The sequence below is a fragment of the Pogonomyrmex barbatus genome, unplaced genomic scaffold, assembly GCF_055798465.1.
Source record: "Pogonomyrmex barbatus isolate J1 unplaced genomic scaffold, ASM5579846v1 scaffold2, whole genome shotgun sequence".
NCBI classification, from domain to species: Eukaryota; Metazoa; Arthropoda; class Insecta; order Hymenoptera; family Formicidae; genus Pogonomyrmex; species Pogonomyrmex barbatus.
Genome location: NW_028297116.1, coordinates 24610240 through 24682328, shown reverse-complemented (window position 1 = coordinate 24682328; position 72089 = coordinate 24610240). Strand labels below are relative to the sequence as shown.

General features: G+C 37.1%; 1 protein-coding gene and 2 pseudogenes across 1 annotated transcript; 2 read left to right on the top strand and 1 right to left on the bottom strand.

Moving 5' to 3' along the window:
- Positions 1–19959: 19959 nt before the first annotated feature.
- On the bottom strand, positions 19960–21942 carry LOC148936818 (uncharacterized). Its single transcript, XM_089076679.1, is given in 2 exon segments — positions 19960–20910; positions 20913–21942. Coding segments are annotated over 2 exon segments (1515 nt in total). The 5' UTR covers positions 21490–21942; the 3' UTR covers positions 19960–19972.
- Positions 21943–40085: 18143 nt separating this feature from the next.
- Positions 40086–52161, top strand: LOC148936817 (uncharacterized; annotated as a pseudogene).
- Positions 51862–53574, top strand: LOC148936816 (uncharacterized; annotated as a pseudogene).
- The last annotated feature ends 18515 nt before the right edge of the window (positions 53575–72089 follow it).

The window sequence follows — 72089 nt, the reverse complement described above, 5'->3', positions numbered from 1 at the left end:
TAAATTAATTTTTTATTAGGTTTTAACAGCTATACGTTTTATTAATTTTTCTAATAATGTGAAATATTAATATGGTTAACACTATAAAATGTCTGATATCACTGTAAAATTACCTTTTTACAAAAAAGTAAAAAAGGGTATCAAATATAGTAAGATCCTATTTAAACTTAAGTGCTACATCACAATCTTATTAAATTCAAATAGTATCTAATATTCAATCCTAATGTGTATATCATTTATATAAAAGATTTGATATAAAAAATGTGGCACCAAGTTATAATCTTATTACTTCGAAAATTAAATGTAGAGTTGCTTTTAAAAAATATAAATTAATCAATAATTTGTATCTTTGTATTCTCATTGAAGTTTTCTTATTCTAAAATCCAAATGATAGTAGCTTTAATTCTTTTTCAAAATGATATCATAAAATTGCGTTTAACTCAAATGATATGTATCTAACATAAGTGGTAGTAGTTTTCATTCTATCGCAATATATGTATAATCTTGCATATCTTTCTGCAAAGAATTTTTAAATACATGTATATTTGAATCGAATGGAAAATTTAATTACAAAGAATTAAAGAGATAATAGTACAAAATGAAAAAAAGTTAATTTAAATAAAAAATTGGTATGTAGCAGTAATTTTATTTGTAGTAATAATTTGTATGAAGCCGTTGATATTCAAGAATTAATAAATCATTTCCAGAAACATCTTCGAATTATAAAATCCATGAAGTCCACAAGTGAAACATGGACGGATTCTTTGATACTATATATGGTGGAGGAGAAGCTGGACAGAGTTACTCGGCGCCGCTGGGAAGAGAGTATGGAAGTTCGACAAACTGTTACAATCGATTTATTATTTGACTTTTTACAGCGATGTATGCAAATGCTTGATCAACTGGGCAGCGCATTCCAAAGAGAGGAATCGAACTATAGAGGAGTGGCAGCGAATTCCAGACGAGACAATGAAACACCAAGGTCGTTAGGGAGAATTGATAATTCGAGAGTCGCTGGAAGAAACGAGGCCTCAAGATCTGTAGGAAGAAGCGAGGCAAAGACATCTAGAAATAATCAAACTGTAAGTTTAGCCGTGTCAACAGTCGTCGGGCGCTGTTTTATATGTGGCGGTCCTCATTTGATATATTCGTGTGAAAGATTTTTAAATCTGTCTGTGCGAGAAAGAATTGACGAAGTTAAGCGATTGAAGCTTTGTTTTAATTGTTTATGGAACGATCATTTTGTTAGCGCTTGTAGAGCGAGTTCCTGTCGACAGTGCGCGAAGAGGCATAATACATTGTGCCATACAGAACAAGAAGAGCCTCAAGTAGACAAGGTTACTTCAAACATTGAAGTGGTTAACGGAGAAGATCACAAAAACAAAAAAGCAAATTTGTTAATTTGTCGTTAATTTGTCGGTACATCACACAATGAATCGCGCGGGATTTGGCGAAATCTTAATGTTAACGGCAATAGTATACGTAAAGGACTCGAACATGTTCGATCAACCTATCGCATTCTTCTTGATAGCGCGAGCGAAGCGAATTTTATAACAAGAGTAGCCTGTGCTAAATTAAATTTAAAATTAGAGGACATTCACGAGGTAGTCTCGGGCATTGGTAGTTCGATTTGTATGATAAATCACGGATGTCAAGTAACGATAAAATCAAGAATAATCACTTGCCTATTATCTATATTTTGTTTAATAGTGTCGAGGATTACTAGAGAACTGCTTTCGGCAACAGTTAATAGTGATGCTTTTTCAATAACCGACACGTTAAATTAGCCGATCCGCAATACCACCGTCCAAGTGGTGGGTGCTACTTTACAGGATCCACTAATTAACATTATTTTACGTTTTCGAGCGCATCCAATGGTAATTACAGCCGATATACAGAAAATGTACCGACAAATCCTCGTCGATAAAAATGATAGGGACTATCAGCGAATTTTATGACGCTTTTCGTCAGATCGACTGTTGGGCAGCGTATTCTTTTTAAAGTTATTAGAACCTGCAAGGGTTGAGCTCGAAAATAATTTGCCGACATTACAGAATACGAAATTCGGTTGGATTATTTCAGGTCGAATCCCAGCACAATATATAAAAAGGGAAGGAATTAGTCGAATCAATTGTTTAGTTACGCAGAGCTCAATTGTTTAGTTACGCAGAGCTCTTTAAATAAATCTTTAGTTAAATTCTGGGAAATCGAAGATTGTTCGAGTCGCGATAATGCAATTTTATCGAGTGAAGAATGGGCATGCGAAAAAATATTTAAAGGCACTTATACACGAGACACAGAGGGCAGAATTGTTATACGATTGCCTTTCCGAGACAATAAGCATAAGCTTGGCGAGTCGCGATCGATTGCGGAAAGGCGATTGCTCTATTTAGAGCGTAAATTTCGAAGTAATAACATGTATCGGCAGTTATATATAGAATTCATGCGAGAATACATAAGTCTAAGGCATATGACCATCGTTCCGAGAATTACTGCTATGACAAGCGACGCTGTTTATTTACCTTATTACGGCGTTTATCGCGAGTCATTGGTTAGCACGAAGCTTCGCGTTGTTTTCGACGTCTCGTCTAAGACTAGCTCAGGTTTATCTTTAAATGACACGTTAATGGTGGGTGCTACTTTACAGGATCCACTAATTAACATTATTTTACGTTTTCGAGCGCATCCAATGGTAATTACAGCCGACATACAGAAAATGTACCGACAAATCCTCGTCGATGAGAATGATAGGAACTATCAGTGAATTTTATGGCGCTTTTCAGATGAACTAGTTCAAGAATATCGATTAAACACGGTAACTTATGGACAATCTTGTGTATCATTTTTAGCAATAAGAAGCGTTCGACAATTGGTGAGGCTGAAAGTCAGTATCCTCAAGCATCACGAGTCTTGCTTCAAGATTTAAACGTTGATGATATTTTAACGGGGGTAGATGATGTTAATGAAGCGGATATTTTAATTAAAGAATTGACAAAATTATTAAAGCTCGGACAATTCAAATTACATAAGTGACGATCAAATTATAACGAATTATTCCTTAAAACGAATAAAATTGACGATGAGACTGACTTTCAGACTATAATTAATGAGCGAGATGTAACGAAAACATTAGGTATTCGATGGCAACCGCGAGCAGCGATGATTTGCGATTCGAGTCTCAATTTATGCATAATGCGAAGTCAAAGCGAAACGTATTGTCTGCTATTTCAAAGTTATTCGATCCGTTGAGATTGACGAGTCCGGTAATCATAAAAACAAAATTGATAATGCAATTTACGTGGCAAATGAGTTTTGGTTGGGATGACGATTTATCGGCAGGTTTGTGCCAGATGTGGCTGGAGTATGTCCAAGATCTAAGAAAAATTCATACAACGCGAATACCGAGACAGTGGGCGTTCGAAATCCGGTGCATATCAGTCTGCATTTTGTGACGCATCAGAATGAGCTTATGGTACGTGTATTTATGTGCGAGCAATTGATGATGCAAATCGAGTTGCGTCGAGATTGTTATGCGCTAAATCACGCATGGCGCCCGTTAAAAAATTAACCATCCCGCGATTGGAGTTATGCGGAGCCGTTTTGTTGGTCGATTTGATGCGAATTGTTCGTGAGTCGTTGACTATTGGGATTCATAAATCTATGCGTGGAGCGATTCGTCAATTGTTCTTACGTGGATCGCGGGTGAACCGAGTCGGCAGAAAACATTTGTCGGTAATAGGCAGCAAAATCCAATCTATCCTGCCTAGCAGTCATTGGGGGCATGTTGCAGGTACAGAAAATCCCGCGGACTTAGGGTGCGTTCGGGGAGCGCGCTATTTGCATAATTATTGTCTAAAACTGTTCGGGGAGATGCTTTTTGGTGCTATAAAATTGATGATGACATCATGGTCAAAGTAATGTGACGTCATTATTGGCGCTATTTCGCGCTATCTTTTTCGAGGTAGGACAGCAAATGCTAACAACGCTGATTGGCGCATATTTTCTGTTCAAATGTTCATCATAGCATCAAAGGTATAAGAAGAGAAGTAGCATCAAAGGTATTAAGAAGAGAAAAAGTTAAAAAGAGAATGAATAAAAAATAAAAAATAAAAAAATTTAAAAAAAAATTAAAAAATAAAAAATTAAAAAGTAAATAAAAAAAAATTATTTATTATTTATTATTTTTTATTTTTTATTTTATAAAAAATTTGAATAAATACTACCAAAAATTAATATAAATATCTTAGATAAAAAATGTATAGATATTATGCATATTAGATAAGAAATAGCTAATGTCTTGTTATAAATAAGCGGTGCAAAAATTTTCTTTGTACTAATGATATACAAAACTTTGAAGAAAAATCAAAATCAGATAATTCATTATAATCTAAAATGTGATTTAAATTCTGCATCTTTTCATCTAGGCAACATCCCTTCCACATTATTTTCCAATCTTGGAATTTTTCTTCGATATACTTCTAAATTATCAAGAATATCCAAATCTTCGTCGCTAGATGATGAAGACGATTTTATTAATTCTTCCATGACAAGCTTTAATATTATTTTTTTTTGGTAATTTATGTTTGTAGCAATATTAGAACGATAATTTACTTGAAATATCGTTTAGGGAGCTCGAAAGCGTAAGCTCCTTATAGTTTCCTCGAACGAGTCTGTCAGCGTTAGTGTCTTTTGCGCGATAGCGCGCTCCCCGAACGCACTCTTAATCTCTCGAGGCATTAATTTTAACAATTTTTATAGCAATTCATTGTAGTGGACACCGTGACTTTCGGAATTCAAAGATCCATATCAAGGCAAAGGCGAATTTTCCGATCAGGAATTTGACATCATACAATCGGAAGAAAAGAGAAATATGCGAGTTTTGTTGCTCGAGCTAATTCTGAGTCGATAATCGAAACAATATTTTCTAAATTCTCATCATTAACTAAAATAGAAAGAGTATTTACTTGGTGTTATCGATTCATTACGAATTCTAGAGACAATTTCGAGAACCGCAATTTTGATAATTTATCCATGAGGGATTTGCATCTGTCGCAATTAAAATTAATTAAGCATGTTCAAGAACAGCTTTTTGCAAGGGAGTTGGATGACTTAGTTAAAGTGTAGGCACGATAGAATGGCGAACAATATACAGAATGCTCAGGGATACTTTCTGGGACGAAGGAACGAAAATCACAATTTGTAATAACTTAACCAGTATACCTGACAACGAAAACCGCGACGAGATAATTAAACAGTGCCACGCCTTTGCAATGGGCGGACACAAAGGCATAACTAAAACGTATAATCGACTAAAAACGCGATATCACTGGCCCGGCATGAAACGTGATATACAGAACGTAATAAATAACTGTCGGGAATGCCATATAAAGAAACTAGTCCGAATAAAACCAGACAACCAATGATTTTAACGGATACACCCGATAAGGCGTTCGATAAGGTTTCTATGGATATCATGGGACCGTTGCCGACAACCTCCGCCGGAAACTCTTATATTTTAACTATTCAAGATTTGTTGACAAAATATTCAATAGCCGTTCCTTTAAGAAATCCCGCGGCAATCGACGTAGCCGAAGCATTTACGAACGAGTTCATATGTATTCACGGCGCCCCGAAAGCTCTACTGACAGACCAGGGGACACATTTCCTTAATAATCTAATGCGAAATATTGCACGGAAATTCCGGATAAAACATTACAAAACCACAGCGTACCGACCGCAATCAAACGGCTCCATCGAGCGATCCCATCAAGTTCTATGGGAATACTTAAAGCAATTTGTGAATAAACACAGCGACTGGGATTGTCATCTTAGGCTAGCAAACTTCTCATATAACACCAGCGTACACGAAGGGACATTATTCACTCCCCATGAGTTAGTTTATGGTAGGTTAGCGAGAACCCCTACTAGCGAACCAGCGCCAGACGACGATGAAAACGAAAGTTATACGCGTTATCTAACGGAACTATATAATAAAATTTCTGAGGCTCAGGCAATGGCCAGACATAATTTAATAAACGCTAAAATAAAATCTAAGAAATATTACGATAAGCGAGCAGTGCAGAGAAACTTTTGTATAGGCGATCAGGTATATTTACTTAACGAACCTAGGAAGAATAAACTGTCCGACCAGTATTCTGGCCCGCATAAAATATTAGAGATTTTCAAAAATAATAATGTAAGAATTGCGTTAAAATCAGGAAAAACGCGCGTTGTACACATAGATAAGTTAAAGCGACCGGGGAATCGGAGCCCCACCACAACTGACTCCCCACCAGACGGCACTTCGAGGAATAAGGAGTGTGCTGCTTCAGTCAGTTACCGACGGACCCCAGACAAATCAACATGTCGATAATCGTTACCATCGCCTGCATCTTCTTACTAGCAACAGTCTACGGCCTCACAGGATATGACTGTGGCGGAACGGAACTCAACATTACTACTCTCTCCCTCCTTGACGTAGGAGACTGCGACGTGGAAGATATCGAACCAGTCAAAACATCTGTTCATATACAACTACTTCAGACAGCCGAATATGAGACAATCTCTGCATACCAGTGCAAGGTTAAGATCGACCGAACAATATATTACTGCGGAATGCACTCACATGTCTCAATAGTAACCGAGGGTCGAAAACAATATGTAAAAGAAATCGAACCATACAACTGCCAAAAGATACACGAAACCGGATCCTTGGCCATTGGCACCGCTTTGTTGACCGGCTAATAAATAACGCCACCAATCATCGCAGCGTAACGCTGGCAGGACAAGCCTTTACTGATGGTCGCTGCGCAGGCACGCAATATACGGACGGCTACGGAACTTGGGAGAACGTTGTGGTGCAAGCAGCCATCGAAATAACTCTACGCACGTTCACGATGCCTTTTAAAAGATCGATAAGTAAAGTGAATCTGCCTTCAGGAACCCAGTGTCCATCAGCGCAAGGAGGCTGCAATGATGGGACGGCACGGAGACATTTTGGAATCTCCCCTACACAGACGGTTGCCATTTCAACAAGTATGATATTTTATACGAGGGTACAGCAACGAAATTATCACCAAAGAAATACGAGCAAGCACCCGAAATCTATACAGTGACCACCAAGGATACCACCTTCGCATTAGCCAAAACCACAGAGACAAATCTTTGCGGATACAAGTTATACCACACGGAACACCCCAAACTACTCATTTTCGAGACGCAGCCTGGAAGATCCTTCCAGTCTAAAACTAAAACCTCTGTAGACAATTTAGATATCTTCTCATATGTTAACTCTAAGTTTGTATACGTAGAGAAGCATATTAAAACACAATTAACACGATTGTACAAGGATATAATGGAGCAAAAATGTGCCCTAGAGAAACAAATCCTGCAAAACGCCCTCTCACTATCCAGCATCGCTCCAGACGAAATGGCATTCAGAATCATGAAAACACCGGGTTATACTGCAGTCATTGCCGGTGAAGTTATTCATATAATAAAATGCATACCGATGGATTGTAAACTACGACGCACCGACAATTGTTACAACGAACTCCCAGTGACTTATCGAAATCACTCACTATACCTACAACCAAGATCACGTATCCTCTTGAAGACGGGCACACCCAAAGACTGCAACGAGTTGCTACCCAATCTCTATAAGATTGATACCACCTGGTACAGATTGACAGGTAGTATAACGGAATCGCTACCCCCACCAACCATACAACCACTCACCAAACCTTCGTGGAAGTTATGTATGTGAGCCCTGATGCATTAGCCACCAGCGGGATCTACACACCTGAAGACCTGGATCGACTCAGGGATCATATTATGTTTCCTGTAGAGAAACCCTCGATGCTTAATACAATTGCGCGTGGCGCAATGGGCCGAGAAATACCCAACGGAACTGTAGCAATGCTTAACCTCTTGGACGAAGCCTCACTAGACCATATCGCAGAGAACGCAGGTAGAAAACTCTGGGATGGTTTTATCACATTTGGATCGGCGAGCGCTGGTGTCTTGGCATTATTCATAATTGGCAGAACTATTAAACTGTTAGTGGACACAATAATCCATGGTTATGCTCTACACTCGATCTATGGCTGGAGTATCCATTTAATCGGAGCTATCTGGTCGTCAGTAACTCACCTCTTGCTATTCCTGGGAAAATCCAGCAAGACTAAGGTAACGAACGAGGAAGAAGGACGGCAAGAAGAAGCATCAGCGCCGACCCCTCAAGAAAAGGATAATGAAGTGAAAACAGTGCCGGAACAATCGTACACAGAATTGCGAAAATATCTTCACGAAAACGAACGAATGTAAGAAATACTAAGTTAAGCGTTGTTATAAAGTAATGTAAAAATTGTATCTGCTAAAATCTTTAGGTAATATCTTAGCTAATATTTGATCATTTATGATTTATATCTTTATATCTTTTGTACTTAGGATTAAGATGAGAAATGTCGGTCGGGGTGCCTCCATTTCTATTATAAGGGGGGGGGGTGTCACGTCTATCGCGTCAGTATAAATGAATTAATTAATAATTTTATTCCTTATTGTAAAGGTATTACTCTTTTCAATTTTATAATGATAAATTTTTATGACATGAAGCAAGGAACAGACGTGGTACGTCCCTAGCCTCCCACGCGAGCGCCGCACTCCCACCACCAGCGACTCCCACATCGAGCGCGCACCCCACCATAGCGTCGCCGCAGTTTCGAGCCGCCGAACCGAAGCACTTCAGTGCACGGCCGACTGTAAGCAGTTCATCTTGCGAATCTGACTGGAGAGGACCTCCAGTCCGTGAACTCCCTCTTCTAATTCAATTCTAGTTCTAGTGTTAAGAAGATTCAGTTCCAATTCTAGTGTTAAGAAGTAACTCGAATACAATTTCAAATCAATTCCAATTCTATTATAGTATTAGTGAATTTAATATCATTCAATTTAAATTCAAGCTCTAATAAATCTAATTTTAAACGTGTTTTACAATTTAATCAATCTTTGTATTAGTTAATCTTGTAATTGAATATCTTACAATATATATATATATATATATATAAGCGAAAAGTGATTAGTGTCAAATAATTAACAAATCCAAATCCTTCCACCCATCCTAGCGAAACGTACAATCGACAGAGTTCGCGAGGTAGAGTGACCACGCGTAATTTAATCAAATAACAAGCGATCCGGGAAGCTGTGCTTGCTCTCTTGGCTAGCAAGTTGTGCGTCCACCCGCACTACTCCCCAAGAGAGGTATCGCTTCTCACGCATTTTAAGTCGTCACATTACAAGATACCTGACAACCTGTCCCGCCTCTTGGCTAGCAAGTTGTGCGTCCACCCGCACTACTCCCCACAGAGGGTTACAGGTTCTCATCGCGATAGAAAGTTCAATCTTATATTCGTAACTTGTAAGGAAAGCAACATTTCCCTTCATGGTCACTTTCGATGCCGAATAATCGTAAAAACCGCGCCGGACGTCAGCGTGCGATTCGCCGAACTTTATACGAAATTAAATCCGCGCTCACCGGTGATTTGAGCGAATTGCTCGGGTGTGAAGAAATCTACCAGCCAGAATACGAAGCGCATTTCAAGAATAGCCTGTGGGCTCCAAGTCCCCCGAATCCAGCAACGTTGTCGCCAGACGCCCCGCATCCTAGTGTGCATCCCGAGACCCGCCAGGTCGACAGTGAGAATTAAAAGCCCGAATCCAGGAACCGGGCCAAAAGGTAAGTGAATTTCCATTTCCTATTTGTGAATCGCGTTATGTGCAGAGGACAATCGGAAGGCTCACGTCAAAAGAAAACACATTCGGCTGCCGTCTTTAATCATCAAATAAGTATCTTTCGGTGTGTAGTCGAATTCGGGTATGGTCTTGTCGGCATAGCTACCGATACAAATTCCGCCAACCTCATATGCCTAGAGTGCAAATCCCGGTATAATTTCAATTGTGATCAACTACAATTCACAGCTATCTTAAGGCATTACATTAATGTTGGGACTACTCGGAAAGAAAGGCTTTGCAATTTTTGCGGTACTGAATTAGCTCTCTGGCGTGAGGTAACCGACTGCGATCTCTGCTCCGGAGCATTTGCGGCTATTCTTAGAATATTTACGCGAAGAAAATACTTCTTTTTATGGCAATGCCAAATCCTATCGTCATTGACGTAGATGCAGAGATAGGACTGCATGATATTATTTTCTCTAGGAGACTATCGATCTTTTTACACGATCTATACACTCGCAATTTATATCAATAATCCAGTCAAATTCAGCTGTAAAAACCAACACGCAGCCCAGTGCGAGCAGACTCGCCCCACGCGTAGCACGTCTCGCCTGCGACGTAACAGTAACGATCGCTTCCCCCAGATAGACCCCCTCCGCGACGCTATGTCGCGGCAGGTAGCCGATGCTAATTTCGGGGTTGGAAACGTTTACATAGAAGGTTGCCCGTGACCGCGCGGGGACAAGGAGGCCCTTTTGGGGCGTGAAAGGCAGTTTGATCTCTCGCCACTCGATAAATCCGAGACCGAAGTCGATAGTGGCGTCATCGCGGAGAAAGTCGGATCCTAAGATCCCTTCCTGTGCGATGGGGAAGCTATCAGGAACGACGTGTAATGTTATCTCGTGACCCCCGAATTCTATTTTCGTTGACCCTAAGGTCTCTATCTTCCCGTCCGTGATACCAGTGAAATAAATCGTATCGTTTTCCGTTACAGGGGTGTAACGGCGCAGGCATCGTTTCTTTATGAGATTAGGCGCGGCCCCAGTGTCGACCATGAAATCGGTTGTTTTTACTAAGCCGCTAACGGAGATAGAGTTATCGATGGGGCGTGAGAATGTCCGGGTAAGTTTAGGATTGCGATTCGGATGCTTCTTCGCGAACCGCTTCTACCGTGTCTATCGGACGCGTATTCCTCAGAGGATCCGCGCGCGCTGCGTCTGTCCCGCGGGGCGGATCCCGACCATTTCTCTGCTCATGGAGTCGGCTATTGTTATATTGCCGTTTCCGACATTCCTCAATTTCATGGCCGCGATTTTTGCAGTACCTGCACCATTTGTTATCTCGCGACGGTCCGAAATCACGCGGTCTTCTGTCACCTTTCACCATCATTAACGATTCGTTTTTTCCGTAGAGCGGAGCGGCTCGCCTAGCTTCGTCGCGGCATTCAGGCCATTCGGGGGGGTAACGCGGCGAATAATTGCGATCGCGATCTCGGTACGTGTCGAGTCGCGGAGGTGAGCGTCGTCGCTCCGGTGCTGCGGGCTGCCTGTAACGCAGGCTAGAACCTGCATCCGTTTCGAGGGGACGACGGTTGGCGCCAAGGGTGTGTCTATTCAGGCTTGGCCCTAGGCGAGATGGCATTCCATAACGCTGCCGTTCTGTCTCGTCGCGTTTGGTTATAAGTTTTGCGGCGGCAAATGCCTCGAATGGCTGGAAATGTACGGGTTTGAGTTGTAGACGAAGGGGGGTAGTTACGGGATCTATAGTGCCGTGTGCCCGGCGCTCTCCTTCTCTTATCGAGGCTCGGAGTTCCTTAACGCGGTCAATGTAGTCTAATATGTGTTCTCCCGATCGGAGGTACATGGCGGTCAGTTCTCCACGGTATTGCGCAACACTTTTTATTGAACCAAAGGCGCTATTTAGTAGATCGGATAGCTGCGTTACCGTGTCGCACGGCTCGTCGGCGACAGCTGAGTAGGCGTGGCCGCGCAATTTCGCTATCAGCAAGCGTGTGAGGGGTCTCTCGAAATGGGGCGGTAAGATGTCGCGTGCTTGTCTGCAGGCCCCGAGGAACTTCGACAAAGGGATGTTATACCCGTCAAAAATCGGAACGAACTCGGAGCCTCGCGATAAGTTATCTTTAGTGCGGGGAGTAATTCTGCTCCTGACTCGTTTAATTCACCAAAAAGCGCCGGTATCTCTGCAAACCGCTGCCCGGCAGGGAGGCTAGGGCTTCGAGGTGGCGGATCGCGCCGTGTTTCAATCTCGTGGCGTATATTATTTAATTCGGCGCGCATGGCGGTGAGCATATTATTCATTTTGCACGGTGGCTCGGCTTTGTTCCGCGTCTGCGCGATCTCTTCGTAGTGCGACACTCTCTGCCCGAATCTCCTCTCTCTCTCGTTACAACGCGTCGGCGTCGGCCTGTAATTGCACGGCGCGCTTGGCCATATTAGCTTGCATAATATCGAACTCGCTATCGGTGTACTTGGGTTTGGGAGCGGCTGCCCTATCTACGGATATCATCTCCGCGTCGTCGTTCGTGAGCTTTCCTTTTTGGGCGCGCGTGATCATGTCTGTTTCTTTCTCGCCTTTTACCGATGTACGAAGCATATGAAATAGTAACTGTGCGAATATGACGCGGGTCGGTAGGCTGTGTCGAAATTTTTCGATTCCTCCGATTAACGTATCCCATCACTGACGCCAGTTTTATTGTTACGTCACGGGCGGCGACGATCCGCGGGAGCGGTACGCCGCGTAGCACCGGACAAGGGGGACACGTCTACCCATCAGCAACGCTACCAGCGATCGAGCGGTAAATTGCCAGCAACGAATCGATTAGATCGAGGTAGAGAGTTGGATATCCTCAACTGGTTTTTATTCTTCGCATTGGGATAATGACAGAGAAAAGTTCAATAGTCGCCGCGAAATAATCACGTCGGGTGCGTGAGCCGCGTGTCAAATCAGTTCGAGGAAGGCACATCAGATTCTGGTAAATGTGAAGTGCGTCCGCACATGATGTTAAATAATTTCGGATATTTCAATGTATTCTCAAGAGGTTAAAAACGAGCACTTGAACGTGCATTCCTCGAGTGAAATCGCTACGCTTAGGTAAACAGTACTCAAAAAAAGGGATCGGTCGTAAAACCCTTCCGGTCGGGTCGTCTTCTCTATCCTTGTGCGACAACGGTCACGTTTGCTTACGCAGCGAATTCCTTTGTTGAGGAGAAGTGTTGCAGTGGAATATGCACATGGCATGCAATTTTAATATGTCGTTTAATGAAATTATCACGAGTATGCGCGGCGGGCCTTCTTACACGTGGGTCAGCGGAACTGAGATTTAGCTTATCAAATTGGTTCACCTACCATGACTTAAGATGATCGACGTAGATATTCCTCGAGTGAGATCCGAGGTCGGAATTGTAGATCGCACATCAATGAGGCGGATGCTAGCGGGGCTGGCCGTCCACTCCAGAGCTTATCATGCACTAGGAGTTCATATTCCGTTAAATTCTGCTTCCCTGCCAATTATCTCGTTGTAATTGAAGATGGTTGCCACGTGGAGGTCGTACTCGAGATGCCGGATGAAGGTCTTGCGACCGCCACGATTCTTCCTGCCTCTCGGCATTCGTATGAGGCTTCGAATTATTCAAATATTGACGGAAGTAAAACAATGGTTATCGTTCGGCAGCGAGCCAATACGCGTCGCGTTTTGACTTCGCGTAGGAACGATGGTATTTATCGCGACCAAGTATTTCGAGTTTCCGTCGTGGTAAGTGCGGATGGACGCACAACACCTGCTCCGGGAGACGCTCGGCGTTCTTGTTTTAATCAACGCTATGTAGTTTAAGAATTTATTTATTTATCTCGCGTGAAACCTCACAAACCTCGCGAACACTTTTAGTTACTAACGAGACGACGGTGCGAAATAAAGAAGTGAGCACGTAATTGTTGTACGAGACTGTATATATTTTATAAAACAGAATACACTCGCGATTCAACATTAGACTAGTAATATTATTAACACTAACTATTACTTAGTTTAAAATTAATACTTAACTAGAACTCGATTAACTTAACTAGAACTTGAATTCGATTTGAGAGTTGAGTTTGAACGCGGAGTATGTCGCGAGGCGCTTGTGCGGAGCGCACAAGAGTTGTGTCTTCACGGGTTGGCGGCGCGGACTTGAGTGTGATTGCGCTTCGGCGAGCGCTGCTATGCTCTGCGGCGGCGGCACTCCGGCGCAAGATGGCGGATGGCGTGGGTACGCCATCGCACATGGCGGCGGTGTGGTGCTGCATTGGACGGGCGTTTCTATGTCGTCCAATCAGGGCCCGGTCGGCAGGGGACTATGCGCATTCGACGGAAATGCAGATGCTCCATATTTAATCTGATCAATAGTATTATTACAGATACCGATGCTTAAGGTATAATTGTTAATGTGTTTTATGTTAATATATATATATATATATATATATATATATATATATATATAGATACAGTTACGTAAAAATGAAATGTTGTGCGATGATATTGCTGTACATTGTTATTAATTTTTATTTATAATTGATAATTGTGACGGTGCTTGTTTGATGGTAAAAATAGTAGGAATTGTTTATATACGTATTTTTATCTAGTGTCACGTCTGTCACGTCAGAATAAATGGATTAATTAATAATTTTATTCCCTATTGTAAAGGTATTACTCTTCTCAATTTTATAATGATAAATTTGTATAACATGAAGCAAGGAACAGACGTGGTACGTCCCTAGCCTCCCACGCGAGCGCCGCACTCCCACCACCAGCGCCTCCCACATCGAGCGCGCACCCCACCATAGCGTCGCCGCAGTTTCGAGCCGCCGAATCGAAGCACTTCAGTGCACGGCCGACTGTGTTCAGTTCATCCCGCGAATCCGACTGGAGAGGACCTCCAGTCCGTGAACTCCCTCTTCTAATTCAATTCTAGTTCTAGTGTTAAGAGAAATCAATTCCAATTCTAGTGTTAAGAGAATTCAATTCCAATTCTAGTGTTAAGAAATAACTCGAATATAATTTCAAATCAATTCCAATTTTATTATAGTACTAGTGAAGTTAACATCATTCAATTTGAATTCAAGCTCTAATAAATCTAATTTTAAATTTAATCAATCTTTGTATTAAACTTGTATTTGAATATCTTACAATATATATATATATATATAACTGAAAAGTGATTAGTGTCAAACAATTAATAAATCCAAATCCTTCCATCCATCCTAGCGAAACGTACAATCGACAGAGTTCGCGAGGTAGAGTGACCACGCGTAATTCAATCAAATAACAAGCGTTCCGGGAAGCCGTGCTTGCTCTTTTGGCTAGCAAGTTGTGCGTCCACCCGCACTACTCCCCAAGAGAGGTATCGCTTCTCACGCATTTAAGTCGTCAAATTACAAGATATCTGACAACCTGTCTCGCCTCTTGGCTAGCAAGTTGTGCGTCCACCCGCACTACTCCCCACAGAGGGTTACAGGTTCTCATCGCGATAGAAAGTTCAATCTTATATTCGTAACTTGTAAGGGAAGCAACATTTCCCTTCATGGTCACTTTCGATGCCGAATAATCGTAAAAACCGCGCCGGACGTCAGCGTGCGATTCGCCGAACTTTATACGAAATTAAATCCGCGCTCACCGGTGATTTGAGCGAATTGCTCGGGTGTGAAGAAATCTACCAGCCAGAATACGAAGCGCACTTCAAGAATAGCCTGTGGGCTCCAAGTCCCCCGAATCCAGCAACGTTGTCTCCAGACACCCCGCATCCTAGTGAGCATCCCGAGACCCGCCAGACCGACAGCGAGAATTAAAAGCCCGAATCCAGGAACCGGGCCAACGAAAGGTAAGTGAATTTCCATTTCCTATTCTGTGAATCGCGTTATGTGCAGAGGACGATCGGAAGGCTCGCGTCAAAAGAGAACACATCCAGCCGCCGTCTTTAATCACCAAATAAGTCTCTCACGGTGTGTAGTCGAATTCGGGTACGGTCTTGTCGGCATAGCTACCGATACAAATTCTGCCAATCTCATATGCCTAGAGTGTAAATCCCGGTATAATCTCAATAGTGATCAACTACAATTCACCGCTATCTTAAGGCATTACATTAATGTTGGGACTACTCGGGAAGAAAGGCTTTGCAATTTTTGCGGTACTAAATTAGCTCTCTGGCGTGAGGTAACCGATTGCGATCCCTGCTCCGAAGCATTTGCGGCATTCTTAGAATATTTACGCGAAGAAAATACTTCTTTTTACGCACTGCCAAATCCTATCGTCATTGACGTAGATGCAGAGATAGGACTGCATGATATCTTTTTCTCTAGGAGACTATCGACCTTTTTATACGGTCTATACACTCGCAATTTGTATCAATAATCCAGTCAATTCATTCTGTAAAAACCAACACGCAGCCCAGTGCGAGCAGACTCGCCCCACGCGTAGCACGTCTCGCCTGCGACGTAACAATGAATTGCCCGAGCGCGTGGTAGGGAGAGGGCCCATGATATCCATGGATATCTTATCGAAGGCTCGATCGGGCGTATCTGTCAGCACCATAGGCTGTCTGACTTTTATCCGCGTTAGCTTATTTAACCGGCAATTTTGGCAATTTGATATATAGCGGTTTATCTGTTCTTTCATGCCGGGCCAGGTGTACCTTTCCTTGATTCGCGTGAGAGTCTTTGTCACGCCCTTGTGACGGCAGACGCGTGGTACTCTTCGATTATCCGGCTTCTTTCATCTACGGGCGGAGTCGCGATCTCATTGGTACAAATATTTATGCCTAGATTATGGTCCCAAAGAGCAGTGCGGAACGCTTTGTCTATCTTAGCAAATGGTACTCCATTCACGTCGCTTTTGCAGACCGAAATAGTTTGTAATTCTAATTCCCGGATTATATCCACCAGGGATTTTAGTGCTTCCCTGATGCTGTCGAGAACGGTAAGCGAAGAAACATTTCTCTCGACGGGCAAAGCTATTACGAGTTTATTGCCTACGCGTCGGATCTTACCGCGGCCCATAACGTCGCAAGCCTCGGGCAAAAGGTTCTGTTTTCTCAAGATACGCGCCCCTAAGTCGCATGGTTCTCCTTGCGCGTCAACAAACACTACCAGGTTATCTTTTCTGTTCGCGAAGTTATCTCTTATTTCTTTTACTCGGAGATGATGCATCTGGTACGGCGCATTGTCGCCGTCGAACAAGTTTTCATCTTCCGATGCATCACTTCCTTGCTCAGGATCGCTATCAAGATTTATTTCGGAGTTACAGTCAATTGAATCGTCATGGCCACTCTCTTTGCTATTGCGGTTAGCGTCCACTTTCGATTCTCTATTTTCCTTAGCAGCGGGGATCCCCGGTTCTCGCGGTATGGGGGGTCGAAAACAAAGACTCGTCGGATTCGCTTTCGTCCTCATTGATTTCGGTCGGTTGTTCGCGAGTCACCGCGAGAGGAAGCATTCGTACGGGTGGGTTTCGCGAGAGCGCGTCTGCGTTAGTATTCATTTTCCCTGCCTTATATACTACTTCATACTCGTGTTCTGCGAGCTTTAGACACCATCGTACCAGACGCGATGTCGGGTCCTTAACAGAGTGGAGCACGTTAAAAGCTTATGGTCAGTAACCAATCGAAATTTGCGACCGTACAAATAAGGCCGGAAATAATTAACGCAATACACGATTCCTAGCAATTCCTTCTCGATGGTCGAGTAATTCTGTTCGGGCGGACTCAACAATCGAGAGGTGTAAGCTATCGGTAGATCTTTGCCCAACGGTCCCTGACTCAGGATACCGCCAATGGCAAATTTCGAGGCGTCGGTTGTTACAATGAAGGGTTTCGTAAAGTCGAGATATTGTAGCAATGGTTCAGAGCAGAGGGCGGCCTTCAGCGTATGGAATGTGAGTTTCTGTGCATCACCCCACTCGAATTGTTTTTCTTTCTTTAATAAATCTGTCAGAGGCCGTCCTGGAAAAATTTGGGATAAACCGGCGGTAATAATCAGCGATTATTTACATTTACACAATTACACAATTATCGGTACATTGTAATATCTTTATTACCAATTAATAAACAAAATCATATAATTATATAAATAACAAAATACCAACCAATTTCTTTATATCATCAAATATAATTTCAGAAATTAAGAAACTCTTGTATTCAAACACTTTCACTTTTGTTCCATTTTAATCATAATAAATATAAAAGTTAATAACAAAATTAATAACAATAGAAAGGATATGAATAAGGAATAAAAGTCATAATGACAATATAACAAAATCCATGACAAAACATTTATTCAACAGTTCACCTGATACATATCCTTATTTCAAGGATAAATTTTGTTGATGTCCTAATATGGATATATTTTCCTTGTATAAATACATTCTCCATCAAAAATCATTTCGAAAACATGATTATAGTTTGTGGTTACGATTCTTAATTCTCAAGATATAAACAAAATTAAGGGTATATGAAAGCACACACACATGTATACATATATACGTACATTATGCATTTCCTTATAAGATATAGTTTTCTTTATGAAATTATATAAACAACCCGGATAGAAACATATTTTATCTCAGAAAAGAAATTCTACGATTTAAATTTCGTTTAATAAAATTTATAAATAAATAAATTATTATATTAACAAATAATTATTATGAAAGATTTGGACAACACACAGGAAATCCTGCAACTTACCTCATTACACATACCTACCTAACTCGCATCGTTTAGAAGATATTTAAACAATTATAAACTTCCTTAAATACACTTACCTCAAAAACTCAAATCAGTTCAGCAGGCAAATCTCCATATATAAACCAGTTCAACTTCTAGAAACCTTCATCCTAGACTTATATTTATAATTGTTACTTCCCTTTTTTCATTAACACTAATCCTATGGCTATGACAAAAATCTTGAATATTAATATGCATGGAAAACTACCCTAACAATTCAACCAATCACAATCAGAGCCATTTTGTACCTGAAAACATTTAATAAATAATGTATTACAAATGTAAAAAGAGTTATACTGATATATTTTAGATATACTAATTATATGATGTAATCATTATTATTATAAAAATTGTAAAGTATATCTAAAACGATTGCGATGATTAATATTTATTATAAAAGCTTAAATTCAAGCAAACTATATGTTTGTTAATTATAAGAAAGGAATTATTATAACGAAGTATAATTCTTTGAAAACAAAATAGATCGACCGAATAGTCATAAGTATGACTCATGATCAGTTTGTAAGCGAAAATAAGCCAACGTTAAATGTCAAGGCCTCCATAATATTTTAGTATCACAAGTCATAGCTGACTCATAGCAAATGTAGGTTAAATCGACCAATAGAAAACTATGTCAAGAACAACTAGAAGGTCTTAAATGCGTGAATCATAGTTGACTCATAATGAAAGTAGACTAACAATAGGCTTTATTCAGACCTGTAGAATCATAACATTGGAATTTAGGTCACCTCTACTTCCATGTTTTGGCAACATATAAAAACCTCAAGTGACGATACCTTTGGACATTCGCGCAGGCATTCACGCAATCACGCATGCATTCCCTCGTACGCACTCGCGCATTTTCCCATTTCGCACTTACGATTCACATCCACAGACACTTACATTTTATTCGCATTCGCACTTGTACGCGCACGTACATTTTTGCACTTGTACTTCCACTCGCATTCGCTAAATATATATATATATATATATACCTATCATTTATAACAGTGAATAAATTCCAATTCAAATACCACAAGTGTGATATTATATTATTCCTTATTCCCAAAATCGAAAACTCTTTCCTGAAAATAAAAGTCATTTCGACATTCCTGTTACCTACTTCCTTCGCAGTATCTAATCCTGAGGTTTTACCCTCTTAACCGCATGGAAAAGAATCTCACAAATAACGTGTGAGTGTAGCTGTCGAGGATCTGTTGATTTCGGCTCCGTCCGATCTACCAGGACCTCCCAGGACGTCACAAACTGGACGGTTATCGACCCTAAGGTCTCGATTCTGCCGGTCGTTATCCCTGTGAGATAGATCGTATCATTTTTTACGATGGGCGTGCTCGGGTGCACGTGTTTTTTCTTTATAAGGTTAGGTGCGGCCCCGATGTCGATCATAAAGTCGGTTGGTTCTGCTAAATCGCTAACGGATAGCAGAATGGAGGGGGCGTGAGACGGTCCAGGTAGATTTAGGATTGCGACTCGGGTGTTTGTGCTTCCTCGCGAACCGTTTCTACCGTGTTCACCGGACGCGCATTTCTCAGAGGATCCGCACGCGGCGCGTCCATCCCGCGAGGCGGATCCTGACCGTTTCCCGGCCCGTTAAATCTACTGTTATTATAATGTCGTTTGCGACACTCTTCGATCTCGTGCTCGCGATTCTTACAGTACCTACACCACTTGTCGTTTCGCGGCGTTTCGAAGTTACGCGTGACACGGTCTCCGTTCCGCGGCCCGGATGGGTTTCTGTTATCGTATCGCGGCGCTGGTCGCATCTCGATGCGGCGCTCGGTCCACTCGGAGAGGCGGTGTGGCTGATAATTTCGTTCGCGGTTCCTATAATCGCTATATCGCGGGGGCGACTGTCGCCTCTCAGGAGGGGGCATTGGTCTGTAACGCATGTTGCGTCCCACGTCCGGCTCGGGTGATCGGCGGCGTGCGTCGGTCGTTTGTCTTGGCGGTTGTCCGAGTCGCGCGGGGAGCCCGTAACGCTGTCGTTCGAGCTCATCGCGCTTCGCGATCATCTTTGCAGCTGTGAAAGCCTCGGAAGGCTCGCGATAATGCTCCGGCCGCAGCTGTAGCCGGTACGGGGTGGGGAGGCCCTCGCAGAAACAGTAAGCAGTAAGCTCGTCAATTTCACTGGTCACCGCAGAATTCAGAGTCCCGCGAGCGCGTCGTTCCCCGTCGCGTATTGCAGATCGAAGCTCTTTAACGCGGTCTATGTAATCTAGGATATGTTCGTTGGGACGGAGGTGTACGGCGGTCAGCTCTCCTCGATATTGCGCTACGCTCTTGACGGAACCGAAGGCACTGTTGAGCAGATCCGAGAGTTGTGTAACTGATTCGCAGGGTTCATCGGCTACCGCGGAATGCGCGTGACCTCGTAGTTTGGTTATAAGTAGAGGGGCCTTTCGTAATGCGGGGGAAGGATATCGCGAGCTTGCCTACAGGCGCCGAGGAACTTGGACAGTGGTATATTATAACCGTTGAAGTGCGGCACATACTCGGTGGCTTCCCGATAGGTAATCTTCGGAACGGCGGGCGGTTCAGCGCCCGACTCGTTGTGATCCCCGAATAGCGGTGGCGTCTCACCGAACGGCTGGCCTGGCGGTAGGCTGGGGCTTCGCAATGGAAGGTCGCGGCGTATGTCCATTTCGCGTCGCATGCTATTTAATTCGGCGCGCAACGACGCCATCATATAACTCATCTCGCGTAACGCGGCTCGGCCTTCCTCGGCATCGGCGCAGTCCCGCTGCAAAGCGGCGTTTTCTGCCCGAACTCGCTCCTTCTCCCGGTTTACCGCGTCGTGCTCTGCGCGGACTCTCTCTCTTTCCTTTTCTAACGCATCGGCGTCGGCCTGCAATTGCGCGGCACGCTCCTCTTGCGCGGCGCGAATCCTATCGAGCTCCTCCTCGGTCAAAGGTTTCTTGGGGTTATTCCGAGTATTCATATCGCTCTCTTTAGATTTTACCGGGGTGCGAAGCATAAGGTACGATAATCACGGTACGAACGCTGGGTGGGTCGGTGAGATTTGCCGATATGTTCGACTCTCCCGATTAACGAGATCCCACCGCTGTCACCAAATATGTTACGTCAAAACCGCGGGGACCCCTCCGATAATCTCAGCGGCAAATTATTGAAAATCGCTCTCGAGGAATTTCGGCAAATTACACGGCTGACCTTGCGTTTAACCAGATGTCGAGTGATTATTTGACTGTGAGCGGATCAGTGAAACGGAGAAATTGGTTAGCCGGCGCGATAGAATGCCGTTGGGAGCGGGATTCGTCTCGTCGAGGTAATATCGTCCGCAGATGTTCTCTATGGCGTTACCTAATTCCCTGAGCACTTCTAGAGATACGATAAAAACCTCGGTGCAGTCAGAGCAAAGCTCAATGTCGCGGACTATTACAAGACTGGTACGGCAGCAATCGCAATGATCCCGGGCGGAAGTATACCCAAACTGGAACGCATGGGCCAGTTCAAGATGATACGTAAGAGTCCCTTCGGATATTTCTTCTTTGCATCGAAAGCAAAGATATTCGGCACTGTTAGGGAACGATTCGGCGATAGCGTCGTCTACGCGTCGATATCCAAACGTGATAAGGCAACGCACCGTACTCTTACGATACCTGTATACGGCGCCTGGGTGAGTGCGCGAGTATCGTGGCTCGAGAAAACAAGGCGGGCATATCACGTCAAATAACGGGAGTTAATATTACGCGGCGAATATTCAACGTTAAAATGTATTATATTAAAATGTATATTTCGAAACTGGAATATTTCCATGCGCAACGATAAAGCGGCTCAAAACCCTACATGCCTTAGGGGAAAGTGGCAAGGGAGGCAAAAAAAAAGGGGTCGATCGTAAAACCCTTCCGGTCGAGTGATGCAACTATGCGGCGGTCGCTCGACGCGAACAAAGCGAATGATGCAACCCGAAAGAATCCTGCGCGCGACGAGTACAATTATATTCGTTTACATTCGTCTAATTTCTTTATACTCTATATTTTACTGGTGTAAATGTATGCCCGGCGGGAAAACGCGAAAGCAACCGGGAATAAAACTCGATGTATGATTCTCACTTACCTTTCGGTGTTTGCTCTGCACAGATATTCTTCGAGGGAGATGCGTGGTAGAAAACTGCTTCCTTGGTAGGCTGCTACGGGCACGGATGGGGCTGGTAAGGCGCTCCAGAGGCGATCATGCACGAGGAGTTCGTACTCGCCGTCGTAAGTCACTTCTTCGCCGATGATCGCATTGTGGTCGTAAATCGCGGCCACGTGGAGGTCGTATTCGAGTCGCTGAAGTGCGTTGTTACGATCCGCGCGATTTTTCCGTGCCTTAGGCATTCGGCAGAGGCTCTAGGCGTATATTATATTTAATTAAAAAGTGGGGGTTAGGATATTACATTCGGCTGCGAGCCAATTACGCATTACGGTTCGGCGTCGCGTTGGAATGCATGAGCTACCGCGTGCTCGAAGTCCGATGTTTCCTTTGTGGTAAGTGCGGATGACGCACAACACCTTGCCCCCAGAAATGATCGGAATTCTTGCTTTAGCTACTAATTATTCGGTACAAGAAGACTTGAGTTATGATGAACGCCCGTTGCCTCTTTAGCCTCGCGAACACATCCGTTATTATCGGAATCTCGGAGACAAGGGATGAGGTAGTAAAGAACACGTGACGTTAAATAGAAATCGTTATATTTAGATATTCACTGAATTTACACTCACGGAATATTAACACTATATATATCAAACTAGAATTTGAACTAATAATAGGATTTGAACTAAAACTAGAGATTGAAACGATTTGAACTAAGTCTAGAGGTTGAAACACGCTTATACTTGAACGAGACGACGCTCGCGCGGTGTTCACTAGTCGACGACGCGCACAAGAATGGATGAGTATGGCCGCGCGTTGTAACGCGTGCCTGCGGCGGCGCTGTTACGCAACATGGCGGTGGCGTGGGTACGCCAACGCACATGGCGCAAGATGGCGGATGGCGTGGGCACGCCAAAGCACGTGGCGCAAGATGGCGGATGGCGTGGGTACGCCAAAGCACGTGGCGCAAGATGGCGGATGGCGTGGGTACGCCAACGCACGTGGCGCAAGATGGCGGATGGCGTGGGCACGCCAAAGCACGTGGCGCTCGCGGCGGTCATAGACTATAGAGCTAGACTAGACGTACATATCTATAATGGTCGTTGGTTGGCCAATCAGCACGCGGCTGACTGGAGATGATGCGCGCAACAGCAACGCGAGCCTTATTATAGTAATAATTCTACATTTAATTAGATTTATTATTAGCATGATTTGTTATTGTTATTTATCATTTTATTTATTATTATTATTTAATTTTATTACTTATATTTATTATAGTGTATATTTACTGGCGGTAAGGCGCATCGCGTGGTATGTCGACGGCAGGAGAGCCGGTTGTTACCAACTTTGGCGGCTAGAATAGTGGCGCTTCTGCGCAGGTGGGATAAAAAGGAGAAGGAAAAATTTTACCCGTTGGCTCTCCTGACGTCACAGTGTCCTTCGTTAAATCATTCATTATCGTTGTCAGGATTAGTAAGTGTTCGTCTACGTCTGCCTGTAATGTGGACTCGGTCAACCGTTGTTCTAATCGTTTTGTCGTACTCATTATCAGATTTTCGTTATAGTTTAGAGTATTTTCTAATTCGTCCAAGTGCGCTATTGTGGCGTTGATTACTCTTATTTGATTTGCTACTGCGTGCTGCAGTATCTTGCCGTTTGTTCGTAACGTTTGCAGTTGCTCGTCTATTAGTTTCTGATCGTCGGCGTCCATCGTTCCGAATAATATTTTGCTGACCCGACCGCATCTAGCAGTCCTCGTCATTTGTCAGTCGTTTTGTATAGCGTTTCTACTTGTATCAACAGCGCGATCAGTTTGGTATTTTCTTTTTCTATTATCCTCATAATGTTTCGGCAACCTAACTGAGCGTTGCCTATTACTTTTCGGCACTGTATTGCGGTTTCCTCCATATAGTCTTGCAATTGCTGATGTCTGATCTCTAATTCTTTTGCGCTCAGTTTTATCATTAATTTCCATGCCGATTCAGCCTGTCTCAGCTGACGATTTCCTCGTAATAGATTCCTGGCTGGTGCGAGAACAATTCCCAGTCAATAGCATGCCGAGAATCAGGTGTCGCTTGTACTGCTCTTCTCCACATAAGGAGCATCCTGCAAGTTTAGGGTTCAGGTTACTTTTCCGTGAATCCTCGTCATGCATTTTTTGTGTGCTACGTTTAATATTATAAATTATTTTGTTCAGTCTGCCGTCAATCGTGGTCTGTTGCGCGTCGTGGACGGTTTTTAGTTTGTTTCTTGGATTTTCCACTATGCAGTGTACTAGGTGTGGTCAAGATGTTTCCATTATATGTGGCGAGTGCGTGCGGCGGTCATACCGGCCCAACGTGTGGCGTTGAGGATGTCGTCCAGGTGGCCGTCCACGGTCGTCTGGACAGGGGAGTATCGTCCCCGTGCTCCACAAGCAATCTGCATCGAGAAGTCTCCTGCGCCCCCTCCGCCTGTCTGCGAGGAGCTCTACCCCCGCGACTCTTTGCGGGTGCAAGTTTGCGTTGCCACCGGGCAACGATTCGTCGCCGTCCTGCGTGACTGGTGAGTCCTGTATTTTTTCTTTTTACTAACTCTAATTTATGCTGTCTTTATTATTAATGTCTTTATTTTACTGCTTTTGCTTTTTTGCTTTTTGCGGATAATTATTCGTATGCGTTGTTTGCGTTGTTAGTCTTCGATGAATAGTTTGAGTCGGTTCGCGTGCACCGTCGTAATTTTTCGTTTTTGTTTAATTTTATAATTAACATCAGAGGTTTTCTCGATTATTTGATATGGATCTATCCATGGTGCTTCCAATTTCTTCGATCGTCCTCTGCTTCGTCATGCAGGAGGACCTTATCTCCTACTTTGAAGGTTTTAGTATTCGTATTTTTATCTGCATAGTTTTTTGCCTTTTGTTTTGCTTCGCGAATATGTTCTTTCGCTACTTTATGTGTGGCTCTGAGTCGTTCTCTTAGTTCTTGCGCGTAGTTATCGTATGTATAATATGGTTTCGGCGGCACCGGCCAGGGCCGTAGGTAATGTTGCTCGGTGCCCGTACATCAATTCGAACGGTATAGCCCGTTGCTGTATGCGGTGTCGTATTGTACGTGAACATCGCGTATGGGATCCATTCATCCCAGTTGGTTTGGTCCTCGTTTATATAGTGCCTTAAGTATTCGATCAGACCTGTGCGATCTCTCCAGGGCTCCGTTGCTTTTAGGATGGTACGCGGATATTTGAATTTTCGTTATTTTTAGGAGGGTGCATATATCCCTGAACATTTCACTGACGAAGTTCGTTCCTTGATCTGTCAGTACTGTTTCCGGTATTCCGAATTCACATATTATTTTTGTGGTGAACTCTTTGGCAATCGTGTTTGCTTCCTGGTCTGATATCGGTATTACTAAATTTTGTTAAGTCGTCTTGAAATGTTAGTAGGTATTTATTTCCTTTCATGGTGACCGTGAGTGGTCCTACTATGTCCAGGGCGCATTTTTGAAACGGTTTTTCTGCCGTGTCGGTCAATACTAGAAGCATTTTGGTTTTCTTGCTTAGTTTGTTTTTTTGGCAATATTCATATTTGGCAATGTATTCTTCCACATCTTGTATTAGTCCGTGCCAGTTGTGCATTAATCGTATTCGATTTACGGTACGTGTTACGCCTTGATGTCCTCCGAGGGGGGCATTATGATATTCGTACATTATTTGCTCCTTGTCTTCTTTGTTATATTCGCGTTCTTCCTTGTCGCGCTCGATGCTGTTTATCTGTGTGTCAGGCGCGATCGGGTTTCTGCTGAGCGCGTCAGCATTTGTATTGCCTTTACCGGCCTTGTGTACCACCTCATCGTACTCTTCTAATTTGAGCCTCCATTTGATTAATCGTGAACCAGGGTCTGTTATACTAAATAGCCAGATCAATGGCTTGTGTTCTGTAATTATTTGAAATTTTGTTCCATAGAGGTACGGTCGAAAGTGTTTGACGGCCCATACTATGGCTAGCAATTCTTTCTCTGTTGTATTATAGTTTTGTTCCGCTTTATTCAGAATTCTGCTTGCGTATGCAATTGGTCGGTCTTGGCCTACTGGCCCTTGCGACAATACTGCTCCGGATGCGTCTGTCGTTACTATAAATTGTTTAGTGAAGTCCGAGTAAGCTAGAACTGGTGTGGTCGTTAACTTTTCTTTTAATGTTTCGAATGCGTTCTGTTGTTCTGCTGTCCAAGCGAACTTTTCATCCTTTTTTATTAGTTTTGTTAATGGTTTTGCTATCTTCGAAAAATTCTCGATGAATCTTCTATAATACCCGGCTAATCTTATGAAGGATAGCACATCTTTTACCCGTTTTGGTATTGGAAAGTTTGCTACGGCCGTTATTTTCGCAGGATTCGGTATTATACCGTTTTCGGAGATAATGTGTAAGTATGTCTCCTTTCTTAAGAATTCACATTTATTCGATTGTAGTTTCAGATTGTAGTCTTTTAGTTTTTTAATTTCTTAGTTTTTTGAATACTTCAATTAGTCTTTTGTTATGCTCTTTCAAATTTGGTCCATATATTACGATGTCATCTAGATAGGCATTTGAGGCCTTGTAATCCGGTTAGTACGGAATTCATAAGTCTCTGGAATGTTGCAGGCATTTTTTAATCCAAAAGGCATTCTATTAAATTCGTAGTGCCCGTAAGGTGTGGAAAATGCTGTTCTTTGTTTGTGTTCCTCATGCATGGGGATTTGATGGTATCCCGATGCTAAATCCAATGTTGTAAAGTATTTCGTGTTTCCTAGTTGGTTTAGTATGTCAGTGATATTCGGGAGCGGGAAAGAATCGTCAATTGTTAAGTCATTCAATTTCCGAAAATCCACAACTATTCGTAGTTTTCGCTCTCCAGATGCGTCTAATTTCTTTGGTACTATTAGTAAGGGTGCGTTCTACTGACTCGTGCTGGGACGGATTATCTCGTCGTCCAGCATTTTCGCTATCTGTTTATTTACTTCTGTCTTGTGCTTCTCCGGTAATCTATATGGTCGGACATTTACCGGCGCGCTATCTGCTCGCGTATTTATTTCATGTGCTACTGCGTTAGTGTACGATAGGCGGTCGTTTTCTAGATGGAAGATATCACGGAAATCTTCGCAAATCTGGTGCAAGGTTTCCTTTTCCTCTTTATTTAAATGCTCGGTTCGCATTTGTCTATGCAATTTTTCTTTACGAGCTTGAATGGGCTCGTCGCTCATTTCGTTACTTGATACCTCCATGGTATACATGTGTGCGGCGTCTTTTGTCTTTATCTCGTCCGTGACTAGCGGCGTTGTTATCTCCACGGATTCTCCCGTGGTATTTATCACATTTATTGGACATACGTTTTCTTCTGGTATGACCAAACAATTTCCTATGAAAACTCCGGGTTTGATTTCGACTGCATTTACTATTCCAATGCTATTCCGATCGGTTACCGCCTGAATTATGGTTTCACTCGCGAGGCGTTAGCATGGTTTTCTTGTACGGGTAGAGTTGAAAGTTGTGTTGCTAATACGGATTTGTTTTTTCCCATGATCGCATTTCGCTTGCTGTTTATTCAAAAAGTCTAGTCCAGTATCCCTTCATAATTTATTGGGAAGTCATCTCTTACCACATACATAGTGTGCCGTATCTCTCGATCTCCTAGCGTTATCGTTGCTCTTATCTTTCCGAGTGTGTGTATCTTGTGGCCCGTAACTCCGGTTAGGGCTAAACGCTCTTCGCACATTAGTGTGTTTCTCTTTAGATTTCCTAGTAATGTCAAAGTGGCGCCTGTATCGAGGAGGAAACTTGTTTTTCCCTTTTTTGTCTCTCGCATCGGCAAGGTAATCAAGTCTAACATTGCGTTTGTGTGAGGCGTATTCACCTGTGTCACTTGATGCTCGCGTACGGTTCGCGTTATCTTTGTTCTCGGTTTCTCTTCTTTTTCGTCGTCGCCACTACTTGTGAACGATAGGTCATCGCTCCCCCTTTGCTGCTTATTCTTTCTCATTATTACAGCGGTATTTATTTGTTGCCCTTTTTCATTATCCTGTCTCGTGCGTCTCGGCTGCCCCTTTCTCGGACGGCCGTTCAGTGATCAGCATTCGTCGCGCTTATGGCCTGCCTTTTTGCAGTATGAGCAGTATTTCTCGATATTATTTACGTTCGCCGATCGTTCGGCTCGCGGTAGCGGATATGTTGCACATTTGTTTGTGTATCGGCTTGAACGACAGTCGCGCGCCAAATGTCCTAGCCTACCGCATTTGTGGCACTCCAATTTTTGATTGCGATTTCTATACTGTTCTTGGTTGCTTCTTGCTTTCTGGTTATTGTACATTTTTATAGGTTGACTACCTTTTAATTTTTCTTCGGCTGTCGCGCCTAGCATCGCGGCTGTTAAATTCGTATAGTTCCTGGATCGTACTATTGTTTGTATCTCGTCATGTAATCCTAGTTGGAAATTTTCTAGGGCTAATTCCTGTATCGTATCTAAGATTGCCTTTCGTTGCTCCGCGGTGTGCTCGCGTCCTTCTACCATAGATTGATAGAGTTCCATTGCTAGTTTGTCAACGCGGAGTCCGTATTCTCGCGCGCTTTCCCCGGGTGGATTATATTAAACTCTCGCTGAATGTGCGTAGTGCTACGCTTTGCCAAATAACACATCTCGATCTCGCGCTTCAGTTGCATGAACGTGCGTATATTCCTTGTTTGGAAATCGTGCATGGCTTTCCCTGTTAGTTTCGTGCACAAGATCGCTTTTAATAATGATTTTTCGTCGGCAGGATTTATTTCGCTCATTGCGTACGTGCTTGCGTTTAAAAATTTTTGAACTTGATTCCGCGATGATTCGTCCATCTCCGGAATCATATCGCGGGCTTCCTTTAGTTTCATAAACGTATGTGCGGGGTCTCGCGAATTTCAGACATCGTCCCGTGTACGCCCGTATGTCATTTCTATCGGTTCGTCATTTTCTGCACTCCGATCGTAATTAACGACTTCTAGTTGGCTTATGTGGCCCTGTAGTGCTTGCATGTCTTCTATCAACTCGACCAACATTGCATCCCGCGCGTCGTGCGAAGCTTCCGCCGGATCAGATTTCCAGTGCCTGGCTTACAGTGGCTCTCATCCTTTTTACTTCGTCGTCCAATTCTCTGTTTACTGCTTGTTGTTCTTCCGCGATCGGTTTTAATGGTATGCCCGAAGGTTGATTTGCCATTTCCGCTGGGTTTATGTTTCGTGAGGCGGTGTAAAATTCGGTTGGATCGAACACGCTACTTACTTAACTATCGTAAGATGTCAATGAAAATTCCCCGCGGCTAGGGTTACTTGCGTTCGTACCGTCGCTATGATCAGATCTTGCGTCTGTTGGTTGTAATAGAGCGTCGTCGCGTCTCTCACTACTCGGTAGTAGGCTATTATCTATGTCGCTAAGCGAAAACACGCGTTCAATTACAATGTTCGGATGTAATTCCGGTTTACTCAGACTATCGTCGGAATAATAATTACTTAAATCGCGGCGTACGTTATCGCGCGGATCGCGTGAATTTTCCGTCTGCTCGAGGCTCGGAGGGCTCGGGCTGAGCGCTCGACTGGCTGACGCGCTATGTAGCCACGACGTGTTTCTTTGAGCGGGAGTTTGGTTAACTCTCTCGTTCGACATCTACCTACACGCTTCTCTCGCTATCTAATGCGCTTGCCTTAATTTTCTATGACTTACATTACGTTCGCAATTCGCATGTTTGTGGCGTAGCGCTGGCTGTTGCGGTAGGTCGCTGCTTCTCCGGTGTCACTGATATGCTCGGCGTTGTGGCTCTATCGGCTCTTTCTCGCCGCAGGGATGTCGACTTCTTTTCCGGCCTTTTTCTTGAATTCCGATCGTTTGTTCCTTCCAGATGACTGGGTATTGCTGCGAAACGATCCCACCGCTGCCACCAGAAATGTTGTGCGGGTCGTTTCGGGGATTACACAATATTTGCGCGATTAGCACGGTAGCGTTGGTAATCGCTATCGCTTGATAAAATAATAATTCGTCGGATAAAATATCGCTTGCCGCAATCCGCTTTGTCAGCGGTGGGCGTGATTGCGTTCTCGGCGCTCGCGAGACTATTATTTTTTGTGACTTTTATCGCTATTGTCCTTTCAATGGCAGTCATTAAAGATGTGAGGCTTTCTAACTGTAAAATCTGTTTTATTAGGTGTACAAAAAAGTTCTGAGTCTTTTTGTAAAATTCAATCTTTATTCAAAAACAAACAAAAAAATATTAATCAGCGAAATATTCCCCGTTTGCATCAACGACCTTTTGCCATCTTTCGGGTAACTTCCGAATTCTTTGACGATAGAAGCTCACCGGTTTCGAAGCGATAAAGTCATCAATGCATTTTCGTATCTCTTCAAATCTCACGAAATGTGTATCAGCCAAATGATGCTGCAGCGACCGGAATAGGTTAGTAATCGGAAGGCGCCATGTCTGGGCTATACGCCGCGTGCGGAAGAAGTTCCCAGCCTAACGCAAAGATATGGTCCTGAGTTGCTTTCGCAACATGTGGTCAAGCATTGTCATGAAGGCAAGATCACTTTACGACGTCCTTGGCCAGTAAATGGCCTCTTTTCTTCTAATGCATCGCTCAAATTGATCAATTGTTGTTGGTAGCGGTTTGCCGTGATTGTTTCACCCGGTTGTTACAACTCGTAATACAACGTACTCGTAACGTAATACTCGTAACACACCTTTCCAATCCCACCAGATACAGAGCAAAACCTTCTTGGCGTGGATATTGGGCTTTGGCGTCGATGTCGAAGATTGATCAGGGTCAATCCATGATTTTCTACGTTTAGGGTTATCATAAAGAATCCACTTTTCATCGCCTGTAATAATTTTGTGCAGAAAATCTTTTTTCCGGAACTTTGAAAGCAAAGTGAGTGCAGTGTCACGCCGACGATTTTTGTTGTCTTCGGACAATTCATGCGGAATCCATCTGCCTTCCTTCTGAACCTTTCCCATCGTATGTACGGAAATGATTTGCTGCGTAACACCAAGCTGTTCTGCAAGCTCCTTTTCAGTTTGCGCAGAGTTTATATCCAGCAGTGCTTGCAATTCGTCTGTTTCAATCTTTTGAGGGCGTCCAGCACGCGGTTCATCTTCAAGACTGAAATCTCCTTGGCGAAATTTTTGATATCATCTTTTACATGTAGTATGACTTACAGCGTTCTCTCCATATGCAGCACAAATTATTGCAGTGGCTTCAGCAGGATTTTTCTTCAGATGAAACGAAGTGGATGGAAAATCGAATATGCTCTTTTGTTATTGCCATCGTGAACACTATTGATTTTTGAGGTTATGTGCATCAAACGCCAAACCGTATGGCATTTTAGAAGGCCAAATGTCAACGCTTTAAAACCGCAAAAGGGCGGGAAGATATATAAAATTTAAATTGTTATTTCGGTTGTATGAAATCTAAAGCTCAGAACTTTTTTGTACATCTAATATATTCCCGTCTGTAAGCGCAACAATGAATTGCGAACACGCCTTTTTATCTTGTAAACTGAGAGAATAAGCAAGACGAGATAAACGTTCCAAATCCGAGTCGAGAGAAGCAAATTCTCTCCGAAATTTTGTTTTCGATTTATGAATTGCATATAATAAGTTTGTGCCGAAAATTTTTCTCCGAAGTGCAATTTTAATCGCGAAACCAAATTTTCGAACTGTGAATTTTTACCTGCCACTAAAGCAGCACGCCCCTTTCTTCTAAAACATGATGCTAATATAATAACTTTCTCCGCATTCCCCCAATTATTTGCGCGATTAAATTAAATTGTGTCAAAATTCTTACAACGGGATACTTTCGTCAAAGATATCTAGTTTTAATTTAATACCGAGACTATTTACGAAAATAAAATTAGAATTGAGGTTAGACTGGCCTGGTGCAGCGTAACATTGCTCCTTCGAACGCTGTCCTGACCCTCCCTGTTGACTAGGAAGCAAACGAGTCTCCAAATTTGATTGCGTCGCAAGCTCTGCTCTCAGATGATGAGATGAAGCTCTTCCAATGTGAATCTAAGAACCATATCCGTCATCTCGGTTGCTCCATTCGCACACAAGTCCTCTTTCTAGCCAAAGCCATCTGTCTCCCGTTAACTATCGGAATTCACGGATTCCGCTGTTCCAACACACTTTCTATACTCGCCAGCGCCTGACTTTCCGCCATATCAAAACGATCAGTCCGATGGATTGTTACGATCCCGAACAAGCCCCCAAAATGTCGCGCTCGCAGCGAATCGCGAATCGCGTTTTGCGGATGAACCGCGCGCGGAATAATAACACTTTTCTAAAGACTCGGAACTTTATTAAGAAGTCGTACAATTAGTTCGCCGCAGACACATGTCCGTTCGCCACCGAACTCCGCGAACAACAACAACCAAAAAACTTCGCATAACACAAAACAATCAACGACACAGGGAACGATCCTTTCTTTTAAAATATCGATCCTTTTAATATTGATTTTCCTGAGGGCAACAACGAGCGGAACACTGCTCTGTCGTAACAATATATATATAAAATTTCGACTGAATGAAAAAGATAAGATGTCATAAGAATAAAAATATTTGTCAGCATGTATATATGAGCAAATTATGCGTTTGTAAGAATTAAATATAGAATTTTAGAAATGTGATCAGGTTATATGGTTATGCGAATTAGAATTAAGTGGAAATTTAATTTTAATTTCTTGTGTGGTGAATTGTAATGTATATTATATTAAACAATAAATCTTGCCTTTATTTATAACATTCAGATAATTTCATCATTAGTTTTCTTTTTCATTATTTTCCTTATTCGGTCGAACAGCGCCAAGTGTTTTTATTATACATAAAAATTTTTTATATACATATTACTTGGATTTAATAGAATAAGATGTTTCTTATAATACGCAATTTTTATAGTAAGATGTAACTTGGCGCTAGTTATTGATATCAAATTTTTTATACAAATAATGATGATGACGTTTCTTAAAGTAAATATTTACGAATCGGATTTTGTGTATCTCCGCTCGTAGAGTATATATCGAGAGACACGGTCGTGGCTCCTTGCCAAGTATAAGCGTCAGCTTCACGAGCGCGAGATTGGTCGTGTCTCTTTACGCGAGCCTGCGAGTTGCTGAGTATCAAAATTATCGGATCTCAATAACGGCTGAAACGATCAAGTTCTGAATAGGCGCAATCGATAGTTTGGATTTAAATTATATAATAAAAGTGTTTTTAATTTTTTTCTACGTGTCCTGTGAGCGGAAATATTACAATTCAAAGTCCGATTCTATAGAAATTTACTTTTAAGAAACATCGTCGTTATTATTGTCGTCATTATTATTATCATCGTCGCCGTCCGTATGGGTTACGGTTGCAATTTTCGTTACTACGAAGCAGCGGTGCTAGCGGTCAATCTTTCGGAGTGATGTATGCATACGAGAGCAAGCGAAACAGCGAAAGAACGAGCAAGGCAGCGAAAGAGCGAGCTAGCGAGAGCGAGCGAGACAGAAAGAATGAGTGAGATGATGAAAGAGCGATATGAGAGCGAGCGAATAGATATTTATATATTATTTTTACAAAAAAGTTTAAATAAAAATATATAATAAGCAGCATAATATGAAAATATAGGTGCAGATTTTACATACTACATTTTCAAATTTTCATAAATAATTTTTGTACTTAGTAAGTTTAGTACTTTTGTAAGTTTACTTTAAACTTAACTAAAAGTTTACTTTAAACTAAATTTGCTTATATCTCATTGCATATAAGTTATTTCTATATTATTTCTATATTATATATAATAAATTTATTAAGAGCAATCATAATTTTATAGTAGAAAAAGAATTGTGTCATCTTTTATAATGTCTGTCGATATTTAACTTTATTTATACCTTTATTTATATTTATATTTTTTTTTTTGCAGAAGCTTTTATAATTTTTCCGTTTTTTTTTTTATGTAGCACCCTCCATACAGTTGTACAGGATTTATTATCATGTTATAATGTAATCATGTGGCAAAAAATGAAAATATATATACTGTTTATAAAATGCTTAACACAACAAAATACATGATATCACAATAAACTTACTTTTTATAAAAAAGTAAAAAAGTCGTCAAGTGTATGCGCAGTGTATATGTAAAAGATTATTACAAGTTTACGCGCAATGTGTTTGTGAAAATTCAAGCAGATATTTTTGCATCAAACATCCAAATATTATATTAAAAAAAAACAAAATTACGTCATCTTACTAATATTCAAATAATATATAATATTCACCTGTAATAATATGTATTATTTGTATAAAAGATTTGATATCAAAAAGTGACGCCAAGTTACAGTTATATTACATAAAAGTGTTACTTTTTAATGGAAAAAAAGTTTTTCAATTATTGACTTAAATTATATCTTCTTAAAAAAATAAAATTCAAGATTCATATTTTTCCACTCGAGAACTTTTCATTTTATTTAAGTTTATATTTACAAAATTACGCAATCTTATGTCTAATGTTCGAAGTATATAATAGTATACAATATTCAATTCTAATATTTGTATAAAAGATTTGATATCAAAAAAGTGGCGCCAAGTTATAGTTACATTATTTGGAATGTTCAATCTTTTTAAAAAAATAAGAATAAAATTCAACACATTGTGTTGTCTTTGTATCCAAGAATTTTTCTATTTTAATTTTATTTTAAAGTATTATATTACAAAATTACGTAATTATTTCTATAAGAAACATGATATTAAAAAATGGCCCAAATTTTTAATTCTATAAAATAGAAAAGAAATTTTGCAAAGGTGAAAAAAGATGTTATCAATCCAAAATTAATGTCAATTTGTTGCCAAAAGATTTTATTGAATTATTGTATGGTGTTATGGTTGTACACCAATGTGGTGGTTCGTATGTCCACCAATGTAGTTGTTATGCATCTGATGAGTCTCCGGCGCAACCAGTCCGCTGTCTGCTTCTCGGGTGTGCAAAGCGGAATGGGCGACAGGGAAAGGAAGGTTTGTCGTGCTGGTTCCCAGAAATAGGCGATTCTTACAAGTACATTTTATATATTTATAGTACAGAGAAAGACGTCGTGTACATCAGGAGCGCGGCGTGGGGGTCTGTGTCCCCCGCGTATACGAAGTGCCTCTGGTGGTGACCGGGTCGCGAGGTTCCTCTCGGTACCGCTGTGCGCGTCTCTCGCGGGCACCGGCTCCGCCGTGGTGAGTCGTCCTGGCTCGGGCCGTCAGTGCGACTTCGACGGATGGCGAGGCCTCGGTCTGAGAGGCGGCGTGGAACGAATGCTGCCGGTGGTCTCGGCGGGGCGTTCCCCGCGTGATGCTCCCCAGGTCCAGGGGTATAAGGCGCCACGGAGTGCTAGTGGGTTCCGGTCGTAGTCTGGTGAAGCCTGGGACAGACGGGCAGCGATGTGCCGCGATCTGGGGCGAGAACCTCGCCTGTTGCGGGGTAGCTGGTTCGCTGCGTGCGTCCCTGCGGGCCGGAAAGTGGATGTTGCGGCCCGGCGTAGGCGGGCAAGTCCGCGGAGCTGCTGCGCTCGGACGCGGTGGCGGTGATGTTGGGCCGGACGTGTGGCTATCCGCTGATGAGGAGGAAGTCGAGAGGGCGCCAAACAACTCGACTAATCGTTCTCGCTCCGAGGCCGTGGGGCGATGGTCGCTCCTTCGCGCTGGCGGCGCGGGCTCTGGTCGGCGCGGTGTCGCGGTGTTCCGGGATGCGTCGGCGCCTGGCTATCTCGTCGTCCTCCCAGCCGGGAAGTCCGCTCTGTGGTCCTGGCGGCGGGGGTAGGCCTCCCCGCGGTGATGGCGGCCAACAGGCTGCTAGGGCACAGGCGGATGCGACTGCGAGGTCGGCGACTGTGCAGAGGTGGCTGCGACATGGTGGCGGAGTCTGGTCCTCGGCTGATGTCCTCCTGCGTCGTCTCCGCGGCGTGGCCTTCCTCCGGGGTCTACGGCGGTGGCTCGTCCAGGTGCCTCTCGACAGGAATGCCTAGAGTCCCGCTCAACGGCGTGAACGGCCGCTGAGGAGAGTTCGGCGAGAGGAGGCACGGTGTGAACGGCCGCGTCGGAGGGTAAGGAGTCCCTCTATGGCGTGAACGGCCACCGAGGGAGAGTACGACCTATGAGTGGTCGGTAACGCCAGCCGCAAAAAAGGCCGTGTAATTGACCGCAAGCGGTCGGACCTCAGCGCTTCTTAAGCCGTGTACGGGCCCCAGAGCGCGCTGAGGGGAAGTGCCGGTCGCTGGTGCTAGCCGCTCTTATATAGCGGCGGTGTGGTTTTCCGCGCACGAGTAGATGATTCACTGGTTGGCCATCTCGTGGCGAGCGCGTGTATCACTCCCGTGCGCGGGCGGACCCTACCGCTTTCCGCGCACGAGCAGACGGTCGGACGGCTGGCCATCTCGTGGCGAGCGTGTGTCACTCCCGTGCGCGGGCCCACGGTGTCGGCGCGGCGGCGCGCGCCGGCGCGCTCGTTGATGGGCCAGAGTGGCGGTGACCGCCACAATTAAAACTACTTTTAATAATAATATTGAACTATGTTATTTCTTTTTCAATATTAACTAAATAAAATTAATGAAATATATAATTAATTATTAATTAATGAAACAGTTTGTACATAAATAATGCAAGAAATTTAAGAGTTTATTTTATTAGAATATTATCTAGTATGAATGTTTTAATATTTATTAATAAATTTTTGTTGCGACTTCCCCTCGCTCCGTTTTCCGTTTTCGTCCCTCGACATATCACCCGTCGAGGACCACCGAACATCGAGCGGAGTGCGACCCACCGTCACAAACCGGCGCAGTGCGCCTATTTTTTAATTACACAATATACGGTTCTCCGAGATGTCTCGAAGAATCCACGCCGGCATTCGGCGAACACGTGCTCAATTCGCGGAGCACACCGCCCGCGCCGAATGCCACGTCTAGGAACAAGCGCGCTCCCCATACTGCGTCGAACGCCGCGACACGAAATGACGACACTTCCCGTATCGCGCCGATCACCGCACCTAGCTCCGTTTCCGATCCTCTCTCAAATTTCCTATCCATCTGTGAAAGGAGAGTCCAACCCCGAGATCGGCCAATCCGAAACCGTTTCGCACCGAGATACCGCGGTTGATCTCGGATAAAAGGGGCTCGTTTTCCACGGAGAAGACCTGTTCCATTCCCGGTATCTCGAGCACAGCATCGTGCAAAGAAAAGTCAAGAGACCTTTTCGAATCCTAGTAAGTCGAACATGAAGTATTGGGGAACACCCCAGCACGGCCGAGTACGCTCGACTACGATCAACCACTCCCTCTCCGACCACCTGCGAGAACGTATCGAAGAGCGCCTCGATACAATCACGCATTACACCAGGGCACTACCTGACAACCGACAAAACACACCGAGACACATTCCGGTGGCGAGCATGCTCGACGACGAATCCGAGCATCAGGATACTCCTTGGTCTCGTCAGGTCACCTGACACTCCTCCACCTGCGTCCACGGATTAGACAGGCGAATCGAGCACTTCCGATTCCCGCCATCAGAGTGACGACACCCCGTTAAAATCAGCTGTCCGCGAAAATAGCCGCAAAGTCCGTCACGCAACACCCGCGCTCTGCGATATATACCGCGACCGATAATATCGTAAGTTAACGTCTTATTGTAACCTCTATCGCATTCCATCACGAATTTCAATAAAGAATTAATTGTTACTCCAATCTCAGTCGCTCTCACTTCCCCACTTGACTACCGATTCCGAAGCTATCCACGCGCGCAAGTGAGACTGTTTTATTGTTATAATAAATTTATTAATAAATTATATAAAAATTTTTATTTATAAAAATTTTTAAAAGTAATATTTATATTATTAATGTAAAAAGTAAACAGTAAGAGTGCAATATAATATAGTAAGTATGTATATATACATGTTTTAATGCGACCTGGCCGCGCCAAGTTTTTATATGTCGTTTTTTTTTCTTACACATCAGATTTTCTTTTATATTTTTATATAAACACAAATACAACAATTGAACAGTAAAAAGATTGAACATTCCAGATGAATGTAACTATAACTTGGTCATTTTTTTGATATCAAATCTTTTACAAATAATACATATTATTACAGGTGAGTATTATATTATTTGAACATCAGTAAGATGACGTAATTTTGTAATATAATATGTCCCTTTACTTGACATCCTTTTTTACCTTTTTTCAAAAAAATAATTTTGTAATGATATGATTTTGTTAAGCATTTTGTTAAGCATCTTTTTGTGTTTGAAGAGCGCGCTTATGCTAGACACCTTTATGTAATAAATATAATTGACATTTCTTTATGTAACAAATTTTTGTTAAATATCTACAATTTACATGCTTTTAATATACATTAATGGTAATTAATAACAGTTTTTTGAAAAATAATGTATAAATGTCTTTAGCGCCTTTAAGCCATTGCTTTTTTATAACTTATGCATCATCAATTTCAATTCAAGTGCTGAGAGCTGATTTCAATCGATTGAGTCCTGATTTCAATCCAAAATGTTCCTTCTCTACACATATCTACATATATAATAACCCTTTTCGACAAGTTTCATGATGAAAAATAGCATTTTTAACTTTATATGCTTGTCCAGCTATTAGTATTTTAGTTGTTGGTAGAGCACGCAAACTAAATTTGTGTGTAAATCTTTACAAATTTGCTATCTTGTAAAGAAAATGATTAAATAAGTAAAATAATATAAAATATTTTATATTATATCAAAATTACATTAAATTTTATCGATATTTATAAATTGCTGTTAAATAATTTTTTACTAAAATCTTATAAAATTTATTTATTTATGTTAATGTTTTTTTGATCAAGTTTAATATCAAGTTTTTGCACGATAATATCTTTTTTCTAATACAAAAATTATTTTATAAAACCTATTTTTGATATAGAAATGCGAAATAATGGGAATTGTATAAAACATATACATTATTAATAATAATTTAATTGATAAGAGCATAAGATTTTCATAATTATAATAAATCGTGTAACGATGCACTCCCCAGCATCGTTCCGTCCGACACACCATCCACGGATAAAACCCAACCGTTGGCTTTAAGAGGTATGGCCACGGTAAAATTCAGAAAATCGAAAAAAATTTTTTTCTTAAACGGTTCTTTTATTATCACAAAAATAAGTAGCAATTGAATTTATAACAAAAAAAATTTTTAACTTAGAGTTAGAGCGTATATCATACGGCGCCGCTAAACGTTTCGGAATGCGCCACGGTGCGTGATTAGACATTTCAGCTCTCCAAGTAAAAGGACATTAATCATCAAATACTAATTTCATAAAAGAGTTGTACTTAATGACCTTTATAGAAACACAACTTTAGAGAAACACAATTAGAAACACAACATTGATGAATTAAATATATATTTTGAATTAACGATTGACGCAGAAATCATGATTCTGTGGAAAAATGAAAGATGAAATTTGGGCTATGCTATACCACAAACTTTCAACAAATGAAGAGCCACAGCATGAAAAATGTCTACGATGCCATGTACTCATAATGTACATGGCAGAAAGCGGAAGCAACTAATACACTCGATGTTTATAATCACAAGCCAGCCCTCAATATTGATGTTTTTAAGGCTATACAGCCAATTTACAATGAAGATTTAAGCTTGGAACTTTTTACTCGCTATTTAGGGGGCTACACTCAAAATAGCAATGAAAGTTTCAATGTGACTGTATGGAATCTGGAACCGAAGAGCACTTCGAGCGGCAAAATAACTTTAAAAGTAATCACTGATTTGGTTGTATATATTTTTAATGGCCTGAGCAGCATCATGGAAAAATCATGAAAGTTTTGGGTGTCACAGTAGGCTCTAATTGTTATAATTTCTGCATTGAGGCAGATAAACTACGCGTAGCGCAGACTAAGCGCTCGCTGACGGATGCAGCGAAGAAGGCGCGCTCGAGCACAAAATCCAGCAGAAAAGAAGAACAAAAAGAAAATCTTGCTTTAGAGGGGCAATTCTATGGTGCTGGCATCGCAAATTAATGGTAAAAAACTTTAAAGTTTTAAAGTTTCAATTTTTAAGTTTAAGAGTAAAAAAATAGCACTTAAACTTTAAACGCGTTTTTCTCAAAACATCGTTTTTCAAATCGGCTTGACAAATAATTTTTAATAACTTTAATAATTTTTATCCGAATGGGTTCCAATTTTAACTGCAACTTCTTAGACACATTTTGCAAAGAAGTACGTAAGAGTTTTTCGATATATAAAAAACGTTTTATTTTATGAACAATTTTTCATAAAATTTTTTAGAAAAAAAGTGCAAGTGTGACTCCAAATGCCTACCATTTTTGAAAATATCATTTCCACAAATCTCTTTCTAGATATTTTAATGTAGATTAAAAAAAAAATTTTTTTGTTTTAGGTCAAAATTTATGGATGCTAAATGTCAAAAGGCACTCAAATAAGAAGGGAGGGTGTGCGTCACGGCCTGACCACGAACCAGTCGTGAAAAGTCGTAATTATTTTGCGAAAAAGTACCACCTGAGCCAGAAATCGGACCTGGATCTCCTGCTTACCGGGCAATCATCTTATCCCTTCGAATACCGAGGCATGTGATGATATTTATCACAAATAACGTGTTTAGAATAATACAATACAATGATACACATATATAAGTATATTACAATATATATATATATATATATATATATATATATATATATATATATGTATATGAAAAGGAGGTTTTCAGGACTTTTCTGAACATCCTAATTTTATTGTATAGATGTTGAATACGTTTTACGCAGATAACAAAGTCACCAAAAAAATTTGAATACGATAGTTATTTCTCAAAATATGGACAATAATATCATGTGGCAGTTCTCAGGACTAATAAAATTTTCCATGTACACAAGTAAAAAAATTATTTTTAGTATTAGCTATCTCAATTAGATATAATTAGATATAATATGTATAAGTAGTAAAGCATTAGATATATGTATATGTAAATTAAAATTTAAAAGAATTATGAAAATTTCTTGTATGTCCCGAAAACTGTCTTACATTAGATTAATATGTTCACAAAAAGGCATTTTACAGACCTATATAGTTATTCGTCAAAAAACAAAATTTTTCTACATTTTATGCTTTTTCATAAAGAAATAATAAAAGAAATAATATTAATATCATGAATTAATATTGTTATGTAGTATAATAATTATGCAGAATACTGATATTGTATAAAAATTACATCACCTGAAAACTGCCTTTCAAATGAATATTGGGTTAATGATTTGGTAGTTACTAGTCCCATAAATTTTCTAAATAGATCATACAGGATTGATTTATTTCGTATATTATTATCATATAAAGTAATAATATATTAATATTATTCTATATATTAAAATTATTCTATATATTAAAATTTGATTAATTATAATTTATAAAACATTTACAACTTTTTATCAAAAACATGAAGTTAACTTTTAATAAATACTTAATAGAAAATAAATAAAATCATACATTGATTATTAATGATTATTAATGATTATTAACGATTTATTAATGATTATTAATAATATTATTTAATCAATAAAGATATTGATAGATTTTATTATATTATAAGTGAAAACTTCAAAAGCAATCTCAGTAAAAAACAAAATTTTATGAAATTTTAATCAAGGGTTAAAATGGCAATATTCTATGGTAACTTGAAAAACAATTCAAACATACAAGTCTTAAAGATGTTTTAAAGATATCAAGAACAATGATATCAAAAAAAGAAGAAAGATACTAGAAAGATGTCTTTATCATTATATAAGAAACCATCTTCAATTTATAATTTGAATTAAGTTAACATCACACGTAAATACACCTTTGAGTACTAAACAGTGCAATTATTTATCTTTAAATACAAGATTATTATTAGTTGTGTTATCTTTTTCTATATTTTAATAATAGATATCGATGTTCAAAGACATATACAAATTATAATTATATACGCAAATCAAATTTTTTAAATTGAATAAAATAGTTGGATTTATATTACGTTTTATAAAACTATAAGTAATATTTGTCTGTGATTGATAATTTACGTCTTCACGTAGATTATGTTGCAATAAATTGATGAAGGTGAACTTATTTCATAGTTTGTTAGCAATACTTTGAGTTAGAAGATTCGATATTTTAATTTATCAATTTCTATCTTTTGCATGAAGTACTTGAAAGTTATGTGTCATTTGAAAATACATACATACATTTAATACGTTTTGGAATTGTTTAGCATTTTAACAATTAAATGCATATTCACAAGTAATGTATATATTTACACATTTTAAATTATATTTAAATTACATATATCTCATATAAGATATATAGACTATAGCATGTATTCTTTTAATAGATAATAATATTGAAACATGTGGATAAGAGTATATATTTTCAGAATGAAACATAATTTTCAAACACCTTATGTTAAAAATATAATAATAATATTATTATTATAATAAAGATAAACAAAACTAATAATTTTATATTCATAGATGAATATTAGTATCATGTAATATTATAATAACTCAGAGTCTACATGTTAATAGCATTTTAAGTCATAATAATAATATATATATATATATATATATATATATATATATGTTTTTGAATCATTAAAATGCTAAATAATACTAATACTTATCTATAAAAAAGATTAGTACTAGCTGTGTTTTTATTACATCTTTAGTATAAAGTTCGAAAACTCTTGTCATTAAAATGCTAAATTGCTATTATTTATCTATAAGCATCTGTGGATGATTAAAGTATGCTTTTCTTCTTAATAACATTGAAGTATACGAATTTAAATGTATACATTTATAAAATGTCACATAGCTTTCAAACACTTTATATTAAAAATGCAGTGAAAAACATGATACATTAAAGAAAATACAATTAATAATTTCGTATTTAGTATTGTTTAGCACTTTAAGATTCAAACATGTATTCACATATAACAGCATATTTTAAATTATGTTAGCATTATATAGCATTATGCTAACATATATGTTAACATTACATATTTTTATATAACATTATACATCTTTAAATCTTTAAAATGCTAAAATGCAAATACATCTTTACAGATATGGCTATTATTAACTGTATTATCTTTCCATAATTTAATAATTTAAATAAACGTTCAAAAAATATCCAAATTATTTGATTCTTTAAATCTGACAAAATTGAATATAACATGCTTTTTTTAATTGGTATCAGTATTAATACATATGAATCTAAATATATTTATTTACAAAATGACATATAACTTGCAAACACTTTATATTAAAGCGGCAAATTGATCTTTGAATTAAAAAAAAATTTTCTATCTCAGGATATCACTAATAAGATGTGAAATGAGTTCATTTTCAACAATTAACTATAACCCACATGAAAGAATAATGAATCAACTATAAGGCAATGTCAACAATAGCTAAGTTGCAATATAAAATTGTCAAATTTGTTAAATAATTTGACGATTTTGATATATTTTTGAATACCAATTTAGATTATTGAAATGTGATATAGATAAAACGACGACTAACGATCTTGCATCTATAGATAAGTTTTAGCATTTTAAAGACTCAGAAACTCAGAGATATATTCACATTTATACAATTGAAATTGCTATAGTTACAGCTGAGTATGTCGCTGAGTAAATGTATGTCGCAGAGAAAATGTTAAACAATGCTAATATGTACCTATAGGCACGAGATCATTATTAACTGTACTTTTTTCCATATATTTTTTCAGTACATTTTAAACATTTCTTTAGAAAATAATGTTTAAAGATTGTGTAAATCTGAAAAAATATACAAATTCATATGCTAACATTATTGTGACAAAATGACATGATATAATCATGTATGTATTGATAAGTATTTATATTCGATAGTATTTTAAGGACACAGAGACGTTGTCTATTTAATGATAACATATAATTTAATATATGCTATTATTATATATAACTACATCTCTGAATTAGCATTAAAATGCTAAACAATTCTAATTCATAAATATATATATTTATTGTATTTTCAAAATGACACATAGCCTTCACACTTTATGCAAACACTTTATGCAAAAGGTAAAAATTAATTCTTGACGAAATGAAGACATTATTAATTAAATCATCACGGCTAAATTATGAAATAAGTCCATTTTCAATAATTTACAGCAACATAAATTGTATCAGAATACAATCAACCATAAACGAATGTTCATAATAGTTTTAGAAATTTGTGACATAAATCTAAAAAATTTATATAGTTTAGAATAATATGATATAAACATTGATTTCTATTATACTGTATATTTCGAAAATACAAAAAAAGAATAGAGCTGATAATAATCTTGCATCTATAGATTAGATTATGTAAATTATAAGTCCATATATTTCGCGACACGTCAATCATTTATTGAGCAAGAAAATTTGTTTTATTTAAATTATCAAGGATTGTATTACATCTTTAAGACAAAATGTATCGAACTTAACCTCGAAACTGTATTACTCTATAAATATATACATTTATACAAATTTATACAAATATATACATTTAAATTCATATACTGGATTATAATATATTTAGATAGAAGATCATTATTAGCTTTCCATGTTATCTGTAACATTCTATTTTTAGTTTAAAGTTTAAAAATTATGTGTATTTTGAAAATATATGTTTTCATAAGTTTCAATATTATTGCTGACTAAGAGACGAACATAATATAATCTTATACGTAATTATTTGCATTGTTCATTATTCTAATGAAGCGGAGACGTATCATATATAACAACATAATTATGATATCATTAGAGCTATTCTATAATAAGTTTCCTACAATAAGCTATTAGTAATAAATCATAAGTCAAAAAATAAGAATTGACCAATCATAGTCGAGTATTCTTATTATATTTAATCTATGATTGGTCAATTCTTAGCTACAAACTTATAATCTATTACTAATAGCTTATTGTCAAAAGCTTGTTCTACAATACGTCGCATGTCAGTGTCACAAACCGCAAACCACAAGAATTGCCTAACCAATCACAGACGAATGTGAAGAGAATACTTGATTGTGATTGTTCTTACAGTCCACAGCCCACCACAGACGACGCATTATAGAACAGATCTTAATAGGCTATCGGATGTTGGAACGCAATTATCCTGATCCAATGAGGAAATGCTCGCCTATGAAAAATAAATTCTCTCATTGAATCAATGTGTGTGTTCTGACATCCGACAGCGACGTATTGAAGACTAATATCAGGACTAATATCAGATTCACACTGCGTCCAAAATCCGACATACGACAATCCGATATCTAATAAAAGATTTTATTTTTTAAGGTTCCTACATATCAATACCTCCAGAAAATATGTTTTTGTATTGAATATCAGACGTCGTATGTCAGTTGCCGGTTACAATGTGAATCTTGCTCAAGACCTAATATGTTAATTTTCGATCTGTTCTTTTTAGCTGAACTGGCTGCACTAGTTCAGAATTTATCTTTCTTCTTCCAGTGTAAGAAAAAAGAATAAACTGTACACTAGTACAGCCAGTTCAGCCAAAATAACAGACCTAAGGTCTTTTTACTGATCGTTATTTGATCATCATGCACGTTATATACTTTACAAGCGTAAAAATTATTAGTAATAGAGTTGCAAATAGAATAAAAACAATTTCTTCAAATATGTCCCAAAAATAAGAGAGAATTGTGTAATATGGTCGATATCACTAATAATAAATTTGTAATCTATAAAATTGTTTTATCATTTTATACAAATGATTTGACCAATGCTATAATTGCACAAGATATTTTGATTAATTTATTAATAATATGGTAACGGTTATGGTAACGGTTTCCTCAAGAAAATTAATATCTACGATTTTTCGAATTTTGCGACCGCTAATTCAACGTTCTTTTTGAGTAAAAGAAAGTCAGTAAACTTCAAAGCATTTGTTTGCGATGTTTAACGAAAGAAGTAATATTCAGCAAAATAGAATCATCATTGAATCAATACCATAGAAATGAAATTTTCAGGATCGATTCGAAAAATGCCATTGCGTATTATAATACATGTTAGTGTGTTTAAGTTGATTTCGAGAATAAAACAATTTATATGTACAGACTAACTTAATTATACCACCTAAATTTGAGATTAATGTAATATAAATCATATCAAAATTATATCATACACTTACTATGCAACAGCACTTTTTGAGTTAGTCCTAAAAATTCTCTCTATATGGAAATGTCGTTATATCATATTCTTATTTCACAAAGCATTCATTTCTTATTTCAAGCCTTAAAATTGAATAAGGATTTCTGTTTCTTTTTTTTGAGATAATAATGATAATAATATTCTCCTGTACATTTGCAGTTATAATACATAACTAAAATTTTTACAAAATAGTATTGAAGGCATAATGCTGGCGTGAAAATCCACAGCGGAACGGAACGCGAATCACAGCGAAAAAACCAAAAGAAAACTCATTCATTCTGTTCGTTCTCATGCTGTGATTGGTTTGCGCGTTCCGTTCCATTGTCATGAGATTTCCGCGCCATGGCACGCCAGCCTTAATTTAATCATCAGAAATATCGTACAATATAATTCTATTCAAGTTATTCATTAGGCATTTGAGAGGGCCGTCTTTATCTTATCATATATACTTATATAATTGCTGGTAATTTTTACGATAGATTAAGTGAAATGGCATGAGTGATAAAAAAAAAGACGGTAGATGTAACGTATTTTGTTTTATAACACGTCGGAACATGTTTCTATTCCATATGCGAGATACTGAAGTATCGTAATACACGGGAAACATCCAGCATATTCCGATTGTATTTATATTAATAATATAGTTTTAATTTTATCGATAGTTATACTACACACACACACGCGCGCGCGCGCGTGTGTGTGTGTGTGTAAACGTATCATTGCATGCACTAATTACTACCAATAAAGGAGAGTTATTTGGAAATTAAGAAATAATTTCAAAAAAAATTAAGGATACCAGCAGCGTGTGCTTACTTTAATATGTTCGGTTTGTATAAACATCGAAAAAGATATTTTGTATGCCAGATTCGAACGAAAGGTCAGAAAAATTTAATTGTACGAAATGATGAGTTGAAGAAGATTTATAATTTCTACCTAATTAATTTAATATAATCTTAAAGTGTTAAAAATCGTTACAACTAAGCTTGATAATTTATTCTAAGTTTTAATTCTGCAAATACAAACTTATGCAAATGCTTTATAAATTTAATGCAATGCATCTATTTCAAGTACATTATAAATGATATAAATGTTGCTTTCAAGAAGTTTTCTTGACGAGAATAAAAAATGCAACGTAAGGCGAATTTAACGGGACAGCGACAGAAGCGCAAATAAAACTTTTATGAAGCATAAATTGGAACAGCGAAACGTAAGACAGACGATTATCCCTTAAAACTTATTTTATTTCCCGTTGTTCTAATCTATGCTTCCTAAATGTTTTGTTTACGTTTCTGTAACTCTCTCTTTACGTTCGATGATTTTCTTATGTTATATTCCAACTCTTATTTTCACCAGGAAGACAATTAATGCTTTTTGTGTACATAGGTAATCGTGAAATGCTTAATAATATTGCAAGAAACTTAAATTTAATACCACTTGTACAATTAAATAAAAATATTGGTGAGAATTGTAATTTTTATCTATTGTAATGTAATAAGTAGTATTACGGCACAAACTTTACAATAACATTGCAGAAATATTATAACATTGCATCAATGTTGCTAAAAAGTTTGTGCTGTACGAGATAGCACACTTATTATAGAATCGTATGCTACTTAGCACACTTATTATAGAATCGTATGCTACTTATAATAGTGATGACGATCTAAACACGGATCCTGATTATTACTATAGTAAAGATACAGACAGTTTTGAAGAAGAAAACGAAAATCCTGCTCAATCACATTTGGAAAATATCTCATAATAATACTAAAAGTAGTTTAGAGATATCTTTAAATGTGTCTGGACAGAAAAAATGTGATGACATGAATTTACATGTAGAAAGTGCAAAACCTAAAGGTGGAGGGAAAAGAAATTTCTGTTATTATTGTAAAAAAATGCAATCAAAAATAGCTAGACACCTCGAAAATGTGCATAAAAATGAAGAGAAAGTAAAAAAGATTTTTTTATTATCAAAAGGTATTAATACTATTGATGCATACAGGCGAACGCATGCACAACACACATACACACACACATACACACACACACATACGCGCGCGCGCATGTATTGAACGTTATTGAACGAGTATATTTTAATATTTTATGGATTATAAATTTTATCATAAATAGCAGTCAGTTAATATCAGTCAAAATGTCAATTAATAATATTCGGTTTCATTTACATATTCATGATATTAACATATTCAGTAAAAAATGCTTTCTATATCATATATAAAAAATATTTCTACTAAAGATAGATATGGATCATAATTTCTTTCAAAATTTTTTATGCAGAATAGAAAACTAAGAAATGAGTGAAGAGAAAAAAAAATCAATAATGCGAAGAGCTATTGTTTTAACTGTGTTTTGCTTGCGTAGATTTTGTTCTTTCATTACAAACAAAGTTTATGTAAATATGAACACCTATTCAATGTACTTTCACATTTCAATAGTTTTATGAACAAAAAAAATATTACATCTACATATAGAGCAATATAACGAATTGTTCATTTGTACAGGCGTACAAAGTTGTTTATAACTGCACAGGCTTCAGCAGCGTAATCGCTTACCTATTAATTGTATTACAATTAAGGCGCTATGAAGTTTATTGAGAAGAGGATATACAAGTAATTAATGTCAAAACCTATGTAGTTGTGCGCGCCTGTATGAGTAGGCTATATAGCCTATCGTACTGCTCTATATGTAGATGTAACATCTATGAAATTATTGAAATGTAAAAGTGCATAAATAATTTCAAATGTATAACCATATGGAGTATGGCTATATATATATATGGAATATATATAAGAGAGAGAGAGAGAGATAGAGAGCAACCCGCAGTGAGTTCACATTATTTAGCAAAAAATATATTAATGACCAACGAATACTTTATTATTTAATTATATTCCACGGTATCTATGTATTTCATACATTTATACATTTCAGCATTTAAAGTTCACTAATTCCAAAATTGCACCCATTAACTGCATAAATTTGCATTTTCTATATTTGAGATTTCTATTACATTCGTTATAAATTTAATTAAATTTTTTATTAGTTTCTCCATTTCTGTCTTTTATATTAGGCAACAAAGAAAGATAGAAAATTATTGGGCTCCTTAGACGAAGAGGAAATTACATATTTAACACGGATCCTTCATATAATAACGGAGAATTGTTAGTTTGTAGAAGACCGACTGAATCTAGAAAAAGGACTGCATGTGATTTTATATGTTGTGCTGCATGTAAAGGGTTTTTCACCAAAAATAACATACGTCATCATTTTAAAGAATGCACACACAAGACAGTCGGCCGATCTGTCAAAGTACTTGGGAGAAAAGTTCAAGGTCGAATTCATGAATGTGCAAATTCCATTTTAAGAAATATTGTATTTCCAGTATTAAGAGAAGATAATATAATTAGATTGATTAGATATGGAACTATTAATCATTTACGGAAATAATTATGTTTAAAATACAAACATCAACATCAACAAGATATGATAAGATCTCGTTTGAGACTACTAGGACGATTTCTACATACCCTACGAAAAGTTAATAAAAATGTGACAGATATTTTTAGTCTTTATCATCCATCAAAATATGATGATTGTATTACAGTTGTAAATGAAGTAGCAGGTTTCAAATCAAATACAAAAATCTACACAGCTCCTTCTATTGCTTCAAGACTTGGTACGCTTTTAAAGCAGATAGGAAATTTAAATATTGCTGAATGCATCAAACGAAATAATTGAGATGAAAAGAAGAATACAGAAAACTTTCTAAAATTACTGCAAGAAGATTTTAATGCAACTGTAAATAAAATTGTTAAAGAATCGATATTACAAGCTAAACGTTATCAATTACAAGAGTTACCATCATTAGATGATATTAAATTATTACATAACTTTTTGCAAACCAATAGACGTTCAGCGTTTCAATGACTTAGTGATGAATTTACGTATGATGCCTGGCGACAGTTAGTACAACTTACTTTAATATCCGTTCAAGTATTTAATAGACGAAGAGCCGGGGAAATAGAACGAATATCTATTGATGATTACAGACATCAAGAAGGTATAAATGAGAAAACAAATCCAGATTTATACACGTCTTTATCTAATGAAGCTCGAGAAGTATATAAGTATACCTAACTTTATGTATATGTTTACATATAATTTGTATATTTTGTATAAAAAATTATAAAAGATTCAAAGTTATTAACGTTAGTTATTAGCGTTAGTTATTAGCATTATTAAGGATAAGACAAATATAACTAATCGCAAATAATACAAATTTCTAAATATATATCACAGGGTGGCATAAAAACAGTATAATTAATGATTATCCACGATATAAATGAAAATAATTACAAATAAATTTAAAATAAAGTGAGTGATTTAAAAACATTATTGTAAGATTGATTTTAATATAAGATTTTCGATATTACGATTTTGAATTCTTAGTTAAATACAATACAGTAATCATGGCACAATAAAAGATATTATTTGTTAAAAATATTGATGTTGAAAGCTATTTTTTCAAAATAATGTTTTGTGTGATATAATTTTATAAATAATTTATAATATACATATAGACCTCTTGTTTTTATTTACTAAATCATGATTCATACTTAATGCCAATATGTATTTAGACAACGCACAATTTAACAATTGTTTATTAAAATTAAAATTAATACTATTATTAAATTTAATTATTATCTAAAAGCAAATTTAGAAAAGTCGTTTTGCCGGCTTTATTAATGTATACTAATGTATACTAATGTATATTAATATACATTAATATTTTCAAGGTGTACATATTATAAAATTAAAAAATAACGTATTATAAAAATTTATATAAATAATAAACTCTATTAAATATTTCAGATAGCTAAGAAATACGTAAGATTTCTCATTAGAGGAAAGCTTGGGAGATCTGTACCCGTCCTTCTAGATTGTGAAATGAAGAAATGTATAGATTTACTTCTACGATATCGCAAAGAAGCGAATATACCCGATAAAAATCCATATATTTTTGCTTTACCGGGTTATGATAAAAAACGTTCAAATATATAAGGGCATGTGATTTATTGCGCCATTATTCTTTAGAATGTGGAGCAAAACTATCACTCAGATTACATTACGGGGTACAAAACTCCGTAAACATATCGCAACACGGTGCATTACGCTAAATTTATATGACCATGACGTAACAGACTTGGCAAGTTATCTAGGTCATGATAAAAGTATTCATCTGCAACATTACCGTCAGTCTATCACAAATTGAAATTATTAAAATGTCAAAATTACTCAAAATAGCACAAGACGAAGATCAAGATATTGAACAAGATATTGTAGATGATAATCTGCAGAATAATGCAGAAGACAATAATTTTACACAAAATGAAGAGCTTCGAATGGAAACTCACGATGATGGAAACAATACTAATGATTCTGATACAACTTGTGGAGCAGTAGAAAATGTGTATGGAAAAAAAAGGCGTAGTTAGTATATATACTTGTATATTTCTACATACCAAATCTTACAATTATGATTATTATACTATTATTATACTATTATTATATTATTATTTACGAAATCTCTTGTAATAAATTTTAACTTTTTATAGCATCTCCATATGGTATGACTAAGCGTATAAGATGGACAGAGGAGGAATGTAATATAATAACTACGTCATTTCAACAAGAAATGAAAGAGCGACGTTTACCTTCGGGTAGACAAATGGTTGAAATCAAAATGAAGAACAAATATTTAAATCGCCACACCATTCCTCAAATTCGAAGTTGGATACATAACTAAATTTTTAAAAAATCGAAATCAAAATAATAATGATTAATAGTTTACGGGAAATAATATACGTTCATGACATACATTTTATGTTATGTTTGTGTTAATTTTATACGATTATTAGTTTTTTATAAATTTTATATTAATAATTTTATTTTACACGTTTATTTTATGTTTTTTTTGAATAGTTGTCATATTTATTTTGAATATGTACTCTGGTATAAAAAACATTTTGTATTAATAATATAAAGCATTTTTATTTAAATTTATTAATAATAAATATATAAATTTGAAAATGTTGTTTTCAACCTTATCTATCACAATATTTATTTAATTACATTGTAGTATTTATATATTTACATGTCTTATAGTCCTATTTTTGAAACCACTTGCTTTTCAATTATCAACAATATCTTTATTAGACAACATTATAGTTTCAATTATATTTTTGTTTTTATTTTTATACATATTTTTATAGATTCAGATTACAAATACAGCTCAGATTAAATACAAATATCGGATCTTTTACTCTTTATTTTCCGAAAGTGTACAGAAAAAGAGGACATAAGACTGCTTTCTCGCTCTATCAATTCGAAACTCGATTTTAGTCAGAAGGCATATCTAATAGATAATATATCCAGTAGAAGGTATATCCTTATAAGATCTATAATATCACCTATGTATAAATTATAGTCTTGTTTTTTATGAAATTATCAAAATAATTGATTTTGATTGATGACGTTTATAGAAAATCTTTTCCAAAGACATCATGAATGAATTATAAGACGTTTTAAAAATGTCAAAACAATATCTTTCTAATAGTTTTTTAAGTGAATAAAATTCTGTATAGATGCATAAAGTGATATCATAAATCTTATAATACTGGGTATACCTTCTGACCAAAATTAAGTTTCGAATTGATAGAGCAAGAGAGCAGTGTCTTATGTCTTCTTTTTCTGTACACTTCCAGAAAATGAAGAGTAGAAAATACGACGCGATAGCCAAACCTGGAAAGACAAATTATGCGCAGTCTGCTATAAATTTCTGATGCTAGAAAGGCAAGAGATTGTAAACGAACTTTGTAATATCTGACAATGTCACCAAATTGCTGTTAGAAACTTGACAGAATCTGTTAACATTCTATGTCAACAGATTGGCAGCAGAAAACGAGCAAACCATGCAATTTGTCAGATTGTCGACAGAAAGCGAGTAGGACCTGTGCACAATAGGGTGTGCTCGACTTTTGCTGCCAGTTGGCACAGAATATCAACAGAATGTAAACAAGAACACAGTCTGCTAACATTTTCTAATCAAATCTGTTAATTTGTCAACATTTTGCTAACATTTTGTTGACTGGGGATACATCTATCTCTTTAAGGGAAAAGTTTCTATATATTACAAGATATATGCATGTCTTGAACTTATCTATGAAATATGTTTATTAAAAAAGCAAAAGATTTATATCTCATATACATTTGTATTTAATCTGAACAGTATTTGTAATCTGAATATCTATAAAAGAACAAAAATACAATTAAAGCTATATTATTGTGTAATAAAAATATTATTGACAAAACGCAAATGATTTCAATACAAAAGAATCAAAAGAGACATGTGAAAATATTGAAAGATATAGATTCGGAAAAAATTAACGGAGACCGACTGGATTTGAACTCGGGATCCCTCGTCTACCAATCCGACACTTAGTCTGCACGACCACGACGGCTCCTCTCTGTTAGCTGTTTATATTCCGAATCTCTTTCATGACCTTACGGTCGTCTAATTCTTACAGCTCGGCCATTCTGGTATTACATTCGTCCCGAATGTATCGAGTCTTCCTCTATCGGACTTTTATCCGAAACTTGGAGCTTCTGCTCCCGACTTCGATCACTTCTTGAACGACCGACACGACTTTGGAGTACTACTCCCCGACTTTTTCCGTTCACTTTTGAACGATCGACCTGTCAGGTAACATAGGCTGTATCTCTTCTCTGAGATAACATAGGCTGAATCCCACTTCTGAGATTGAAAGATATCTATTAGATTCGGAAAAAATTAACGGAGATCGACTGGATTTGAACTCGAGATCCCTCGTCTACCAATCCGACACTTAGTCTGCACGACCACGACGGCTCCTCTCTGTTAGCTGTTTATATTCCAAATCTCTTTCATGACCGCTTACGGTCGTCTAATTCTTACAATATATAAATACTATAATGTTATTATATAAATATTATAACAGGTGAAGTTGAAAATAATAATACTTTCAAACTTATATACTTATTATAAATTTATTATTTATAAATTATAATATAAATGCAAAATGCTTTTTATACCTGAGTACATATGCAAAAGATATTCAAAATACAAAGTATTCAAAATACAAAGAAAAAGTAAAACGTATAAAATAAAACTATTAATACAGAATTCGTATAAAATTAATAATCATTTAAACTTAATACAAATATAACACAAAATGTAATTATGAATATAAATTATTTCTCCCAAAATTTGAATAATGTTTATTTCGTGATTTCAATTTTTTAAAAATTTGGTTAAGTATCTAAGTATCTAACATCGAATTTGAAGAACAAAACAGCGATTTAAACATTCCTCCTCCATTTTGATTTCGATCACTGTTATTCGAAGAAACATCGTTCTTAGACGATTCGTTTACCCGAAAGAATGTCGATCTTTTATTTCATGTTGAAGTGACGCATAATATTATTACATTATATTCTTCCTTTGTCCACGTTATATGCTTGGTCATGCTATATGGAGATGCTATAAAAAGTTAAATTTATTACAAGAAGTTTTGTAAATAATATAAAGTATAATAATCATAATTGTAAGATTTGATATGTAGAAATATACAAATACATATATTAACTACTATGTCTTTTTTTTTACCATACATGTTTTCTACTGCTCCATAAGTTGTATTAGAATCATGAGTATTGTTTCCATTATCGTAATCTTCCATTCGAAGCTCTTTTGTGTAAAATTACTGTTCTCTACATTAACTTGCAGATTATCATCTGCAACGTCTTATTCAATATTTTGATCTTCGTTTTGTGCTATTTTGAATAGTTGCGACATTTTAATAATTTCAATTTGTGGACTGGACTGGCAATAATGATGCAAATGGATACTCTTATCATGATCTAGACAACTTGCAAATTCTGTTACATCATGGTCAGAAAAATTTAGCGTAACGCATCGTATCGCGGCTTACGGAGTTTTTTTGTGTCCCGTAATCTGAGTGACAATTTTAATACACATTCTAAAGAATAATGGCGCAATAAATCACATGCCCTTATATACTTGAAATGTTTTTTATTATAATCTGGTAAAGCAAAAATATATGGATTTTTCTTGGATATATTTGCTTTGTGATATCATAGAAATAAATCTATACAGTTCTTCGTTTCACAATCTAGAAAGACGGCTACAGATCTTCCAAGCATAATTTAAACATAATTTATTTCCGTAAATGATTAATAGTTCATTAATCTAATTATATCATCTTCTTTTAATACTGGAAATACAATATTTTTTAAAATGAAATTTGCATATTCGTGAATGCGCCCTTGAACTTTTCTCCTAACTACTTTGACAAATTCGCCGATTGTCTTGTATGTGCATTCTTTAAAATGATGACGTATGTTATTTTTAGTAAAAAATCCAGCACAACATATAAAATCACATACACATACAGTCCTTTTCCTAGATTCAGTTAGTCTTCTGCAAACTAACAATTCTCCGTTATTGTATGAAGGATCCGTGTTATGTAATTTCTACTATTAAGAGATGACAATATAACTAGATTGATTATATACGATGAACTATTAATCATTACGTAAACAAATTTTGTGTGAAATACAACCATCAACATTAACAAAGTACAGATACAATGTAACCATTTGAAATTAATGTACTTTCACATTTTAATAATTTCATGATACATCTACACATAGAGCAGTATGCTCTAACGTAGCCAAATAAGAAGGGAGGGTGTGCGTCACGGCGGGGCCCGACCATGAACCAGTCGTGAAAACTCGTAATTATTTTGCGAAAAAATACCACCTCAGCCAGGAATCGAACCTGGATCTCCTGCTTACCGGGCAGGCATCTTATCCTTTCGACTACCACGTGTATCTGTGTATTTGTATCTGTGTATTTGTGTGTGTGTGTGTGTGTGGTGTGTGTGTGTGTGTGTGTGTGTGTGTGTGTGTGTGTGTGTGTGTGCGTGCGTGCGTGCGTGCGTGCGTGTGTGTGCACGCGCGCGCCTGTGTGCGTCAATAGTATAAATACTTTTTGATAATAAAAGAAATTTTTTTATCTTTTCTTTATTTTTATACACTTGCTCGAGATTCCTAGTTATTTTTGTTTGCATTTTTTTTTACAATAATAATAGACGTTTCTTTTCTTTCCACCTTTAGATTTTGCCCTTTCTATATGTAAATTCATGTCAACACATATTTTTTGTCCAAACACATTTAAAGGTATCTCTGAACTATTTTTGGTATTATTATGAGATGAGATATTTTTCAAATGTAATTGAGCAAGGTTTTTTTCTTCATAACTGTCTTCACTGTAGTAATAATGTGTATCTTCATTGAAATAATAATCAGGATTCGTGTTTAGATCGTCATCACTATTATAAGTAGCATATGATTCTATATCATTATTATCACAATTATCATTATTTTCTTCCGTATTTAAATTGTTATTTGAAAAGACATCATTTAATTCTTCAAATGGGAACGAAATTGTTGGACAATTTATGTTAAGGTTATTATTTATCATATCAGATTGATCTTCTTGTAGATTGTATTCCGGCAATACATTGTTGGGCAGAAACTATATTATAGTGACGCTTTCAATCCATACATGTCTATTTATGTTATCAATATTCACATCTTCAGGAGCAATTGTAAATTCTTTATTCATTTCGATCATAAAATTGTCAGCATTATTATCAACTGAAAGAAAAGAACTATTATAATAAGTATGCTATCCCGTACAGCACAATATTTGCAGTAACATTGCTGCATGTTACCACAAAGTTTGTGCCGTAATATTGTTTATTACATTACAGTGAATAAAAATTACAATTCTAATCAATATTTTTATTTAACCAGTGGTATTTCTAAATTCAAGTTTTTAGTACTATTATATATAATAGTAGTACTATTAAGAATTTCGCGATTACCTGTGTACACAAAAAGCATTAAATGTCTTTCTGGCAAAAATAAAAATTAGAACATAAGAAAAGCATCAAACATAAAGAGAGAGTAACAGAAATATAAACAAAACTTTTAGAAGCATAGATTGAAACATCGGAAAATAAAATATGCGTTTTAAGGAATAATCATCTGTCTTATGTTTTGCTGTTCCAATTTATGCTTTATAAAAGTTTTATTTGTACTTCTGTCGCTGTCCCGTTAAATTCGCCTTACGTTGCATTTATTCTCGTCAAGAAAGTTACTTAAAAGCGACATTTATATCATTTATAATGTAATTGGAAAGGATGCATTGTATTAAATTCATATATATAATTCAAAACATTTGCATAAGTCTGTATTTGCAAAATTAAATTACTTAGAATAAATTATCAAGTTTAGTTGTGATTTTTAGCATTTTAAAATAATGTTAAATTAATTAAATTTAAATTATAAAACTTCTACAACTCACCATTCCGTATGATTATATTTTTTTGACCTTTGCTTCGAATTTGGGACACAAAATATCTTTTTTGATATTTATACAAGCCGTACATATTAAAATAAATATATGCTGTTGGTATCCTGAATTTTTTTTTAAATTATTTCATAATTTTTTTTATTGATAGTTATCGCATACGATGAAAAGTATATACATATATATATATATATATATATATAAACGTTTAATAATTTAACATCATGCAATTTCAAATAAATATACAATTAGTTACTATTATGTGTTATACGTGCATATGTATACATACATTGAAAATTACATAATGATAATAAATTATTAATAATATAAATACAATCGGCAATATGTTGGATGTTTCTCGTGTATTATGATACTTCGATACTTCGCCTATGAAATAGAAATGTGTTCTGAACGTGTTATAAAAGAACATACATTATATCTATCGTCATTTTTTTTATCTCTCATGCCATTATACTTCTATAAGCGTAAAAATTATTAGCATTATATAAACATATATGTAAAGTAAAGGCGGTCCTCTCAAAAATGCCTAATGAAAACTTGAATAGAATCATATTGTGCGATATTTCTGATGATTAAATTAAGCTGGCGTGTCATGGCGCGGAAATCCCATGGAGCGGAACGGAACGCGCAAATCAATCACAGCATGAGAACGAACAGAATGAATGAGTTTTCTTTTGGTTCTTTCGCTGTGATTGATTCGCATTCCATTCCGCTGTGGATTTCCGCGCCATGAGACACCAGTATTACGCCTTCAATACTATTTTGTAAAAATTTTAGTTATGTATTAACTGCAAATATACAAGAAAATATTATCATTATTATTTCAAAAAAAAAACAGAAATCCTTATTCAATTTTAAGACTTGAATATTTGTGAAATAGAAATGATACAACGACATTTCCATATAGAATTTTTAGGACTAACTCAAAAAGTGCTGTTGCATAATAAGTGCATGATATAATTTTGGTATGATTTATATTACATAAAAATTACGTTAATCTCAAATTTAAGTGGTATAATTAAATAGTTTAATCTGTACATATAAATTGTTTTATTCTTGAAATCAACTTAAACACACTAACATGTATTACATTATACAACGCAATTTTTTGAATCGATGAAAATTTCATCTATATCCTGTTGATTCAACGATGATTCAATTTTGCTGAATATTATCTCTTTAATTAAACATCGCGGAGACGTTTGAAGTTCACTGACTTTCTCTCATTTAAAAAGAATGTTGTACTAGCGGTCGCAAAATTTGAAAAACCATGAATACTAATTTTCTTGAAAAAACTAATTGTTACCATATTACCAATAAATGAATCAAAATATCTTTTGCAATTACAGCATTTGGTTAAATCATTCGTATAAAATGGTAAAACAATTTTATAGATTACAAATTTATTATTAGTGATATCGTCCATAATACACAATTCTCTCTTATTTTTGGAACATATTTGAGGAAATTGTTCTTATTCTATTTGCAATTCTGTTACTAATAATTTTTACGATTGTAAGGAATATAACGTGCATGATGATCAAATAACGATCAGTAAAAAAACCTTAGATTTGTTTTTTTGACTGAACTGACTGTAGTTCATAGTTTATCCTTCTTTCTTATACTGGAAGAAGAAAGATAAAGTCTGAACTAGTGCAGCCAGTTCAGCTAAAAAGAACAGATCGAGAAATTAACATATTAGACCTTGAGCAGGATTCACATTGCAACCGGTAGCTGACATACGACGACCGATATTCAATACAAAAACATATTTTCTGGAGGATCTATTGATATGTAGGAACCTTAAAAAATGAAATCTTTTATTAGATATCGGACTGTCGTATGTCGGATTTCGAACGCAGTGTGAATATGGTATTAGCCCTGTTCTTCAATACGTCGCTGTCGGATGTCAGAACACACACGTTGATTCAATGAGAGAATTTATTTTTCATAGGCGAGCATCTCCTCATTGGACTAGGATAGTTGCATTCCGACATCCGATAGCCTATTAAGATCTGTTCTATAATGCGTCGTCTGTGGTGGGCTGTGGACTGTAAGAACAATCACAATCAAGTTGAAAGATATCTATTAGATTCGGAAAAAATTAACGGAGACCGACTGGATTTGAACTCGGGATCCCTCGTCTACCAATCCGACACTTAGTCTGCACGACCACGACGGCTTCTCTCTGTTAACTGTTTATATTCCGAATCTCTTTCATGACCGCTTATGGTCGTCTAATTCTTACAGTTCGGTCATTCTGGTATTACATTCGTCCCGAATGTACCGAGTCTTCCTCTATCGGACTTTTATCCGAAACTTGGAGCTTCTGCTCCCGACCTCGATTACTTCTTGAACGACCGACACGACTCCTTTGGAGTACTACTCCGCGACTTTTTTCCGTTCATTTCTCTTGAACGACCGACACGACTTTGGAGTACTACCCCCGACTTTTTCCGTTCACTTTTGAACGATCGACTTGTCAGGTAACATAGGCTGAATCTTCTCTGAGGTAACATAGGCTGAATCCCACTTCTGAGATTGAAAGATATCTATTAGATTCGGAAAAAATTAACGGAGACCGACTGGATTTGAACTCGGGATCCCTCGTCTACCAATCCGACACTTAGTCTGCACGACCACGACGGCTTCTCTCTGTTAGCTGTTTATATTCCGAATCTCTTTCATGACTGCTTACGGTCGTCTAATTCTTACAAAGTATTCTCTTCACATTCGTCTGTGATTGGTTAGGCAATTCTTGTGGCTTGCGGTTTGTGACACTGACATGCGACGTATTGTAGAACAAGCTTTTGACAATAAGCTATTAGTAATAGATCATAAGATTGTAGCTAAGAATTGATCAATCATAGATTAAATATAATAAGAATACTCGACTATGATTGGTCAATTCTTATTTTTTGACTTATGATTTATTACTAATAGCTTATTGTAGGAAACTTATTACAGAATGGCTCTAATGATATCATAATTATGTTGTTATATATGATACGTCTCCGCTTTATTAGAATAATGAACAATGCAAATAATTACGTATAAGATTATATTATGTTTGTCTCTTAGTTGGCAATAATATTAAAACTTATGAAATTATATATATTTTCAAAATACACATGATTTTTAAATTTTAAACTAAAAATAGAATGTTACAGATAACATGGAAAGCTAATAATGATCTTCTATCTAAATATATTATAATCCAGTATATGAATTTAAATATATATATTTGTATAAATATATATATATATTTATAGAGTAATACAGTTTCGAGGTTAGGTTAGGTTCGATACATTTTGTCTTAAAGATGTAATACAATCCTTGATAAATTAAATAAAACAAATTTTCTTGCTCAATAAATGGTTGACGTGTCGGGAAATATATGGACTTATAACATAACCTACATAATCTAATCTATAGATGCAAGATTATTATCAGCTCTATTCTTTTTTCGAAATATAATAGAAGTATAATAGAAATCAATGTTTGTGTCATTATTCTAAACTATATAAATTTTTTAGATTTATGTCACAAGTTCTAAAACTATTATAAACATTCGTTTATAGTTGATTGTATCTTGATACAATTTATGTTGCAGTAAATTATTGAAAATGGACTTATTTCATAATTTGGCCGTGATGATTTAATTAAGAACATGTCTTCAGTTCGTCAAGAATTAATTTTCATCTTTTGCATAAAGTGTTTGAAGTCTATGTGTTATTTTGAAAATACATATATATATATATATATATATATATATATATATTTATGAATTAGAATTGTTTAGCATTTTAATGCTAATTCAGAGATGTAGTTATATATAATAATAACATATATTAAATTATATGTTATCATTAAATACAAATACGTCTCTGTGTCCTTAAAATGCTATCGAATATAAATACTTATCAATACATGATACTTATCAATACATACATGATTATATCACTTTTTATTAGTCACAATAATGTTATGGCATATGAATTTATATGTATTTTCAGATTTATACAATCTTTAAACAGTATTTTAAAGAAGTGTTCAAAATGATGTACTAAAGAAAATATTGCTAATAATAATCTTGAGCTTATTAGCATTTTATCTCAGCGACGTATTTAGATATAACGATAGCAATTTAAATTGTATATATATTTTAATATATTTCTGAGCCTCTAAGTCGTTAAAATGCCAAACAATGCCAAAATGTATCTATACAAGTTTGTTATTAGTCGTTTCATCTATATCATATTTCAATAATCTAAATCAGTATTCAGGAATATATTAGATGTACAAAAAAGTTCTGAGTTTTAGATTTCATACAACCGAAATAACAATTTAAATTTTATATATCTTCCCGCCCTTTTGCGGTTTTAAAGCGTTGACATTTGGCCTTCTAAAATGCCATACGATTTGGCATTTGATGCACATAATCTCAAAAATCAGTAATGTTCACGATGGCAATAACAAAAGAGCATATTCGATTTTCCATCCACTTCGCGTTTCATCTGAAGAAAAATGCTGCTGAAGTCACTGCAATGATTTGTGCTGCATATGGAGAGACCGCTGTAAGTCACACTACATATAAAAGATGGTATCAAAAATTTCGCCAAGGAGATTTTAGTCTTAAAGATGAACCGCGTGCTGGACGCCCTCAAAAGATTGAAACGAACGAATTGCAAGCACTGCTGGATATAAACTCTGCGCAAACTGAAAAGGAGCTTGCAGAACAGCTTGGCATTACGCAGCAAATTACGTTTACATACGATGGGAAAGGTTCAGAAGGAAGACAGATGGATTCCGCATGAATTGTCCGAAGACAACAAAAATCGTCGGCGTGACACTGCACTCACTTTGCTTTCAAAGTTTCGGAAGAAAGATTTTCTGCACAAAATCATTACAGGTGATGAAAAGTGGATTCTTTATGATAACTCTAAACGTAGAAAATCATGGGTTGACCCTGGTCAACCTTCGACATCGGCGCCAAAGCCCAATATCCACGCCAAGAAGATTTTGCTCTATATCTGGTGGGATTGGAAAGGTGTGTTGTATTACGAGTTGTTACAACCGGGTGAAACAATCACGGCAGACCACTACCAACAACAATTGACCAATTTGAGCGATGCATTAGAAGAAAAGAGGCTATTTACTGGCCAAGGACGTAAAGTGATCTTGCTTCATGACAATGCTCGATCACATGTTGCGAAAGCGACTCAGGGCCATATCTTTGCGTTAGGCTGGGAACTTCTCCCGCACGCAGCGTCTAGCCCAGACATGGCGCCTTCCGATTACTACCTATTCCGGTCGCTGCAGCATCATTTGGCTGATACACATTTCGTGAGATTTGAAGAGATACGAAAATGCATTGATGACTTTATCGCTTCGAAGCCGGTGAGCTTCTATCGTCAAGGAATTCGCAAGCTACCGGAAAGATGGCAAAAGGTCGTTGATGCAAACGGGGAATATTTCACTGATTAATACTTTTTTGTTTGTTTTTGAATAAAGATTGAATTTTACAAAAAAAAAGCTCAGAACTTTTTTGTACACCTAATATATTTAAGTGTCCAAATTATTTAACAAATTTAATAAAATATTTATATATGCGTTTCATTTTAATTGTTTTACGCATATATCTCGAAAAATATAGAAAATATAAAAAAATGACGAAACCATACATTTGTCTGAAACATTTTTTCGTATCTAGAAAAATATAGAAGATACTAGATATTTACAATTAAAATGAAACACTCGGTATATTGCAACTTATAAAGCTATTACATTAACTTTGTCTTATAGTTGATTTATTATGCTTTTATGTGAGTTGCAATAAATTCTTGAGCTTATTTCATAGTTTGACACAGAATATTTTTTTTTTTAAGTCATCAAAGATCAATTTTCCTCTTTAGTAAAGTGATAAAGTGTTTGGAAATTGTATTGTATATTATTTTGTAAATATATTTAAATTCAGTTGCTTCAATGGTATTATCGATGAAAAAAAGTATGTTATATTCAAATAATCTTTTCAATTTTATAAAGTTTTATGATTTGGATATTTTTGATTGATATACATTATTAAAATATAGAAAAAGATAAGACAGTTAAGAATAAGTTTTCTGTAAATGTATATTTACACACTTTAGCATTCTGATAAGTTAGTCATGTATTCATATATAATATTTAGCATAATTTAAGATATGCTGCCATTATATATAAATACATCTTTAAATCATTAAATTCTAAACTTTTAACAGTTTTATAAGTTGCTACTTACATATTTATAGATACAAAATTATATATTATTTTTTTAATGTTATTTTCTTGTATATTACTAGTTGTTTTTTTATATTTTTCTTATATACTACAAACTACATATCATTTTTAGCCTTGTATTTTTAGTACAAAGTTTGAAAGCATATGTCATTCTGAAAATACTTATTAAATTCATATGCTTTAATATTATTCTTGAAAAAAGGCATAATTATATATCTATAAAAAAGTTAGCATTATTGGGCAATTTAGTGTCTTAAGAATGTATTTACATGATAGTATACTTTAAATTAAGCTAACATTTAGATAATATATCCTTATTTTAATTGATAATATTCTTGAAGCATATAAATCTAAATGTGTTTGCTTACAGAATGACACACAATTTCGAAACACATAGTTTTGTGTCTTGTCACATTTAGTGTCTTAAGAAGAAGAATATAGATTAATCCTTGATGAATTGAAGGAAAAAAATATTCTTTCTCAAGATATCACTGATATACCGTGAAATAAATTATAGGGTATAGAATATAAAACATAATCTATAGAAATAAGATATTTTCAACTACGTTATTCTTTACTATAATTTAATAATCAAAATCAATTTTCAAATATGTCTAATATTACACAATTCTTTAAATTTGATAAAATTATGAGATTTGAACTGGAAATTATAGAATTATTAACATTTGTTTATGGTTGATTAATTATTTATGTAATTTATGTTGCAGTACATCATTGAAAGTAAACTTATTTTAAAGTATCATTGAAAATAAATTTATTTTGCAGTTTGTTGATATATTGAAATAGATCATTTTTGTTTATCAATATTCATCAAGAATTAATTTGCATTATATTATAAAGTATTTGAAAATAATATCTGAAAATACACACACACACACATATATATATATATATATATATATATATATATATATCTAGATAAGTATTGTTGTAGCCACACCTACAACTAATAATAAAAGTAGTCCGCATGGCAACAAAAGTAGTCCGCTTGAATTTCGAAAAAAAGTCTTTCAAAAGACGACACAAATATGTAATCGACGAAATTGCGATTAATCTTTCAAAAGACCGCAGAAACGCATCGAAAATATTGCGAAATATTGCGAAAAGCTTATCAGCAAATTCCTAAATTTGATGATCGAACCGAGCGTGATATTGATCAATCAATATCACACAAACAATCGACGCAACTAATCGGAATGCTGATTGAGCATTGATCAGTCTATATAATCGGTTACACAGCGGAATAAGAAGAGTCGAAATTATAAGTCGTGCGGAATCAATATTATAAAAGTCGCGCAAGATATTACGGAATCCCGTCGCGAAGTTCACGCATTATCAGCATCTCAGGTGTCACACTCGGCCGCCAGAGTAACGCGAGACGCGCCGATCCGTCCGACGACGCTTAATCATGTGTGTAAAGTATAATCAATATAATATTAAGTATTTGTGCACTTGTTAAAATAAATCAATTAAAGTAAAGAAAGTGTGTGTTAGTGATTTCAAGAGGACCCCTACATTCCTTTGATCCTGCTCGGAGTTCCAACTCCTTAGGCTTGGCGAATCCGACTATCCCGAATATTAACGTTGTAGCCCATCTGGGGGTACAATAGTATCAGAATTGTTTAACATTTATGAATTTAAACTTATAGATGTATTTACATGTAATAATAACAGACATGTAATAATAACATTAAATTATGTTAACATTATATGTGAATACGTCTCCGAGTCTCCGTTAAAGTACTAAAAGATGTTAATATTTATTTATAGGTAGAATATTATTATTAATTGAGTTATCTCTAATACATTATCTTTAATATCGCAAGTTTATTACAAAGTGCTTCAAAACTATATGTCAATCTAAAAATATATCCATTTAAATTTATTTGTTTTAATATCATTATCGATTATAGAAAAGAATGTTATAATTATGTATCTGTAGATGAATATTAGCATTATTTAATATTTTAACTCAGATATATTTTGACATATAATACAAGCATTATTTATAGATATCGTATATCTATACATATATTTCTGTATTGGCAAAATGTCAAATAGTACTAACACTTATCTACAAATATAGATCAGTTGCTTCAATAATATTATCAATGAAAAAAGGTTATATTCAAGGTTATATTCAAAGTTATATTCAAGTAATTTTGTCAAATTTATAAAGATTCTATGATTTGGACATATTTTTAAACATTGATATAATTATTAAAATATAGAAAAAGATAAGACAGTTAAGAATAAGCTTATAATGTGGCTGATGTAGTAATGTGGAAGAAAAAAATATTCTAATTCAAGATATCACTGACAAGTCCTCCGTGAAATAAATCCGCTTTCAATATAAGTGATAATAATCCGCTTTCAACTACTACATAACTTATACGAGAATATACTGTATTAATTGCAAACGAATGTTAATGGTTTAAGAAATTGCAATATAAATAGAACAAATTTAAAAAACTATTTGATTTGGACATATTTTTGTACATAGACAAATTCGATATTTGTAGAAATGGGGAACGGCATATATGAGCCGAGAAAAGATTGCGAGTACGCAGTCCCAGCCAGGAGTTATTGCCCAGAGCTGATCTTTGTCTCCTGCGATCCATTGAATCCGCTTGCCGGAGATACTCGAGGTAGCGTATTCGCTATCTCAGCCAGGAGTTACTGGCGCTGGTTAAATATCTCCTCCGCTTTTCGTTAACACAACGAACGGCAAATCGCTAGGTTTTTAACCGTTGTGCTCCGTGGCTGAACACGTCAGTGCGTTCGCCGCCGTGAACGGCCTTCAATCTTTTCCTCCGAGAATCGACTCGCGATCCGCGCTCGCGACGAAATTTGGCCGTTTTCTGCGATGTTTCGATTCATGACTGCGTTTGCCGTTAAACAATGACGCCGCGTGTAAATTTATCGCAAAATTCCGCTGTAAATAATCGCGCCGCGCGTTCATTTACTGTAAACCTCCGCTGTAAAATAGCCACGCCTCAACTTATTGTAAATCGCTGCTGTGAATAATCACGTACTAAAACCATTGTAATTCACCGCTGTAAATAACCACATGCTAAACCGTTGTAATTTCTTCTAAATATTACGCACTAGATAATACGCTATGCCCGCTAATTGTCCGGGATTCATGTTAACTATCTTCGCTTTGTAAAGTGCACTGCAATCGTTGTATGCGAAATCTAAATCTCTACTTGAATAAACCATTGTTATTCAGTCACATTACATTCATCTTCGCCGTCTTTTGTACCCCAAACCCAGACCAACCAACGAGCGTATCCGTGTATATAAAATTTAAACGAAACACGTACCGACGAAAAGGCGATCATTTTTAATCGCACTTCAGGCTTTAAATTATAAAGCATCTTCGTGCTAACTAATATTTATAATCAATGTTAATAATAAATATATAGACAGTCATAATAATTTTATGGTATTATTATAAAGAAAATAGTATACAATATTAGTTTACAGATCAGATTTTTATAACAAATATTTTATGACAATCATAAGTAGATTAATTAATCTCGATCTTGATCATGAATTAATCAATATCCATGATATCTCTTGATTGATAGAAATGAACATTAAACATTTATCGACATCTTATTTCTTTATCATAGAATGTTAGTTTCATAGTGTTGCCAGCACTGACAATCAATTTTGGAACACAGTCACAATATGCTGGTGGTGAATTTTGGAACGGTGTTCATAGCGCTGCCAGCGCTGACAATCAATTTTCGAACACAGCCGAGCTAAGCCAGCGCTTTTCTTGACAGAAATTGCAACCACACATAAGCGATGACGATAATAACGATAATGACGTTTCTTAAAATAAAAATTTCCAAATCGGACTTTGCATAGCAATATCTCCACTCGTAGGGCACGTAGCAGAAAAATAATAATACTTTCATTATGTAAGTCGAACTCAAATTATCAATCAAACCTACTTAAAATTTGATCGATTTAGCCATTATTGAAATCCGATGATATCGGACATCTGTTTGACCACGTCCCGATTGACCACTAGCCACTCACAGAGGCCGGCGCCTAGAATTTTTCCACTGTTCAAGTTGCACAGTGAGTGGCTAGTGGTCAATCGAGACGTGGTCACCCATAATTTCGAATGCTCGCATCTCGCTGACTCGTGTAAAGTCAGTGTTTTCGGTTGACTTGACACCCAAGACTATCATGTCTCCTGATCTTATTTCTCCGATCGACCATCCGTCAAGGTATCGACACGGCGATCCCTCCGTGATCTCATCGTCGAACAAATTTGAGTCGATCAACGGACGCTATAATTTGAACAGCGCGTGTATGTAATAACAACTCGCGCGTTGGGCCACCGCCGCTAATCCCGCTATTGACCGCGTCACCGAACGGATACTTAGAATCGCCGAGTTCGGCAAAATTCACAGATCATTCGGCAAAATCATCTCCGGCGGAGTCAACCCCAGAATTCGAGTTCGGCCGACCTGTTTCCCATCCGTTCCGATTTACGGCTGACTCAGGTATATTAACTGATTCCGATTCGTGATTTTCACCTTTTACCAACGAGACAGCAGATAATCCAGTGCTAATCTCGGTGAATACCCATCCTGATACCTGAAAGCGATCCTAGGGCACTATCTAGAAAATCAGGAGCTTCTTGCGGATCGCTCCTGTCTCCGAAGCTCGCAAGCTTCTTCACGAGGCTAAGGCGCTTCTTAGCTTGGCCAAAGCAAGCCCTTGTGTGTAAAATCCATCACTGTCGGTGACAGAACAGGGAGCTCCCTATTTCCAAGCTACAGCAAAATCTAAGTCCCATTCCAGGTTAAAAATTCGTCCCGAAAAGATTTTGACGCAACGTGACAAGTTATCAGATTGGCAAACGCATCAAACATCGTGTGCAATGAAGTCCTGTGCACCGTTTCGTGCCGCGTGCCTACGATCGCGAGGTGCCGAATTCTTGGAAAGCCGCGAATTAAGCTATTATACGATTCTCGGAATTTGCGATAAACTTTCGAATAACGCTCGAGGTTCTTGAACAAAAGAAGATTGTAAAAGTCCAGTCAGTAGTTGTAAATAATTTTTTTAATTCTAAGAATATACTTGTACATATTTCACACATAATCTTGTAACGGAGCATATGTGAAAGTTCCGTTACTAAACGCGCACTATACGGCTCATGTCATCCAGGGCCACCCGAACATTGCCGATTGCGACCAAACGATATACGCGTGCCGCTGATCGGTCACACGCCGATGGCGTGACAGATCAGCTGATCTTTTAAACAATTTTAACAAATCACGTGTTGCGTCAACACAAAAATGGGTATATAAACCTAGCAAATTTTGCAAAGACAACCAGACCGATCATCCTGTCCGATCATCCAACCCATCCATTTCCGAATCACCGATCCGATCCGAACGACGCGAAAATCATTCTCGTCCGAATACCGAGCGTTCTCAGTATTCACATTCTATCTTTACATGAAAAATCGGAGAGTTCGGGTTTTTCTTCCACGGAATACCGAGCGTTCTCAGTATTCTCGTTTCCTTCCGTCTGGAAAGTTGGAGAGTTTTCGGACTTTTTTCCTGCGAGATACCGGGCGCTCGCGGTATTCTCGCTCCCTCTCATTCGAAAAGTCGGAGCGTTCTCGGACTTTTCTCTCTCCGACAGGAATATCGAACTCTCTTGTATCCTCGGCGCCTCACACACGAAAGTGTATCGGAACGTTCTCGAACTTTTCATTATGCTCGCGAAAACACGTGTCACGAAAGCGTCTGTGGTTGCCTAGCAACCCGTGCGTCCGAGCGCTTGACAACACGCGGGCCCGGTTGCCTAGCAATGCGCTGCAATCCGCTGCAATATCCGACCCACGCGCTATACACAAGTATCTCGTGAGTATACACCGTCGCATTCATTGTTCATGTCATGTGTTGGCGCTGCGAATATCTCAAATTCAGAAGCGTACGAGCGACGTCACACTGTGAGAGATAAAACATTAATTACTCTTTTATCGCAAACATTTGTTTTAGAATAAATTTAATTGTTTTATTTTAATCAAACCCAGACGTCTGCAAATTCTTTTCCGAATCCGGCATCCGACGAGCATTTCCGAGCTCTCGAGCTACGTCCCTGCTTCCGTACCGTACATTATCTGACCGCGCAAGGACGTACCATTACAATCTTCTATATTTTATTTTCTCTACCAACACTCTCTCTCTCTCTCTTTCTTCCTGGCAACCGACTGACGCTATCCCACGAACAGTGAGAGCGAGCCGAGTAACTGTTTTACATTAAATTTAGAAGCACAAATAAATACGCTAATGATAGATTTCTGCTCAAGATTTCCGAATGGACACGCAACATATCAAATAGATGAATCCAGCTTTATACAAATTGAACAAATTCATAATATTATGGATTCTACGGTTATTGCCCAAGAAACGATGAAGGACGTAGAATTGAGAGAAATACGCAACGAAGTTCATAAGAATATATATAGTAAAATTAATAAGTGAGACGAATATACGATCGAACAGAATTGTCTAATGAAAGATCAACGAGTAATAATTTTAAGAACGCTGAGAAAAGAAGTTTTGATGGAACTGCATAAAGGCCATTTAAGGATAGTCAAAATGAAAGGACTGGTCGAAAGTTTTGTTTATTGGAGGAATTGATAAAGACATTGAAGAGTTATGCAAGAACTGCGAAAATTGCCGAAATCAATTAAATCAGAAACAGAATGAGAAGATCCATCCATAAGAATACCCAAAAGGACCATGGGAACATATCCATGTCGATTATGCAGGACATATTAGGGATATTTACTTATTGATCATCGTGGATGCTTACTCAAAATGGCTGAAAACATTTATAATGGAAAACACAAATAGCGCGGCAACTATTGAAAAGCTGCGAGAATATTTTGCTCAATTCGGATTGCCGGTGACGTTGGTGTCGAACAATGGACCGCAATTCATTTCAAGGGAATTTGAGGCATTTTAAAAAAATAACGGACTCAAACATCTTATGACAGCATATATTATCCTGCTTCAAATGAATAAGCGAAGCGATATATGCAGATTATAATAAACGCCATTTGACTACGGAGAAATGTCACGAACATTTTTTAAACAATTTTTTAATGAGATATAGACAAGCGCTACATTCCACCACGGGAAGATCTCCAGCAAACCTCATGCTACAAAGAGAACTACGCACTCGTTTAAATCTAATGTTACCAGAAGAGACAAACGTAATTGGACAAGAAGAAAACCAAACCGGTTTTCCAAGTAAACGACACTGTTCAATATTGTATTTACAACAAACGAGAAAAATGGATTACAGTAGAACA